Source organism: Oncorhynchus masou, chromosome 16, assembly GCF_036934945.1.
Source record: "Oncorhynchus masou masou isolate Uvic2021 chromosome 16, UVic_Omas_1.1, whole genome shotgun sequence".
Classification (NCBI taxonomy): domain Eukaryota; kingdom Metazoa; phylum Chordata; class Actinopteri; order Salmoniformes; family Salmonidae; genus Oncorhynchus; species Oncorhynchus masou.
The window spans coordinates 11,151,922-11,224,010 of NC_088227.1; the positions used below are offsets into that span (position 1 = coordinate 11,151,922).

General features: G+C 42.7%; 1 protein-coding gene and 1 pseudogene across 1 annotated transcript; both read left to right on the forward strand.

Annotated features, from left to right (window-relative positions):
- The first annotated feature begins 20,159 nt into the window (after window positions 1-20,159).
- LOC135557465 (dual specificity protein phosphatase 10-like) lies at window positions 20,160-57,597 on the forward strand. Its single transcript, XM_064990731.1, has 4 exons — window positions 20,160-20,273; window positions 26,355-27,231; window positions 51,258-51,644; window positions 53,375-57,597. Exons 2-4 carry the CDS (start codon window positions 26,403-26,405, stop codon window positions 53,638-53,640), a joined length of 1,482 nt encoding a protein of 493 aa, XP_064846803.1. The 5' UTR covers window positions 20,160-20,273; window positions 26,355-26,402; the 3' UTR covers window positions 53,641-57,597.
- Window positions 22,599-23,649, forward strand: LOC135557259 (uncharacterized protein K02A2.6-like; annotated as a pseudogene).
- Window positions 57,598-72,089: the final 14,492 nt, after the last annotated feature.

The window sequence follows — 72,089 nt, forward strand, 5'->3', positions numbered from 1 at the left end:
ATATCAAGAGTGCATTTTCAGGCCGTTACATCATGGGCTTCATGCAAGCATGTGAAAGTGTTTGTGTGTGCGAGAGAGTGAAAGTGTTTTTTAAATGTTATTATTATTAACCAAACAATATTTGCAGTTGCTAAGTGACTGTGCGGATGATTCACCCCCACTTCGGGCTAAAGGACATGCCAGCTAGAATGAATAATACTGAGCAGACCACGCCAACTCATTGAAAATAGGGTTGTTATGAATACAGTGATGGAGCTGCATTGCTAAATGTAAATCATGCCTTTTCTCTTTAAGACTGTCACAGATGTTGGCCTCTGCTCAGAGATAGCGTGACAGCTGGGGAGACATTTTATCCCTCAACAATACCAAATTATTCATTACAGTTGTTTAAACGGCTCAGCCACAATTCTGGGAGCTACCAATACCACCTTTTCTGTTATCATTGGTGGTGATCTGATACAGCTTGGCAGTTATGGCTCATGATTGATTGAGCCTTGATGTAAGGCCTTACAAAATACTGTACATTCTAGTTTCATACAATGAAGGCCACAGCCAAAGTGCTAATGAAAAAGCCATGTCAAAACAGTTAGGTAGGATCAGATCTTTCTACAGTCAAAATGAGACAGAGAGAGATAGTCAGTCTGAATTAAGGATGTTTTTTTATCAAATAATTAAACCTATTAATTAAGGCTATAAAATATCTGACGTTGAAATATGATGAGGACCTGTAAGTGAATTGTTTGATTGTCTGTAATCATTCGATTTCTCATATACGTAGATTTTGAATGGATTTGAACCTACGGTAAAATGGATAATTACCTTCATCAAGTTTCAGCAGGTTAGTTCCTTTTTTGTCTGACACTCCTCCTCCCAAACACTCTCTTTCCAAATCCATTATCTCCCTCTTTACAATAGTGCTGTGCTATGTAAATTGAGTTTAATCGGACAAATTGTGCAGAGAGTTATGGGGCCATAGGTCAACAGACTGTTGAATCCTTGGCACTGTCTCTCTCTCCCATCACTAGACATGTTGCTTTTCAAGCTGTCGAGCCTGCAGTATGCCCATCTGTGACATTTTCTCCCAAAAACCCAAAAGCTGCAGAATCTTTCAAATATTTTAAATCCTCAGCCTCGCAGAGGAAATGTTATAAGTTTGTGTTTGATGGGCAGATGGGGGGGGGGGGAAACATGTATAAAACATTGTAAATTTCTTAATTGATTTCGGCTTTAAATACATCTCACGTAACACCAGCCACTTTACCCCTGATTGTATGCATACAACTACCTCATCTATCACTATTGTTATTGATATTGTTCGTGTACATACTCTATATTATTTTATTTAAATTGACACTATCTATTTCTGATTTTGCTACTATGCAAGTAACCATTTGGCTGTACCGCTTACACATTCTGTAGAGACCCATCCACTTAGCAAGACTTAGCAACATTTTTATATATAAAATTAATATTGCTATGTGTGGTCGTAACATGATTTTGTGACATACCACAACAATATCATGTGACCGTATCAATTGTCCAACACATAAATATATGCCGCATATGCATCTGTTTATGTACTGTACATGTGCATGTACATGTGCAGCATATGAAGTATGCTAATGTACTGGTGTGAAGACATTTGGGCAGTGGTGTAAAGTACTTCAGTAAAAATACCTTGAAGTTCTACTTAAGTATTTTTTGGAGTTATCTGTACATTACTTTACTATTTATATTTTTGGCAACTTTTACATTTACTTCACTATATTCCGAAATAAAATAATGTACTTTTTACTCCATACATTTTCCCTGACACCCAAAAGTACTTGTTACAATTCAAACACTTATCAAGAGAACATCCCTGGTCATCCCTACTGCATTTCATCTGGCAGACTCACTAAACACAAATGCTTAGTTTGTAAATTATGTCTGAGTGTTGTAGTGTGTCCCTGGCTATCCGTCAATAAAAAAAATATATTAAAAAAATTGGTCCGTCTGGTTTAATATAAGGAATTTTAAATGATTTATACTTTTGATACTTAAGTATATTTTAGCAATTCCATTTACTTTTGATACTTAAGTATTTTTAAAACCAAATACATTTAAACTTTTACTCAAGTAGTATTTTACTGGGTGACTTTATCTTCAGTCATTTTCTATTAAGCTATCTTTACATTTACTCAAGTATGACAATTTAGTACTTTTTCCACCACCAGATGTTGCTGGGGGATATAGCATTTCTGTCACATGACCCATCAATTTAGACAAGTGTGTCTGGGGAAAGGGGAAAACCTAGTCAGTCGTACAATTGAATGTGTCTTCTGCATTTAACCCAACCCCTCTGAATCAGAGAGGTGTGGGGGGCTGCCGCAACAGAGCCCGGGGAACAGTTTGTAAACTTCCTTGCTCAGGGACAGAATGAGAGATTTTTACCTTGTCAGCTTGGGGATTCAATCCAGCAACCTTTCAGTTACTGACCAAGCACTCTAACCACTAGGCTACCTGCCACCCCTGCCCTCAACCTATATTAATGTACTGTATATCCTATTTATGTTCGCCTAGACAAGTATATGTGACTCACCATCTGGATTCGGTCTTATGTAGCAAAATTTGAAAAAAAACTCTCCTTTGTCTACACCCATTCAGCATTGTTCACACCCTCTTAAACCAGCCCCACCCACCTACCACTTTTAGTCTTAATCTTTACTACACTACTCACTCTTAAGCATATGACCTCACATGTGAATCCTTAAAGAGATGGGTGGTGCTGGCTTAATTGTTAAGAGGGTGTGAACAATGCTGAATTGGTGTAAACAAAGGAGAGCTCTCCAGTAGGTACCACAACATTCAAAGGCCCTTTTCTAAAAAGTGAGTTTACAAGTTTATCAACTTTCAAAACAGAACTACTTTCCCATTGTTCCTCAAAAATGCAGTATATGATATAACATTTTGTAGCTCTGAGTCTCCACCTTTTACCAATGTACATTTTTTATTTTATTTTTTAAAACATTTTGCCACATAAGACCGAATCCAGGTGGTGAGTCACATATACATTTCTAGGCGAACATAAAGCGGATATACAGTACACGAATATAGGTTGAAGGCAGGTTACTTTAAAAAAAGCAATGTAAGAAAACCTGTTTCTCGGGTTAACTAAAAAATGTATATGAAGGACAACCTATTTCCTAGGCTTACAAGAGGTTAAGTTGTGACAGCGCTTGGGCTGCTCTTTAAGTGAACACCGGAAGTGGTTTAGCTTCTTCCTGTGCTTCAGAACCAGCAAATACTACACAGTGAATTAGCTGTCAGATTTTCCAAATAGAGCGAGAAACACGTACAACTCCACGCTGCCCTGTTTAGAGCATCAAAGTTTTGACATGATCCGGTAATATGCATGTCATCGGTCAATGAAGGAAACCTGTGAGTTAATTTTATCATGCGTTCCAAGCCTTGATATTAAGAAAGCTCCCATTGAAATGAAACACAGACTGAACCATATCTGCAGCCAAAGATGATTTGGGCCTGAGAAATTGAAGATACAAGAACATTCTTCTCCCAATGGGGACCTTAGGACCTCATATGGCACATGAGCATTTCTCTAGTGCTGCTGTGTCAAATCATGGATCATTTATGTTGTGGACACATGAAGATTGGTAAATAGATGTTCACTTAAATATATTAAAATAATGTGAGTAGTCCTAAAACCTAATGAACATGAATTTGTAAGTTCCCTTCCCAAAGATACTGTATACTGTATGCCATTGCACTACTGTAAAAAAAACAAGCCTCCATTTAGATATCTCCATTGTAAATTAAAAATGCCTGTAATGTAAGTATTATTATTTATGGTAACCAAGGTACATTTTGTTCTACAACATAGTTTACAGTGCAAGTCAAACTTTGGAATAAAAAGTGGGGTGAAATTCTCAAGATAAACTAGTTGAACAACTAAATGAAAAAAAATGCATGTTAACATATCAAGGACTTTCCCACATTTAATTTACATGTGTGTACATAAAGGTATGGTTATAAAAATAGATGGGAATGCTACTCTCTTTTGATTAAAACAACACATTATCTGAAGAGTAGGCTTCCAAACTGAAAATGAAATAACATGAATGCGTCTGATTTATGCAACCCTGGTTTAAATGTCATTTTTCAACATTACATTAGGTAATGTGACTAGTGTGACATGTTTTTTTTTTACAAACAGAACATAGGCTGCATACTGAATAAAATTATACAATAAAATTCACTGGCAATAAATAATTTTGCGATCTTTCAATGTCTGGTTAATAAATCATAGGACTGTGGTTCATCATGAAAAGTGACACGATGCAAAATGCTACACACAAAAAATAAGGGTTCCTCAAGGATTCTTTGGGAAGGGTGGTGGTTCTATCTGGAACCATACTGACCCAAAGTAACCTTTGAGCCTTTAAATGGTTCTTTGAAGTTCAAAAAATGTTGTTTTTTTCCAGGATATTTTGGGGTGTGTTTTGTGCACAGCTCTTTTTGTGCAACCATAAGTGAGTGCCATTTCAGTTGATCTGTTGTGTTATGCTATTTCATGTCATATACTGTGTTTTGTGAAGACTCATATGGCCTTCTGTCTTGTCAGTAGTTCTAAATTGTTGCATATTTTATTTATTTTTTATTTTACTAGGCAAGTCAGTTAAGAACAAATTTTTATTTTCAATGACGGCTGAGGAACAGTGGGTTAACTGACAGGGGCAGAACGACAGATTTGTACCTTGTCAGCTCGGGGATTTGAACTTGCAACCTTTTGGTTACTAGTCCAACGCTCTAACCACTAGGCTACCCTGCCGCCCCAGCTCTTTAGGTCACCAGGCTACTCATTATTACACACACCTGTCACCATTGTTACGCGCACCAGTGCCTCATCAGACTCAGACAGACTTCATCGCCTTCCTGATTACCTTCCCAATATCTGTCACTCCCTTTGGTTCCTTCCCCAGGCGTTATTGTTTCTGTTCATGTCTGTACGCTACCCGTGTTTCTTGTTTTGGTCCATGTTCATTTATTTACTAAATACACTCACTGAACTTGCTTTTTTTGTTTGATTGATGTACAATTCTATCCTCAGGGGCCCCGAGCTGTTCCAGAGCTAGCACACCTGATTCAACTTGTTAATAAACACAATAATAAAACCTATTGAAATTGTAAACTATAGTATGGCTATTAAACCAGAATAAAAAACCCTGTAAGGTTATAAAAAAAACGTTGAGATTGAGCAAGGTTATTTATGTAACCATTCTCCATAAAGGTTCCACAAAGAACCATAAGAGAAGGCTATATATACACAGATGCAATATCTTAATTTGATCACTCTTTTGTGCAGGAAATGCAAACTTGTCTATTCAAGGCAATTTTAGGCTTCTAATGGTTGCAATTTCCATTTGAAAATGTCAGACTTCATTTGCCCTAATGAAAAATGTATTAACCCCTACAAAACATGCATATTAATTATAATTCACATACTTATTTACATTTTCTGTTGCTGCAGGATTATTTTCCTGCTGTAGCAAACTGGCTCAAAATAAGATCCTATATTTGTAGTCCTAAAAAGGGTTGTATCCATAGCAGAACCCTTTTTTGATGGTGTATATAACTTTTTTTTAATGGTTATTCATAGAACCTTAGGATAGGGTTCTTTATAACACCATACAGGTTCCATTTAGAACCTTAAGGGCATGGTTCTTTATAATAGACCTTATTTGGCACTATATAGAACTATTTGTTTTTAGAGTATAGGTTCCACAGCATTCATGCAGTTTATCTAAGCTATTTCTAGGTTTGACAAACATAGAATCTATGCGCATAAAGCTAAACCATTCTATAGGACAAACTAGCCTTTCAAAATACCTCACTAACATCAGTGTGACAATCCCCCAACCAACGTTGACCTGTACTTTTATTCCATGTTTTGTAACCAGACAAACTGGCTCAGTTTGCAAAAAGCACATTCACCACGCTGTCAGTGTTAGCATGGGTTTCACTGGGGAAAGCTGATGAATCTGCTATGCTGAGTCATTTGTTGTGTATTTTTCAGAAATCCCAGAGTACAACCGTGTTGTGTATTTTGGAAGAGGCTTTAGAATATAACAGAATCACTTATTTTTTTTACCAGTGGAAATAGTTGTGGCTTTCACTAGCACCTGACAAGTAGGCTGCATAGCCTTTGCTGTCCTGAATGGTGCACACCTACCACAGAAAACAATAGGAGATCATCATCAAGAATGGTCTGGTGATATTATTTTGGTTACTATTGTAAAATGTGACTAAGATGAATATTGATTCAGCGTTGGTGATTAATTGTTATGTTTATTCAACCTGGGACAATTACTGTAAGTGCTTTTCATGAACATGAAAGGGGAATTTCACACTGGCTCTATCACAGCATATAGTCAACATTACATTTTTGTCATAAACATCAACATTATCCAAACCACAAGCTAGAAAGAGCGCATATTCATTTTACCAGTAGAATCTGGAAGTTTTGAATTCCTGTGTATTCGTCTGCTCATAGTGAACCACAGTCCACCCTTACAAAAAAAGATTGCAGTCAGAGTGCAGTATAACTGCAATTATAGTGCAGTGTAACAGCAGTATGCTGCAAATACTGCGTCCAAAATTACTTTTTTTACTGCAGTAATTTTGCAGTGCAAATGCAGTTAGAGTGCAGTATAACTGCAGTTACTGCACTTTTCAGTTTGCAAATGGCAATGTTTTTTTTGTAAGGGCAGCATTCATAGTGAACGCAGATAGCACTGTTAGGTAGATGGGGTGTGCCCATAAACTTGGTTCATGGCGTTGTTTACAACACACAGAAATCTCAGAACTTCTCCAGGCACATTTTTTATATATGTTTGTTTTTTAACTAACGTTTGTCATCATGCCCGCGTGGTCTTCTGTCTGGCTGTCCTAATTACAACCAAGTGCAAAAATGTGTTATCTTTCACCTTTCTACCTACCAGAGATTTATCCAGATGCTGCCAGTGGTTTGCGGATATGAAGAATGATGTTTACGGTCACCAAAATTATCAGAGGGATTTTCAGGCTGAACAGATGGGGAATCCATTTAGACGATAGCTGAGAAGTGATGCGATACCATCGTTTTCTCCTTTCACAACAAAATGAAAGATTCTCAATTCGAGGTAGCGTAACGTTAGCTGGACTAGTTAAATTATCTACGTTCGCAAGCATTACAGTCTTGTATTGAACTCTGAAAGCCATCAGCAAAATCATATTGCTAGCTATCTTTTGGATACACACTGTCAATCAATTTCGCCTATGTCATGGTAGTCACTACTAGACTGGTAGCTACCTTCAGCAGAGTAAGCATGTTTGTTTGTCTGTTTTTTCTATCTTGGACTAATGTTAGCTAGCGTAAGCTAGCTAATGTTAACAAATAAGAGTAACTCAATCTGGTAGCCATCTATTCCACCCTTGTCTGGAAAACACTATAATTGTCTATATAGCTAAGTATTTGGTACAATAAATGAGCATTTTCTAAACTCAAACTGAACCCCTGCATATTTGGTTAAATCACATTGTCTGGTGTATCAATTTGTAGCTAAGAGAACTGATGATCAGCAGATGATGGGTGAGGTGGTGATGATAAAATTGCCATTCCAAAGAAACATACAGTAAGTTCAGAGAACAAATGTATAGCTGTGGGAGGTGTGTTGTCATGATCAATCTGCCATTCAGCTCCTCTTGAGTCATCTTCTGCTTGAAATCCAGCATAATGTCCAATCCATTGAGAGGGATACAGTTCACAGGAGTCAGTTCTACAATGACATGCGCAGGCAAAGGAATAACTTCTCTCTCTACGAATCCATTCTAGAAAGAAGCCCAGGCAACACACAGTATTGCCTGTAAGACAAAAAAAGATAATAAATGATACTCCATTGCACAGTTTAAACAACAGTTGAACTGTGCCAGCATAACACTATTATGGTAGACTAGTTGAACATGCAAACATGTGCATAGGCACATAGATTACATTTAGAACAATATCTAGCCTAATAGAAAGAAATATGGCATAGCCTTCAACCTTTGCACAGTGACCAGACTGTAGAAATTTACCTAGGGAAGCAGGTAGGCAGAGTATCTAGCTTCAGCCATGTCTAACGGGCATGCTTAGGCAAATCTTTTTTTATAGTAAAACCAGCTTAGCATTTTTAGAGATTTACAACATTTAAATTGTTGTATTATTTTTTTCTCCTCGCTGTTAGCTAGTAAACTTAAGTAGCTAGGTTGCTGCATAGCCTATAATTGTTATTTACATCTGTTTGTAATCCTAATTTGCGTCATGCCTATAATTTTGTGATTTTGAAATGCATCCATGGTCATTGTCAATTATGTTACATAGCTAGCTAGTTACATGTTTTCTAAAAAGTTACATAAGGGAGGCCTGGTGCATAGTAATAAGTTAGCAGGTGCCAGGCTAACTAGCTAGCCAACTCCAGTCATGTGCTAACGTTTGCTGATAAACCTAGCTTTAGGGAGCTGGTTGTAACGTTATCACTTGCTGTTAAGTAGCCATAACTACGACTAAAAAAAGAAGAGGTTTTACAATCGAGATACAATAGATCTCTCATGGTAAAACCTCTTCAATCTTTTGTCATCGATATGACTACCTGTATTGTTTAGCTAATTTAGCTAGCTAGCTACCTAAAGTTAGCAACCTGGGAAAAAACATGATGTCCCCCCACTGTACCACAAAAGTATGTTTGTCAGTAATACGCAATATGGGTTTCAGTAGATAAACTAAAGATATCTAGGTGGCTTGCAGGAAAAATGACTTACTCGTCACCGTATTTGTAATCTGCCCTCTTGGTGCTGTAAATGGCTGTAGCTGAGCCTCTAGCAAAATCCAACTCCTTGTTTCGAATCCTCTTCGCTATATTCCGGTTGAAACATGTATGGTTGAATGTCACCATGTAGCTAAAAAAAAGAAGCTCCATCTTCGAATTCGTGTTGATGAGAGGAGTCACTTGAAGCCATTGTGCTCTGGTCAGTTATTTCCGTTTTGCCAAATGGATTGTGTCCGCCTCCCTTTAAAAAAAGTCTGCCTTTTGGGCAGGACGGGGCCAGAGCACGAAGCACCGCCCATACGAGTTGTAGTCTTTCAAATACGGAAAAATTGTGTCAGCTTGTATAATTAGCAATGAATCTGCTGATAAAAACATCGCTGAAAGATGTCCAAAGGCTCTATTGAATAAGGACAACCATATCTACATGCACAAAACTTATAGTGTGATCAGCATCACATAGAGCCTTTGCGAAATGCCAAAAAGCAGGACTACATTTATTGTCAGCCTCCCCCCATAAATACACCAGAGGCCGTGATACGGTCTATCAATTCAGCATGCTAAGCCCAGTCCTGCCTTACTCCTGGGCAATTATGTGTGAAACACATCTCACTGTCCTAGAAATGCCTCAGACATGATGAAAACAATCCCAGATTTCCCCTGGGTGAAATTCAACTTTAACAGTGACACATATTCATAACAACACAACCCGGCTGTGATTTCACCAACTGCCGATGCTATTTCAACATTGACTATGAGTATTAATTCGAATGTTATGTAAATCTGAACGTGTTGTATTTCCTGTATCTACACCTGCATCCATTTTTAGCACATTCAGCAAAAACAATAACACCAGGAGTAGGATACTGCCTTTAAAGTTTTAGCATAATGTCAGGTGAAATAGTTTATGGGATAAACATAACGTAACATAACATAACAAAACATCAACGACACCAATCACACTCTCTATCAAACCATGATACCATACACTTAAGTGTGGACATTGATACGATTATACTAGGGTCTTGCAGGGTGAATAATTATTCATGGCGAGGTCTCAGATAATTCAAATTGGATGGGGCTTTGATCAGCTCCAGCCACACATTTATAAATACCCCCTCTGTGCAGCTGCTAAGAATAGAAGCAATAATAAATGTCCTGCATTGTTCAAGGCTGCCAACGGGTACAAATAGAGAGTCTCGGTGAGACCCTCTCCCTAAGACATGTGTCCTGTCATATGGGAGCATGTGCTCTTAGCCAAGTTGGCACTTTTCTCAACGGGCCCGCTACCACTTAATTACCCAACAACAATATTACCTCACATTTTTTACAGGCTTCAGGGGTAACTTTTGTTTTGTGTGTGTAAACAAGCAGCACTATAACCCTATTTTCTTGGACAGGTTTTCAAAGTCTTTGCGTCATTGACCTGCTATCCCTTGTCAGAATTGACTGGATGGGATGGGCAGCCAACTTTGTGTAGTTAATCAAAACTAACTTTAAAAAGTTTTATTTTGACTTTTTTTCCTTTTATCTTTTGACCATCATACTCTCTGACACACAGCAACTCCACTCCCACTTGTCTCCAATTCCACATATCAACCCTCAGCCCATCCCATCTATCTCTGCTGGCCACCCACTTCGTGTTTCTACGCAACACATATCTTTCAACATCTAATCGAATAGAATCTACAGATTGTGTGTTGAAGATAAATACTTTTACTAAGAGTATTAGTATATTAGTAATTGACTGATCCAGTCTCTCCACATCTCCTAACATTACTATTTCTAGGGTCAATTTTAGGTCAATGCTATGCATTTTCAGCCATTCCTGAACCTGAGACCAGAAACAGGCTATCTGAAGGCAATACCAAAATAAATGGTCAATTGTTTCTGTATCCTCACAACAAAATCTGCAGAGCTTCGATGATTTTATGCCCCAAATATTCAACATTTTGATGGTGGCAAGAATTCTATATAATAATTTTAGCTGAAAAGCACAAAGTTTTGAATCTTGCGTTGTTTAATATATCAACTCATACACCCTGTACCATGAAATCGGTACATCAAAAATCTTTTGCAATCTGTATGGCAGTTGTCAACATCCTGGTCCTCAAATGAAACTGGTATACTTTCCTATCTATGCTATTTTTATTCCTCCTCCAGTTTTGATCCTTTATATTGGGCAGACAGACCAGTTCCCTACCTCCTCCCGCTGCCACCTGCCTCCTCCAGTTTTGGGGCAATGCTGTAATCAATTGGTTGTACTATTGGATTGAGCAGACCTTCCCATACAATTCTGATAACTCCATGAAGGACATAACAATATAATTTAAGAACAAAATACCCTTTTCAAACATCTTTCACATAAATACAGGTATTTTATCAACCAGCACATTTGAGTTCAGTAATAATATTTTTTTGTAATATTTGTTCTATCTTTTCTGGGGGATGAAATTGAAATTGTAGCCAGCTCTGCAATGCTTTGCAAAAAAAGGCAAAAAGGCATTTTTGAAACAATGGATGAGCTTTTCTTATTAATCCAGTTGAGAACCATTTAGGATTCAAATAAAACTTTTGAATTAGTGAAGCTTTTACATATGATTTGAAAAACAAATCAGGAGTAGGCAGCGCCATAAGTAAATGAGTAAACTGAGATATGCCTAAGGAATTAATCAGGGCAATTTTTCCACAAATAGACAGGAATTTATCTCTCCATGGTTGCAGGATCTTGTCTACTTTTACAAGTTTTCTATTGAAATTCATTGTGGAGAGCTTATTTATATATTTTATGATATGAATACCGAGTATGTCTACTTCACCATCAGCCCATTTTATAGGTATGCTGCACGGTAATGTAAACATTGTATTTTTTAAGGATCCAATACGTAATATTGTACACTTATCATAATTAGGTTTTAGTCCAGAGAGTACAGTAAAGTTATCGAGATCTTTAATGAGACATTGCAGGGATCTAGCTTGCGGACTTAACATAAAACTTGAGTAATCGGCATACATGGACACCTTTGTTTTTAAGCCTTGGATTTATAATCCTCTAATGTTGTTCTTGGATCTGATTTTAATAGCTAGCATTTCGATGGCCATAACGAATAGATATGGTGACAGCGGACACCCTTGTTTATCTCCTCTTGACAATTCAAAACTCTGAGAAGTAGCCATTATTTACTATTTTACACGTGGTTGCTATACATTATTTTTTACCCATTTTATAAGAGAATTACCGAAATTGAAAAAAATCCAGGCATTTATAAGTAAAATCCAGTCTTACTTTATCAAATGTCTTTTCAAAATCCGCTATAAATACCATTCCTGGCTTCTTATACAGTGGGGAATAAAATGGAAATTAATTACTTAAAAACCATTCAATGTGATTTTCTGGATTTTTGTTTTAGATTCCGTCTCTCACAGTTAATAAGTGTACCCATGATAAAAATTACAGAACTCTACATGCTTTGTAAGTGGGAAAACCTGCAAAATCGGCAGTGTATCAAATACTTGTTCTCCCCACTGTATGTTTCATGATGTTCTATTATTTCTAGTAGTTGTTGTATATTATCTTCAATGTATAATCCATGTAAAAAACCTGTCTGATCAGGATGAACAATACCCGGTAAAACCCTTTTAATTCTGAGTGCTATGCATTTTGCTAGTATTGTTGCATCACACATTGAAGTGTAAGGGGCCTCCAGTGTTTTAGATGGACTGGGTCTTTATATTTGCCATCTGGGTCTTGTTTTAGTAATAGAAAAATCAGACCTTCCTGCTGAGTACCTGGCAGACTACCATTTCTATAGGAGTAGATAAAACAATCTAACAATGGTGTCACGATCGTCGTACGAACTGGAAATATACTCAGCAGTGTGATTTGGGATCCACATGTTTAATAAAGTAAACTCACAAAAACAATAAACAGCAAACAAAATGTGAAGCTCAAGCAGTGCTCACAGGCAACTACACAGAAATATGATCCCACAAAAACCCAGTGGGAAAAAAGGCTGCCTAAATATGATCCCCAATCATAGACAACGATAGACAGCTGCCTCTGATTGGGAACCATTACCAGGCCAACATAGAAATACAAAAATTAGAGTACCCACCCTAGTCACACCCCGACCTAACCAAATTAGAGAATAAAAGGCTCTCTAAGGTCAGGGCGTGACAAATGGAGCTTTTAGTATATAAAAAAATACTTGATATACCTCTACCGGTATGCCATCAAGCCCTGGGGTTATCCAGACTGAAAGGATTTAATAGCCTCAAAACGTTATTCCTCTAATTTGGCCTTCGCACTGATCTTTCTGTATATTTGTTAATTTTCCATTTTTTATATTATTTGGAAAGAATTCCTTACCGTAATCTTCATTCAGTGGGAGAGGATGAGACGGAAAAGAGAACATCTGCCTAAAATAATTAGCTTCCTTTTTAAAATATAATTTGGAGAACCATAGAAGACTCTGTCTTCAGTAACGGGTTTCTGCAAATTATTTTTGTTAGCGTTCCTGTATTGGAGATTCAGGAAGAGTTTTGTGTATTTTTGTCCATATTCCATCCCGTTTGCTTTATTTTTTTGTAATAGATTGCATTAGACCATTCTTGAATAAGTTCCTCAAGTCAAAATAAAACATAATAAAAGTACATTTGAATGACACTAAGTGGCAGTTAAAAAAATAAAAAAATAATTAAAAAGTTATTCTACAGTAATAGACTTGTATCAAATCATGGTGTCACACCCTGACCATAGTTTGCTTTGTATGTTTCTATGTTTTGTTTGGTCAGGGTGTGATCTGAGTGGGCATTCTATGTTACATGTCTAGTTTGTCTATTTCTATGTTTGGCCTGATATGGTTCTCAATCAGAGGCAGGTGTTAGTCATTGTCTCTGATTGGGAACCATATTTAGGTAGCCTGTTTGGTGTTGAGTTTTGTGGGTGATTGTACCTGTCTCTGTGTTAGTTTGCACCAGAATAGGCTGTTTCGGTTTTCCACGTTTGTTGTTTTTGTATTATGTTCATGTTTAGTTGTCTTATTAGAAAACATGAATAGTAACCACGCTGCGTTTTGGTCCGCCTCTCCTTCACCACAAGAAAACCGTTACACATGGTGGACGTTTTGTCCTGGTGGACCATACTTTTATCATAGGGGTTAATTGATTCTTGAAAGGACATACACTGAGTGTACAAAATATTAAGAACTTCCTAGTATTGAGTTGCACCGCCTCCCAACCCCCCCTTTTTATTTTTTTTTTATTTTTTTCACCTTCATTTAACCAGGTAGGCTAGTTGAGAACACGTTCTCATTTACAACTGTGACCTGGCCAAGATAAAGCAAAGCAGTGTGACACAAACAACAACACAGAGTTACACATGGAATAAACAAACATACAGTCAATAATACAATAGAAAAAGTCTATATACAGTGTGTGCGAATGAGGTAGGTTAAGGGAGGTAAGGCAATAAATAGGCCATAGTGGCGAAATAATTACAATATAGCACCCTCAGAACAGCCTCAATTCAACGGGCATGGTCTCTACAAGGTGTTGAAAGTTTTCCACATGGATGCTGGCCTATGTTGACTCCAATGCTTCCCAAAGTTGTGTCAAGTTGGCTGGATGTCCTTTGGGTGGTGGACCATTCTTGATACACACAGGAAACGGTTGAGTGTATATATTTTGTCTTGCCCATTCACCCTATAAATGGCACACATACATAATCCATAGCTGTGTTCGAATACCCATACTAACATACTGTATACTTCATACTTAATAAGTATATACTACATACTATGTACTATTAGTTAATTTTAATATACTGGAAATTAACGGTATCGTTTAAGTTGAGCATACCAGAGCTTCGACTGTCGACCTGAAGATGATGCTGTTGCTAGATTATTAGTTTTACAAATGACTAGCTAAACATTCGTAAATTCAATCTGGAGTGTGCCCTCTAAATTCAGAGCGTCAGATTGTCCGTTTGTAAATTCAGAGCACTCACTGGACACTCTGGCCAAAGAGTAGGGTTGATCCGAGCGTTCTGCCTTCACAACGGCTAACTGGCTAGCTATTTCCAGACACAAATGAGAGAACACCTCACTCTGACCATTTTACTCACCCTAGCATAGCTGGATAGGCTGTTTTCATGTTATCCAGAGCGTTGGTGACTGTACCTGTGCTGCTGGGAACAATTTAGTTACGCTTTTTTTTGCCAACATTTACTGACACTGGGTCATATTGAATGGGTGTTGAGCACTCGTCAATTCATCAGTTATTCTGTACGAGAGTGCTCTGAAATTAGAAATTAGTAGATAGCCATTGAATCGTGGCGCCGGAAGAAATGGCAGTAGTTTTACGGGCGCCCAATCAATTGGACTATTATGTGTTTTTTATAACTTTTTTGTACATAATGTTTCTGCAACCATATCTTACGGCAAAAAAAGAGCTTCTGGATATCAGGACAGTGATCACTCAACTCAGATTAGATTAAGATTTTTTCTTCAACAAGCAGAACGCAAAGAACATTCTCCGAACACCCGACAAAGCCAACATCCCAGGAATTTGCAAGAGGAAGTGACACAGGTACAGAGGACACAGAGCTGGGTGCCTCGTAAGGATCCGCAGAAGGCAAGTGGGAAAGCTGCCGTTACCATCAATATTACTCGCCAACGTGCAATCACTGGACAATAAATTAGACGAGGTACGATCACGAATATCCTACCAACAGGACATCAGAAACTGTAATATCTTATGTTTCACGGAATCGTGGCTGAATGATGCCATAGATATTCAGCTAGTGGGATATATGCTGGGGGGGAGGGGTCTGTGCATATTTGTAAACAACAGCTGGTGCACAAAATCTAAGGAACTAAGGAATTTTGCTCACCTGAATTAGAGTATCCTGTGATAAAATGCAGGACACCCTATTTGCCTAGAGAGTTTTCAGCTATACTTTCCATGGCTGTTTATTTACCACCACAGATGGATGCTGGCACTAAGACCGCACTCAGTCAGCTGTATAAGGAAATAAGCAAAAAGGAAACCGCTCACCCAGAGCTGACGCACCTAGTGGCCGGAGACTTTAATGCAGGGAAACTTAAATCAGTTCTACCTAATTTCTATCAACATGATGTGTTGTGCAACCAGAGTTGGAAAAAAAATCTAGATCACCTGTACTTCACACACAGAGACGTGTACAAAGCTCTCCCTCGCCCTCCATTTGGTATATCCGACCACAATTCTATCCTCCTGATTCCTGCTTACAAGCAAAAATTAAAGCAGGAAGCACCAGTGACTTGGTCGATTAAAAAAGTGGTCAGATGAAGCGGATGCTAAACTGCAGGACTGTTTTGCTATCACAGACTGGAACAAGAATTCTTCCGATGGTATTGAAGAGTACACCACATCAGTCACTGGCTTTATCAATAAGTGCATCGAGGACGTAGTCCACACAGCGGCTGTACGTACATGCCCCAACCAGAAGCCATGGATTACAGGCAACATTCACACTGAGCTAAAGGGTAGATCTGCTGCTTTCAAGGTGTGGGACTCTAACCCGGAGCTTATGAGAAATCCTGCTATGCCCTGCGATGAACCATGAAACAGGCAAAGCATCAATACAGGGCTAAGATTGATTCGTACTACACCGGCTCCGACGCTCTTCTTATGTGGCAGGGCTTGCAAACTATTGCAGACTACAAAGGGAAGTGACACTAGCCTACCAGATGAGCTAAATCACTTCTATGCTTGCTTCGAGGCAAGCAACACTTAGGCATGCATGAGAGCATCAGCTGTTCCGGACAACTGTGTGATCACGCTCTCCGTAGCCGATGTGAGTAAGACGTTTAAACAGGTCAACATTCACAAGGCCGCAGGGCTAGATGGATTACCAGGATGTGTACTCTGAGCATGCGCTGACCAACTGGCAAGAGTCTTCACTGACATTTTCAACCAGTCACTGACTGAGTCTGTAATACCAACATGTTTCAAGCAGACCACCATTGTCCCTGTGCCCAAGAACACTAAGGTCTAAATGATTTCTGACCCATAGCACTCACGTCCTTAGCCATGAAGTGCTTTGAAAGTGTCACGCCCTGGCCATTTATTCTCTATTTTGGTTAGGCCAGGGTGTGACTAGGGTGGGCATTCTAGTTGATTTAATTCTAGGTTTTCTATTTCTTTGATTTCTGCCGAGTGTGGTTCCCAATCAGAGGCAGCATAAGTTGTCATTCTCCTTTTGTTGTTTGTGGGATCTTGTTTTTTGTTAGCTCTGTGAAGCCTGTAGAACGTGACGTTCGTTATTCTTTTGTTGTTTTTGTTTAGTGTTCTGAGTAATTAAAGTATCATGAACACTTACTACAACGCTGCACCTTGGTCTCCTTCCGACGACAAACGTTACAGAAAGGCTGGTAATGGTTCACAACAACACCATTATCCCAGAAACCCTAGACACACTACAATTTGCATACCGCCCCAACAGATCCACAAATTATGCAATCTCTATTGCACTTCACACTGCCCTTTCCCACCAGGACAAAAGGAACACCTACATGAGAATGCTATTCATTGACAACGGCTCAGCGTTCAAAACCATAGTACCCTCAAAGCTCATCACTAAGCTTAAGATCCCGGGACTAAACACCTTCCTCTGCAACTGGATCCTGGCCTGATCACTGACAACGACGAGACAGCCTATAGGGAGGAGGTCAGAGACCTGGCCGGGTGGTGTCAGAATAACAACCTATCACTCAACGTAACCAAGACTAAGGAGATGATTGTGGACTACAGGAAAAGGAGGACCGAGCATGCCCCCATTCTCATCGACAGGGCTGTAGTAGAGGAGGTTGAGAGCTTCAAGTTCCTTGGTGTCCACATCACCAACAAACTAGAATGGTCCGAACACATCAAGACAGTCGTGAATAGGGCACAACAAAGCCTATTCCCCCTCAGGAAACTAAAAAGATTTGGCATGGGTCCTCAGATCCTCAAAAGGTTCTACAGCCGCAACATCGAGTGTATCCTGACTGGTTGCATCACTGCCTGGTACGGCAACTGCTCGGCCTCCGACCGCAAGGCACTACAGAGGGTAGTGCATATGGCCCAGTACATCTGGGGCTAAACTGCCTGCCATCCAGGACCTCTACACCAGGCGGTGTCAGAGGAAGGCCCTAACAATTGTCAAAGACTCCAGCCACCCCAGTCATAGACTGTTCTCTCTACTACCGCATGGAAAGCGTTACCGGAGTGCCAAGTCTAGGACAGAAAGGCTTCTGAACAGTTTTTACCCCCATGCCATAAGACTCCTGAACAGGTAATCAAATGGCTACCCGGACTATTTGCATTGTGTGCCCCTACCCAACCCCTCTTTTACGCTGTTGCTACTCTCTGTTCATCATATATGCATAGTCATTTTAACTATACATTCATGTACATACTACCTCAATTAGCCCGACCAACCAGTGCCTGTATATAGCCTCGCTACTGTTATTTTTCACTGTCTTTTTACTGTTGTTTTTATTTCTTTACTTACCTATTGTTCACCAAATACATTTTTTTTGTTTTTGTTTTAATTGCACTGTTGGTTAGAGCCTGTAAGTAAGCATTTCACTGTAAGTTCTACACCTGTTATATTCGGCGCATGTGACAAATACACTTTGATTTGATGTAAATAATCAAGTCAATAAAAACTGGGTATTTTGATAGATAGCAGATAGTTAATATACTGCCTGGCAAGTTGGATGTATTGGTAGCCAAATAACGTTAGGTAACTAGCTAACATACCGGTACATACTGCTATAATGCTATGCGGTTCGTAAGGAAAGCATAGCTAACAAATTGTCAGCCAACATTAACATGTAACGTAACTTATTTGAAAAGACATTACTTTATTACATGTTTCAACATTTTCTTAACATTTGTCATAATTAGTTAAAGCAATGAATCTGTATCCGCTTTCGTCGGACTTCGGCTGAATATATTCTGCCATTTTCTTCAAAACCCGAAAAGTTATGAAGCCACGCCTCAATCTTCTCAAGGCATAAAAAGAAATGCACTTGTCTCCTCTTAATCTACACTGATTGAAGTGGATTTATCAAGTGAAATCAATAAGGGATCTTAGCTTTCACCTGGTCAATCTAGGACATGGAAAGAGCCTAATGTTCATAATGTTTTGTACACTCAGTGCATATCCAAGAAGAATGAATACAGGCTATAATGAACAAGTATATGTCCATATAACCTAGATGTGCAAGCCACACATCACAGCATCTTGAGTAGGGTATTGGTTCAGGGTCTTATAAGCAGAGACATGAGCCCTTTCATATGAACCTTTAAATGTCCATATAATATACGTGCCTAAGCCATAGCCCTACATCAAAATATCTTGAGAAGGGTATTGGTTCAGGTTCTTATATGCAGAGACATGAGCCTTGTTATACAGTATCTACTAGGGAGAACCTAGGCATGGCTATTCTGAAGCAAAACATCACATGACTATAATTATCCATGATACACCCCTAAATGAGCAAATTGTCAAGATCATTTCCAATGAACATGAATCACAGACAGGCTAATTGAAGGCTAACAGGCTAACTGTGGCCATAACCTTATATAATAGGCTATTGTAGATTATGCATTACCATTGTAATATCATAGCCTAGCTGCATAATATGAATCACTATAAAACAGTTAGCCCCTGAAAAAACAATCATTATTAAACTATTAAATTGCATGCAACTACTACAGTGGTTATGACTGTATTTTCTGCATAAATAGGCGGAGAAGAACGCATTAAAGACGAAACAGGATTAACGAATTTCTAATCTGAGAATGTTATCATCTGTCTACACTTGCTTCACTCTTCTTCGTAACGCACTTTTGATTGGTTGCCAGTGACATCACCCTACTCTCATACATGGGACTCTGAGAATTGTTCATTTGACTATTTAAGGAGAAACTCAATTACTCACTCCTCGCGTCCTGTCTCTGCTCTCCTCGCCTTCTCAAAATCCATTGGATGAGAAAGCCAAATGTCCCGCCCCTCTGAATTTCTCATCCAATGTGTTTTGAGAAGGAGACGAGGAGACAACAGAGAGTACACGAGGAGAACAATTGAGATTTACCCCTACCTAGCCGATTTTTAAGGCCCGCTGCGGAACACACACTACTGGGTTGGTTCTCGCTGCGCTCTCACTGTAACGACTAATTGAATATTAATGAAGTCGTTTATTGGCTCATACACGTGCCAATCCTAAAGTGCCAATTCTCTAGGTTGGCTGAACCCCTTGTATATTATTACTGGGGACCAGGCTAAAAGTAGAAATGTTGCGGATCCGCGGCACTGGGAAAGGCTGAATGGAATCAACATTGAGCACAAATAAAATTCGTCAACACTCAACCGGAGCACCCAAAACATTGTCTTACAAAAATGTAAGTAAACTTCTAAAATTCCTTTATTAGGCGACCTTTCGCAGTGTATATAGCTTACAAGTTGTGTATAAATTACGCTGGCGTTATCAACATGAACAGACCATACTCAGCAATATCAAGTCATAACAGTGCTAACGTTAAATATGAACGATTTCAGATATCGGGAATTTCACATGAAACTATAGGCTATTCGATATCCTATATCCTTTAGATCGTTGCAAGAACTAATTTTCTTCATGCTAACTGACAGATGATAAACTGCTGGCTTTTCAATATCACTTTTAACAAATATCTGTTACTGGCTACAATGTTGCCAAAATTATCCAGACTAGACTAGCACTACAAATGATACAATGTTTTACTATACGACATAAATATGTGCTGTCCAACCGCGGCATCTTTGAATTGGAATTGACATGTTTAATCTAATCAAACCGTGTCTGTACCGCTGAAGCCCTCGATACTTTTATTCTCAGCACGTCCTCATGCCGGTCTCTTCAATAAATGTACACCCTGTGATTATTTTTTTTTTACATTACCAGCCAGTTGAAACAGCTGGACACTAAATGCACGGGCCAGACAACGCGACCATGGGCGTACTTTGATGTGAGGACATGGCTTATTACATCGTTATTATTACAACGTTTGATGAAATTTAAGCAGCCTCGCGCATCCCATGACTGTCCCAGATGTGATTTGGAGGGAGAGACCAAACTGCGGCGTAGCTCTACTACAGGTTGAAGCAGTATTCCAGTCTTTTTTGTCACCTGAAATGCATAGCCTTATTGCATTGCAATGTGAAATTGACAGTAGCCTAGCTGCGTAGTCCAGATATTTGCTCTGCGAATTTCAATCCCCGTGTGACCGGCACATATTTGTGAGGATTATATTATTTGCTCATAGGCTACATATTCATTGGACACTCCACATATATCATATAGTCTATGGTTTATATCCACCCTCACTAAATGGTCAGTAGGCTCTCTGTTTAACCTACACATTCCCATGACTGTTGTAGTTGTCTTGCAGACGTTTACTTAGCAGCTATTTGGTGACTGTGTAGCTGTGTAGTTTCTCATTCACTGTCCCCAGTCAGTGGCATTGGTCATCAACAAACCTCCATGCTATTCGATAGACTCTGTGGTTATTATTGATTCTACCCACGTCATAGTAGCCTATAGCAGAAGACTTCTCTGGTTTAACTGGGCCCGAACGGACTCAGTAGAACCTACGTTGAAATGCTTGGAATGTTCTTCCTGTGAAACGCATTAAACAATGTCCACGTTAATTTCTACTCCCGTCTCATGTCCTGTCCTTATATTAGTTGTATAAGTAATACAGTGTGCTATACAAAACAACTGTCGACGAAAAAGAAACGTTCTCACGTTTGTGCTCATTATCTTCGGCAGAAAGTCTGAGTTAAATTCATTAAAAATAATTCGCTGTAGAAAGACGCAAACAAAACGTGCTTTTGATGTCACAGCAACGAGACCCTCGAGGGATAGGAAGAGTTAGCTGCGCTACAGAAAAAAAGGAAGAGTTTGCTGCGGGAGAAAGTGAAGTCAGCGTGAGTTAAAAGAAAAAAGGGCCTGGGAGTAAGGGAACGTCTGAAAAGTGTGAGAAAGAAAAATAAACCGAAAATGTCTGCATTGGTTGGAAATATAGGAACATTTGATGAATCTGTGGAACAATAGAGTTCTTACACAGAACGTTTTGAGTACTTTGTGTTGGCAAATGGAATTATTTTACTATTATGGGAGGAAAAACATTCAATCTATTGCACAGCCTGCTAACGCCTGAAAAACCTGGTGATGAATCATATCTGTCAATATGCATATTCTAGCATCTGGTCCTGAGAAATAGGCTGTTTACTTTGGGAATGTTATTTTTCCATACATAAAAATAGTGCCCCCTAGCTTCAAGAGGTTAACATTGCAGAGAGCAATAGAAGTGAGTACGTCATTGGAAATGGCAAATAAAGATGCACAACAGTTAAGTGCATCGACCCAAGTGCCAAAGGTGTCTATGGAGTTAAAAAACAAGGCACGAGTGTTGGTGGAGTGTTGGTGCAAAGACTTAGACTGCAGAAGTTGTGGAAAAAAGGGTCACATCGAACGTGCATGTAAAAACAAAAAGAGACAATCAAACAAACAAAGGAAAAGCGACTTCAAGGAGTACAAAAATAAAGTGCATAAAATGGAGCACATAGAGGATGAACAAAGTGATACCCTGTCTGAAGGGGAAGAATCTTTGCATGTTTTGTCCATTTCAGACAATGGATACGAATATTGGATGACACCGCTACTGGATGGAAACGCAGTACGGATGCAAGTGGACACTGGAGCAGCCATATCTTTGCTGTCTGAGGCTGTATACAAGGAGAAACTATATTACCTCACACTACAGCCCACAAAGATGACGCTGAAAACATACACCGGTGAGATTGCTTCAGTGAGAGGAAGCTTGATTGTTACAGTGGAGCTCAACAAACAGAAGGTAAAGATACCACTCTACATTGTGAGAGGCAACCATCCAGCATTGCTAGGATGCACATGGCTGGAAAAGATCAAACTAAACTGGCAGGAAATTCACATGGTTGCAAAAGAGGACACAAACCTACAAGGGATATTGATGAAACACACGGATGTGTTCAAAGGAGAACTTGGCAGTATGAAGGACATAACAGTTAAACTGACCGTGAAACCAGACAGCAAACTAAATGCTTCAAAGCTAGACCTGTCCCATACGCCATAAAACCAAAAGTTGAAATTGAGCTAAACAGACTAGTGGAGAGTGGAGTATTGGATCCAGTGAATGGGCTACACCCGTTGTTCCAGTCATAAAAAAAGATGGATCCCTCCGACTCTGTGGTGATTTCAAAGTCACAATTAACCCAGTCTTGACTGCTGAAAAATATCCACTACCCCTCATTGATAACCTCTTTTCTGGTTTAGCTGGAGGACAAAAATTCAGTAAGATAGACATATGTCAGGCCTATCTACATGTGCATGTGGACCAAGAGTCTCAAGAACTGTTGACCATAGTGACTCACAAAGGACTGTACAGGTACCGGAGGCTTCCTTTTGGAATCACCTCAGTTCCGGCCCTGTTTCAGAGAGCTATGGACCAGATACTGAGTGGGCTCACTGGGGTCCAATGTTACCTCGATGATCTACTCATCACCAGCAAAGACGAGCAGGAGCACCTGAGAAACAAGAATGCTACACTACAGAGATTGGAGGAGAACGGTCTGAGGGTCCGGAAGGACAAATGCAAGTTTTTCCGTCCCTCTGTTGAGTACCTGGGCCACGTCATCGACAGTTCATTTCTCCACAAGGTGCCATCGAAGGTGAAGGCCGTTGCGGAAGCAACCTAGCTAACATGTTAAAGCAACTGCATTAACTTTTGAACAAAACCAAACAGTGGAAGTGGACAGACAGATGTGAGGAGGCCTTCAAGAAAGTGAAAACAGCCTTAGCTCAGTCAGAGGCCCTAACCCACTTCAACCCCAACCTGCCATTACAGTTGGCATGTGATGCATCGCCTTATGGCGTTGGTACGGTTCTCTCACACATTATGCCATCACGTGAAGAAAGGCCAATTGCTTTCGCATCACGGACCTTAAGTAAAGCCGAGAGCAATTATTCACAGATAGAGCGTGAAACACTCTCCATTGTGTTTGGAGTTAAGAAATTTCATCAGTTTCTGTATGGCCGACGATTCACACTGCTGACAAACCATAGACCCCTCAACTTCATCTTTGGTCCCCACACCGGTATTCCGCCGCTTGCAGCCAGCCGCATGCAGCCAACCGCATGCAGCGATGGACATTGTTATCTGCTCACCAGTACGATATCAAGTACAGAAGGTCTGAGAAGCACTGCAATGCAGACGGTCTCTCAAGGCTTCCCTTATCTGTCGCACACACTGAGCACTCCCAGGCTGAAATCTTCTACTTCAATGAAGTGACGAATGCCCCAGTTACATCTGTCCAAGTGAAAAAGTTCAGCCACACTGACCCAGTGATGTCTGAGGTCATGGACATTGTCACTCGTGGAAAAGAAGGAGAGATGTCGGGCAGCCTATAACCTTACCTAGTGAGGAGAAACCAGCTCACAGTTTAGTTTGGATGCTTGCTATGGGGTTTTCCGGGCATCATACCGCCGCCACTGAGAAGGCAGGTGCTTGAAGAACTCCATTCAGGGCACTGTGGCATGGTGTGAATGAAGGAGATTACACGCAGCTACTTTTGGTGGCAAGGTCTGGACACAGCTATCAAAGACCAGTTCAAGTCATGATCTACACGTCAAAAGATGAGGAACATGTCTCAGCTAGCGCCACTACACCCATGGGACTTCCCAGGGGAGCCTTGGCAGCGAGTCCACATAGACTATGCAGGCCCACTGGAGGATTGTATGTTCTTAGTCGTAGTTGACGCACACAGCAAATGGCCTAAGATCATAGTGATGAAGAGCGCCTTAGCGGAGAGAACCATCAAAGAGCTACTGTCAATCTTCAGTCGATTCGGCTTGCCAAAGCAACTCATTAGTGATAATGGCCCCCAACAGGTGTCTGAAGAGTTCCGGTCATTCATGGAAGCAAATGGAATTCAGCACATCAAGTCAGCGTCGTACCATCCTGCAACGAACGGCCTCGCCGAAAGGTTTGTCCAAACGATAAAGCAAGCTTTAAAATCATCACAAGGGAACGGCTCCCTCAATAGACACCTAAAAACACCTTCCTGTTAACCTACAGAAACACTCCCCACGCTACAACCAAAGTGGCACCCGCGTCAGCCATGATGAAAAGACAGTTTTGCACGCGACTCAACCTCCTGAGACCTCCAAAGACTAAACAGGTTGTACAGACACAACAGAGAGCACAGGGGGGAGAGACAGAGCAAAGCAAACGACAGAAGCTTCATAGCTGGAGAGAAAGTTCTTGCTCGGAACTACTGTAAAGTTCCAATGTGGATACCAGCCACAGTGGTTGAACAAACAGGACCTGTGTCCTACACAGTTCACACACCAGAAAACATCATCTGGAGGAGACACGTGGATCAACTGTTGCCAGGAACCAACCTCAGAGATGACTCCTGTCAAGTGACAATCCAAGATCAGCTACTGGAGGCCTACCATGACTACGAGCCATCACTTGAACATCCACTGCAGCAACCTACAAATGTGGAAAGTGCTCCAGACTCACCTGAACCAGCCAGAGAGCCTATTCAGGGTACTGTTGCACCCCAGTCTGGGCATACACCATCACCACTCCGACTCAGAGACAATGTGACTGTAGACTCACCTGTACGTCGTCATTACCCTGCAAGAGAAAGACGAACCCGTGACAGGTTGACTATTTAGTTCAGACTAACCTCTGACATTGGGGCAGAATACACCCCAGGGTTAAGTTGGGGAACTGTGTCAGTCTACCCTCTTCCCTAGTTAAAAAGGTTATTCTGAGAAGTTAATTTATTTACATTAAGATAACTTATGTTAAAAAGAAAACAATAGGCAAAACATTGAATCATCAAAGGTAAAGGGGGAGGAATATGTTGTGTATTGATATTCTAGTTTTGTCCCTTTAGGGCACCTGTAACTCCCTTGCTTACCTACGATGAAATGCTTGGAATGTTATTCCTGTGAAACGCATTAAACAATGCCCATGTTAATTTCTACTCCCGTCTCATGTCCTGTCCTTATATTAGTTGTATAAGTAATACAGTGATACAATAATACAGTGATACAATAAAGTAATACAACACAATCATTTTAAGAAAAGGGGACCCGGACTTGAACAATCACATCCGAACCCAAATGGGCCAGACTACAACAATATCAGACCCAATTAGACCTTAATAAAAAATAAAAAAGATTATCAGCCCCGTTGCTCTTCTCGTTAACAAATAGGTCTTCATATGTTGGCTAGGCCTTCTGTAAGTGAACAGATTCACCTTATTACTGTAAAATAAATAAAAATCTAAAAGGCAAAACATATCCTAAATCAGCAGTCCTACTCTGAAATGCTTTATGCATGCAAGCCCTGACATTTTGTTTCTTCTGTCAATCTTTCCCCATGTAGACTGGCTTCTTGTAGTTCTCCCTAGACGTCCTGACCCTCAGCCTCCCCATGCCTCCATCTCCCCTCGACGACAGAATTGTGGTGGCGCTGCCAAGGCCGATCCGACCTCAGGAACTCCGACTGTGCCTGGATACCAGCTACCTGGACACCACCGTCACCAGCCACAGCAGCAAGGCAACGGTCATCAGCACCACGGTGGTGAAGATCCGGGCGACCAACCTCACGTATATGCCCTCATCCAACGGCTCCACGCGCTCCCTGTCTTGTGGATGCAGCAGTGCCAGCTGCTGCTCAGTCACCACCTACGAGAAGGACAGCCAGCACAACCAGCGTCACCAGCAGAGCCACCAGAGCCATGTGAGCCAGGTGAGCGCCAGCAGCCCCAACCTCAGCTATGCTGGACCCACCTCTTCCTCCAACCCCATGGGCATGGTCCACCATGAGGCCTTTAGTGACCCCAGTCTCACCTCAGGCTCACCCAAGGCTCTAGGGTCCACCATCCGGGTCATCCACCCCAATGAGCTGGCCAAGCGAATGGCCAGATGCCCCATGGGACACCTGGTCGGGCCGGTCCCGGTCGTCATCGATTGCCGACCCTTCATGGAGTACAACAAGAGCCACATCCAGGGAGCGGTACACATCAACTGTTCGGACAAGATCAGCCGGCGGCGGCTGCAGCAGGGCAAGATCACAGTGTTGGACCTCCTGTCATGCCGCGAGTCTTCCGGCAAGGACTCCTTCAAAAGCATCTTCTCCAAAGAGATCGTGGTGTATGACGAAAATACCATGGATCCCCAGAGGGTGACTTCCTCACAGCCCCTCCATGTGGTCCTGGATTCGCTGAGGAGGGAGGGAAAGGACCCCATCGTTCTCAAAGGTAGGACGAAGTTCTGGGCTCATATTCACAAAATGTCTCAGATAAGGTAGTGTAGGAGTGCGTATCTAGCATCAGTTTTGCCTTCCAGATCATAATCTTGAAGTTCTCCGGAGGTTGTGTCGAAGCTTCAGTGAGTCAATGTAGAAACATCAAGGATGTTAACTGGAATTGTTGAAAGATGAGGATGAGGTCTTTCATAGAAAAAGCCTACAGGACTGTTTTAATCAGAGGCAATTTTTTAAGAGCTCTGGTTTGTTTCTGAGAGGATGAGAGAGATTGGTTTACGTAGCTCTAAGCTGGTCCATCCAAGTCCTTTTCCAGAGTCTTTATGCTTCTGTTGTGATGGAGATAGACGTTTAGATGACAATAGGCAATGAAGTTGGTACAATGGTGATATTTGCTATTGATTGTAAGTCCTTGATGAATAGGCTCATGTTAGGTGTAAAGTAGATCTAAGGAATTTGTCTTGCCTCCATTGTGTGTAAGACTCTTTTACTGTAGCTCACACTGCAATTTACTTTGTACTTTTACTTTGTACTACCCATATAAATTACAGAATGAAGGCCTAAACTGACACTTCTGCTTCATCTCCACACACACACACACACACACACACACACACACACACACACACACACACACACACACACACACACACACACACACACACACACACACACACACACACACACACACACACACACACACACACACACACACACACACACACACACACACACACACAGAGATCTTAATTTGGCAGGCAGCTCTTGTCCTGCCAGGGTATGTAATATGCTTTGGCTGTTGTGCAGAGACTAGGAGGCAGCTGTTCGTAAATACTGAGCCCTGTTGAGGCAGCAGCCTCTGGGTTAGTGCCATGTTTTATATCTTCGGTTCGTGTGTGTCTGTGTGTGAGTGTTTGTGTGTGTGCAGAGCTGGAGCAGCAGCAGGCTGTGTTCTGGGTTGGGGGCGAGGCCATGTTTCTGCCGTCTGCTTCGCAGACGCTGTCTTGCAGGGAGATCATACTGTAGCACCTTGATGCCATCCCATCCTCCTACGGCTCTACTGTCCTCTCTACCCTCCTCTCCTCTCGACCTGATGGCTTCCTCCATTCCTTCCCCCTTCCTTCCTCCTTCACTCTCCCTCTGCGCCCGTCTCTGTCTGCGGCGGTGGGGAACAGGGAGCGGGCTACAGTAGGGCAGAATGTCTTGGTCTTTTTTTCTGATTTAATTCCCCTGAAATGCAGACATCTGCTTCTGCAGGAATCCAACGACTCAGCTTCAGCCCTGAGCTCCAACAACCCTGTATCTCCTGTGGCGGCAGGGTAGCCTCGTGGTTAGAGCGTTCGACTAGTAACCGGAAGGTTGCAAGTTCAAATTCCCGAGCTGACAAGGTACAAATCTGTCGTTCTGCCCCTGAACAGACAGTTAACCCACTGTTCCTAGGCCGTAATTGAAAATAAGAATTTGTTCTTAACTGACTTGCCTTTAAAATAACAAATATTTATGACTCTGTCTCGGCTGGTCTCAACCGCCGTGTGTGTGTGTGTGTGTGTGTGTGTGCGTGTGTGTGTGTGTGTGTGTTTCTCAGCAATAGTGTAATTTATAACAAGACATGATTAATTCTAATATTGATCATGGAGGGTCTTAGTGATTAATTGGATCCTGTAGAAGAGATAGACATAGGATGCATCCCAAATGGCATTCTATTTCCTATGTACTGGAATAGGGTGTACTAGTCTTTTTAAAGAAGTTTTGAAAAATAAAAGGAGCATGTTATTTTCTTCATCTTCTTCTTCCATTCTTCTTCAAAATTGTAAATACATTAAAAAAAACTTTAGTCAAGTTTGATTGGATCAAGAAGTTGTGGGTATTTTTTAAATCAGTTATGACCCTGCAATCAAAAGCCAGAAATACACTACATGGCCAAACGTATGTGGATACCAGTTCAAATTAGTTGATTTGGCTATTTCCTCTACACCCATTGCTGACAGATATATAAAATTGAGCACACCGCCATGCAATCTCCATAGACAAACATTGGCAGTAGAATGGCCCATTCTGTAGAGCTCAGTGACTTTCAACGTGGCACCGTTATATAATGCTACATTTCCAACAAGTCAGTTCTTAAAATGTCTGACCTGCTAGAGCTGTCCGGGTCAACTGTAAGCGTTGTTATTGTGAAGTGGAAACGTCTAGGAGCAACAACGGCTCAGCCGCAGGCCACACAAGTTCACAGATTGGGTCTGCCGAGTGCTTAAGTGAGTAGCGCGTATAAATCATCTGTCCTCGGTCCTCTGGAAGCAACGTCAGCACAAGAACTGTTCATCTGGAGCTTCATGAAATGGGTTTCCATGACTGAGCAACTGCATATAAGCCTAAGATCATCATTCGCAATGCCCAGCTGGAGTGGTGTGATGCTCACTGCCATTGGACTCTGGAGCAGTGGAAACGTGTTCTCTGGAGTGATGAATCACGCTTGAATATCTGGCAGTCTGACAGAAGAATCTGGGTTTGTCGGATGCCAGGAGAACGCTACCTGCCCCAATGCATAATGCCAACTGTAAAGTTTGCTGAAGGAGGAATAATGGTTTGGGGCTGTTTTTCATGGTTCAGGTTAGACGCCTTCGGTCCAGTAAAAGGAAATCTTAACACTACACATGCTTCCAACTTTGTGGGGAAGTCCCTTTCCTGTTTCAGCATGGCAATGCCCCTGTGCACGAAGCGAGGTCTATACAGAAATGGTTTGTCGAAATCGGTGTGGAAGAACTTGACTGGCCTGCACAGAGCCCTGACCTCAACCACATCGAATGAGATGTTCGACGGGCGGGTTTCCACATACTTTCGGCCGTGTAATGTACATAGACCACGAAACATATGTGATTGATATTTTTTAATATGAATGCATCCCAAATAACATCCTATTCCCTAGCTACTTACGTGCACTACTTTTGACAGGGCCCATAGAGCTCTATTCAAGAATCAAAAGTACATAGGGATTTCATATCCAATTTTATTGTTCACATACACATAGTTAGCAGTAGAGGTCAACCAATTAATCAAAATGGCCGATTAATTAGGGCCGATTTCAAGTTTTCATAACAATCGGCATTTTTGGACACGGCCGATTACATTGCACTCCACGAGGAGACTGCGTGGCAGGCTGACTACCTGTTATGCAAGTGCAGCAAGGAGCCAAGGGAAGGTGCTAGTTAGCATTAAATGTATCTTATAAAAAACAATCAATCTTAACATAATCACTAGTTAACTACACATGGATGATGATATTACTAGTTTATCTAGCTTGTCCTACGTTGCATATAATCGATGCGGTGCCTGTTAATTTATCATTGAATCATAGCCTACTTCGCCAAACGGGTGATTTAACAAGCGCATTCGCGAAAAAAGCACTGTCTTTGCACCAATGTGTACCTAACCATAAACATCAACGCCTTTCTTAAGATCAATACACAAGTATATGTTTTTAAACCTGCATATTTAGTTAATATTGCCTGCTAACATGAATTTCTTTTAACTAGGGACATTGTGTCACTTCTCTTTTATTCTATGCAACAGAGTCAGGGTATATGCAGCAGTTTGGGCCGCCTGGCTCGTTGCGAAATGTGTGACGACTATTTCTTCCTAACAAAGACAGCCAACATCGCCAAACTGGGGATGATTCAACAAAGCGCATTTGCGAAAAAAGCACAAGCGTTGCACGAATGTACCTAACCATAAACATGAATGCCTTTCTTAAAATCAATACACAGAAGTATATTTTTTGAAACTTGCATATTTAGTTAAAAGAAATCCAGGTTAGCAGGAAATATTAAACTAAGGAAATAGTCTTCTTGCGTTCATTGCACGCAGAGTCAGGGAATATGCAACAGTTTGGGCCGCCTGGCTCGTTGCGAACTAATTTGCCAGAATTTTACGTAATTATGACATAACATTGGAAGGTTGTGCAATGTAACATAAATATTTAGACTTATTGATGCTACCCGTTAGATAAATTACGGAATGGTTCCGTATTTCACTGAAAGAATAAAGATTTTGTTTTCAAAATGACTCCCGAGATTAGGCTGTGGTAACCGATGTGAAATGGCTAGCCAGTTTGCGGGGTGCCCGCTAATAGCGTTTCAATCGGTGACGTCACTCGCTCTGAGACCGTGAAGTAGTTGTTCCCCTCGCTCTGCAAGGGCTGCGGCTTCTGTGGAGCGATGGGTAACGATGCTTCGAGGGTGGCTATTGTCGATGTGTTCCTGGTTCGAGCCCAGGTAGGGGCGAGGAGAGGGATGGAAGCTATGCTCAGTGTACTGTTACACTGGCAATACTAAAGTGCCTATAAGAACATCCAATACTCAAAGGTATATGAAATACAAATGGTATAGAGAGAAATAGTCCTATAACTACAACCTAAAACTAAATTGAGGCTAAATTGATTTTATTGATGTATTATATTAAGTTAAAATAAAAGTGTTTATTCAGTTTTGTTGTAATTGTCATTATTACAAATATAAAAAAATATCTATTTTTTAAATCGTCTGATTAATTGGTATCGGCTTTTTTTGGTCCTCCAATAATCGGCATCGGTATCGGCGTTGAAAAATCATAATCGGTTGACCTCTCGTTAGCAGATGTATTGCAAGTGTAGCGAGATGTTTGTGCTTCTAGTTCCGACAGTGCAGAAATATCTAACAAGTAATCTAACAATTCCACACCAACTACCTAATACACACACACATCTAAGTGTCTAACACACCAGGCAGGTCCAAGATACTGTTGTGAAGAAGTTTAAAGCCGGATTTGGATACAAAAAGATTTCCCAAGCTTTAAACATCCCAAGGAGCACTGTGCAAGCGATAATATTGAAATGGAAGGAGTATCAGACCACTGCAAATCTACCAAGACCTGGCCATCCCTCTAAACGTTCAGCTCATACAAGGAGAAGACTGATCAGAGATGCAGTCAAGAGGCCCATGATCACTCTGAATGAACTGCAGAGATATACAGCTGAAGTGGGAGACTCTGTCCATAGGACAACAATCAGTCGTATATTGCACAAATCTGGCCTTTATGGAAGAGTGGCAAGAAGAAAGCCATTTCTTAAAGATATCCATAAAAAGTGTTGTTTAAAGTTTGCCACAAGCCACCTGGGAGACACACCAAACATGTGGAAGAAGGTGCTCTGGTCAGATGAAACCAAAATTGAACTTTTTGGCAACAATGCAAAGCGTTATGTTTGGCGTAAAAGCAACACAGCTCATCACCCTGAACACACCATACCCACTGTCAAACATGGTGGTGGGCCTGCTTTTCTTCAGCAGGGACAGGGAAGATGGTTAAAATTGATGGGAAGATGGATGGAGCAAAATACAGGACCATTCTGGAAAAAAACCTGATGGAGTCTGCAAAAGACCTGAGACTGGGACGGAGATTTGTCTTCCAACAAGACAATGATCCAAAACATAAAGCAAAATCTACAATGGAATGGTTCAAAAATAAACATATCCAGGTGTTAGAAAGTCCAGACCTGAATCCAATCGAGAATCTGTGGAAAGAACTGAAAACTGCTGTTCACAAATGCTCTCCATCCAACCTCACTGAGCTGGAGCTGTTTTGCAATGAGGAATGGGAAAATATTTCAGTCTCTCGATGTGCAAAACTGATAGAGACATACCCCAAGCGACTTACAGCTGTAATCGCAGCAAAAGGTGGCGCTACAAAGTATTAACTTAAGGGGGCTGAATAATTTTGCACGCCCAATTTTTCAGTTTTTGATTTGTTAAAAAAGTTTGAAATATCCAATAAATGTCGTTCCACTTCATGATTGTGTCCCACTTGTTGTTGATTCTTCACAAAAAAATACAGTTTTATATCTTTATGTTTGAAGCCTGAATGTGGCAAAAGGTCGCAAAGTTCAAGGGGGCCGAATACTTTCGCAAGGCACTGTATTTTTCAGTTTCTTGGTCCCAGCTTTGATATACCTGTACAGACTTCGCCTTCTGGAAGGTAGCGGGGTGAACTGGCAGTGGTTTGGGTGGTTGTTGTCCTTGATGATCTTTTTGGCCTTCCTGTGACATCGGATGCTGTAGGTATCCTGGAGGGAAGATAGTTTGCCTCCGGTGATGCAGACCGCACCACTCTCTGGAGAGCCCTGCGGTTATGGGCAGTGCAGTTGCCGTACCAGGCGGTGATGCAGCCCGACAGGATGCTCTCAATTGTGCATCTGTAAAAGTTTGTGAGGGTTTTAGCTGACAAGCCAAATTTCTTCAGCCTCCTGAGGCACTGTTGCGCCTTCTTCACCAGACTCTCTGTGTGGGTGGGCTATTTCAGTTTGTCCGTAATGTGTACGCCGAGGAACTTTCCACCTTCTCCACTGCTGTCTCATCGTTGTGGATAGAGGGGCAATACACATCATAAACTTTGACTAAATATACATGTTCTACATATAGTTAGAAAGATACATTGCTTCTTAATGCAATCACTTTGTCACATTTCTTTTTAACGTTACAGAAATCGTTTACTATTCAATAATCTGAGACGGCGCTCAGACATAAGCAATATTTCTCCGCTATGTTGGAGTCAACAGAAACACAAAATTACAACATAAATATTCCCTTACCTTTGATGGTCTTCGATCAGAATGTAGTGGAAGGAGTCATACTTACCCAAAACATTGTTTGGTTTCAAGTCGTGTGTCTTTGTATTAGCATATGCTTCAAGTTCCAGCTGAAATGCATCCAAAATGACTTCTGGTCCCGAACAGTTGCGCATCAAAACTTCAAAATTACATATTATATGTTGACTAAACTGGTCAAACTAAGTGCAGAATCAAGCTTTAGGATGTTATTAACGTACAGAACAATTGGCGATTCAACCGGACAAAAGCAATTCCTCTCAGACAATCTGGAACGGAGGAATGACTGTGTACAATTCGCGCCCGAACACGCATCTATTTTCTCGCGACACTCACAATTTTGCCTGCCAAAGGGTCAAAGCTTGCGGGATTTGCACAATTAAACGCTCTACTCAAAGAGGACATCTCGCGGAAGACATAGAAACTGTTCCCAGATCCATAGCTGGTTGGGAAGGGTGTGGGCGATGACATCAAAGTTGGCCCAACTTTCCTGATGAGAAAACTAGTTTGGGAGATTAGCTGCCCTGTGAGTTCTGCTATACATACAGACATAATTCAAACGGGTTTAGAAGCTTTAGAGTGTTTTCTATTCAATAATAATTATTATATGCATATATTAGCAATTTTGGACAGATTTTTTTTCAGTTTACTATGGGCACGCAATTCATCCAAAGGGGGCAGTATTGTCCCGAGCCTTAACAGGTTTTTAACTGACACCACAGTCCGAGTGCCCTCACCTCATCCTTATAGGCTGTCTCGTCGTTGTTAGTAATCAAGCCTACTACTGTTGTGACGTCTGCAAACTTGATGATTGAGTTGGAGGTGAACAGCAGTCATTGGTGAACAGGGCTTACAGGACGGGGCTGAGCATGTACCCTTGTGGGAACCCAGTGTTGAGGATCAGCGAAGTGGAGATGTTGTTTCCTACCTTCACCACCTGGGGGTGGCCCGTCAGGAAGTCCAAAAACCAATTGCACGGGCGGGGTTGAGACCCAGGACCTCTAGCTTAATGATGAGCTTGGAGGGTACTATGGTGTTGAATGCTGAGCTGTAGTCAATGAACAGCATTCTTATATAGGTATTCCTCGTGTCCAGGTGAGATAGGGCAGTGTGCAGTGTGATGGCGATTGCATCACCTGTTGACCTATTGGGGCGGTACGTAAATTAAAGTGGGTCTAGGTTGGCAGGTAAGGTGGAGGTGATATGATCCTTGACTAGTTTCTCAAAGCACTTCATGATCCCAGATGTGAGTGCTACGGGGCGCTAGTCATTTATTTCAGTTACCTTTGCCTTCTTGGGTACAGGAAGAAAGGTGGCCATCTTGAAGCATGTGGGGGACTGCAGACTGGGATAGGGAGAGATTGAATATTTCTGTAAACACACCAGCCAGCATGCTCTGAGGACGCTGCTGGGGATGCTCTCTGGGCTGGCAGCCTTGCGAGGGTTAACACGTTTAAATATCTTACTTACGTTGACCACGGAGAAGGAGAGCACACATTGTCCTTGGTTGGTGGCACTGTATTATCCTCAAACTGGGCGAAGAAGGTGTTTCGTTTGTCTGGAAGCAAGACGTCGATGTCTGTGATGTGGCTGGTTTTCTTTTTGTAGTCCATGATTGTCAGTTGACCCTGCCACATAAGTCTTGTGTCTGAGCCGTTGAATAGTGTTTCCACTTTGTCTCTATACTGACAATTCGCTTTGTTTGATTGCCTTGCTGAGGGAATTACTACACTGTTTGTATTCGGTCATATTCCCAGTAAACCTTCCATGGTTGAATGCAGTGGTTCGTGCTTTCAGTTTTGTGTGAATGCCGCCATCTATCCACGGTTTTTGGTTAGGGTAAGTTTTAATAGTCATAGTGGATACAACATCTCCTATGCACTTCCTTATAAACTCACTCACCGAATCAGCGTATAAATCAATATTATTCTCTGAGGCTCTGAACATATCCCAGTTCCGATTGGTCAGACCAGCGTTGAATAGTCCGTGTCACGGGTACATCCTGTTTGAGTTTCTGCCTATAGGAAGGGAGGAGCAAAATGGAGTTGTGGTCAGATTTGCCGAAGGGAGGGCGGGGAGGGCCCTATTGTTTCCAGTTTGTGTTCAGTCCAGTGAAGTTCCTTGAGGGCAGTCGTGGTATGGGCTTGAGGGCGGATATACATAGCTGTGACAATAACCGACGGGAATTCTCTTGGGAGACAATATGGTTGGCATTTGACTGTGAGGAATTCAAGGTCACGTGAACAAAAGGACTTGAGTTCCTTTATGTTTTGTTACGATTACACTATGAGTCGTTAATTATGAAACATACACCCCCACCCTTCTTCTTCCCGGAGAGATGTTTATTTCTGTCGGCGCAACGCACAAAGATTCCCGGGGGCCGTACCGACTCCGACAGCAAATCCCGAGAGAGCCATGTTTCTGTGAAACAGAGTATGTTACCATCCCTGATGTCTCTCTGGAAAGCAACTCTTACCCTAATTTCATCTACCTTGTTATCCGTAGACTGGACATTAGTGAGTAATATATTCGGAAGAGGTGGGTAGTGTGTGCGCCTCCGAAAGTCTGACCAGAAGGCCACACCGTCTACCTCATCTATGGTGATGTTATTTTGGGTTCACCTCTGGAATCAGTTCAGATGCCCTGTGTGGTTCGGACAAAGGATCCGCTTCAGGAAAGTTGTATTCCTGGTCGTAGTGCTGGTTCACTTGGCTCTGATATTCTATAGTTCTTCCCAGCTGTATGCAATAACACTTAAGATTTTCTGGACCACCAGTGTAAGAAATAATACATTAAAAAAATATATTTCAACGTTTCCTAAGGACTAGAAGCTAGGCGGCCCTCTCTGTCGGTGCCATCTTTGGGACGCAACCTCAGTCTTTTGGGATACAACCTCAGTCTCCGGTTTAATTATTGGGCTTTTTCCAGAAGAGTAAATCATCAAATGGCGTATATCAATATGATTGTTGGAACTTGGGATGGCTTGGGATGGATCCTTCCAAGATGGCATAGCAGTTCAGACATCTTTTGTCCTCGTCTTGTCGTGTCCCGTATATATATATATATATATATATATATATATATATATATATATATATATATATATATATATATATATTTACAACTTTTTTCACATACATTTTTTAAATTTTCCATAAACTCATCTTCAAAGCACTTTCCTGCAACCCGCCTCACCAATTTATATTTATAAAAAAGTATTATTTACCTCAAGTCTGTAATCCTCCAAGAAGCTAGCCAGAAACTCCAAGAAGTTAGCCAGAAACTAGCCAGGAGCTAGCCAGAAGCTAGTTCAGAAGCTAGTTCAGAAGCTAGTTAGCTTCTTTACTGGCAAATCGTTAGTAGTCAGCTAACCACGGTTTGTGGTCATCAGCTATCCTTTAACTCGAAAATCTATCGCCAGTTTTGTACGGCGCAGCGCAGCGCGGCTCAGAACGGAACATACCGGACCAATTTTTCTTTCCATGTCCCTGGATTTCAACCGCTAACTCTGGACATTCATACCTGGATCTCACAGCTAGCTAGCTGCTATCCGTGTGACTATCGGCTTTCGTCGATTCCGGAGCAAACATCAATTATTCCGGAGCTAGCCAGCTGAAGAGTTCCATCAATCACTCCCAGGCTGCAGTCACCTATCCGGACCCGTTTTACTGCCTACGCAGAGCCCCACCGGGCCTTCACAACTGGACTGCCGACGTTATCTACCCGAAGGAGTTATCCGGCTGGCTCCTCCGTCGCGACGTTACCTGAACGCCCATCTGCGGCCTGCTAACCGTTAGCTGTCTTATCGGCTGCTATCTGAATAGACAATCGGACAATTTGTTTATATATTTTTATTATTATTTTTATTTTTTTCTTCTTGGGCCTTTATAACTATATCTATTGTTTTTATTTTTGTTGTTGTTGTGTGATTTGGATTAATCCCCTCTACCACACAAAACCCCACTAATCTACTGATGGAACTCAAAAGGTGGCTAAGGAACGCAAGAGGTGGCTAATAACAGACCTCCATCCTATGCTAGCTTGCTACCGATGGCCTGGCTAGCTGTCTGAATTGCCGTGACCCCCAACCAACCTCTCCACTCACCGGACCCTTTTGATCACTCGACTAAGCATGCCTCTCCTTAATGTCAATATGTCTTGTCCATTGCTGTTCTGGTTATTGTTTATTGGCTTATTTCACTGTAGAGCCTCTAGTCCTGCTCACGATACCTTATCCAACCTATTAGTTCCACCACCCACACATGCAATGACATCTCCTGGTTTCAATGATGTTTCTAGAGACAATATCTCTCTCTTCATCACTCAATACCTAGGTTTACCTCCACTGTATTCACATCCTACCATACCTTTGTCTGTACATTATACCTTGATGCTATTTTATCGCCCCCAGAAACCTCCTTTTACTCTCTGTTCCAGACGTTCTAGACGACCAATTCTTATTGCTTTTATTCCTCCTCTGTTCCTCTGGCGATGTAGAGGTGAATCCAGGCCCTGCAGTGCCTAGCTCCACTCCTATTCCCCAGGCGCTCTCTTTTGACGACTTCTGTAACCGTAATAGCCTTGGTTTCATGCATGTTAACATTAGAAGCCTTCTCCCTAAGTTTGTTCTATTCACTGCTTTAGCACACTCTGCCAACCCGAATGTTCTAGCTGTGTCTGAATCCTGGCTTAGGAAGACCACCAAAAATTCTGACATTTTAATTCCAAACTACAACATTTTCAGACAAGATAGAACTGCCAAAGGGGGCGGTGTTGCAATCTACTGCAAAGATAGCCTGCAGAGTTCTGTCCTACTATCCAGGTCTGTACCCAAACAATTTGAACTTCTACTTTTAAAAATCCACCTCTCTAAAAACAAGTCTCTCACCGTTGCTGCCTGCTATAGACCACCCTCTGCCCCCAGCTGTGCTCTGGGCACCATATGTGAACTGATTGCCCCCCATCTATCTTCAGAGTTCGTGCTGCTAGGCGACCTAAACTGGAACATGCTTAACACCCCAGCCATCATACAATCTAAACTTGATGCCCTCAATCTCACACAAATTATCAATGAACCTACCAGGTACCTCCTCAAAGCCTTAAACACGGGCACCCTCATAGATATCATCCAAAACAACTTGCCCTCTAAATACACCTCTGCTGTCTTCAACCAAGATCTCAGCGATCACTGCCTCATTGGGGCGGCAGGGTAGCCTAGTGGCTAGAGCGTTTGACTAGTAGCCGGAAGGTTGCAAGTTCAAACCCCCGAGCTGACAAGGTACAAATCTGGCATTCTGCCCCTGAACAGGCAGTTAACCCACTGTTCCTAGGCCGTCATTGAAAATAAGAATTTGTTCTTAACTGACTTGCCTAGTAAAATAAAAAATTGCCTGCATCCGTAATGGGTCAGCGGTCAAACGACCTCCACTCATCACTGTAAAACGCTCCCTGAAACACTTCAGCGAGGAGGCCTTTCTAATCGACCTGGCCGGGGTATCCTGGAAGGATATTGATCTCATCCCGTCAGTAGAGGATGCCTGGATATCTTTTTTAAATGCCTTCCAAACCATCTTAAATAAACATGCCCCATTCAAGAAATTTAGAACCAGGAACAGATATTGCCCTTGGTTCTCCCCAGACCTGACTGCCCTTAACCAACACAAAAACATCCTATGGCGTTCTGCATTAGCATCGAACAGCCCCGTGATATGCAGCTGTTCAGGGAAGCTGTAAACCATTATACACAGGCAGTTAGAAATGCCAAGAAATTTGCTTCCTGCAACACTAACTCAAAAAAGTTCTGGGACACTGTAAAGTCCATGTAGAATAAGAACACCTCCTACCAGCTGCCCACTGCACTGAAGATAGGAAACACTGTCACCACTGATAAATCCACCATAATTGATAATTTCAATAAGCATTTTTCTACGGCTGTCCATGCTTTCCACCTGGCTACTCCTACCCCGGTCAACAGCACTGCACCCCCCACAGCAACTCACCCAAGCCTTCCCCATTTCTCCTTCTCCCAAATCCGTTCAGCTGATGTTCTGAAAGAGCTGCAAAATCTGGACCCCTACAAATCAGCCGGGCTAGACAATCTGGACCCTTTCTTTCTAAAATGATCTGCCGAAATTTCTGCCACCCCTATTACTAGCCTGTTCAACCTTTCTTTCGTGTCGTCTGAGATTCCCAAAGATTGGAAAGCAGCTGCGGTCATCCCCCTCTTCAAAGGGGGGGGGGGGACACTCTTGACCCAAACTGCTACAGACCTATATCTATCCAACATGCCTTTCTAAGGTCTTCGAAAGCCAAGTCAACAAACAGATTACCGACCATTACGAATCTCACCATACCTTCTCTGCTATGCAATCTGGTTTCAGAGCTGGTGCACCTCAGCCACGCTCAAGGTCCTAAACGATATCTTAACCGCCATCGATAAGAAACATTACTGTGCAGCCGTATTCATTGATCTGGCCAAGGCTTTCGACTCTGTCAATCACCACATCCTCATCGGCAGACTCGACAGCCTTGGTTTCTCAAATGATTGTCTTGCCTGGTTCACCAACTGCTTCTCTGATCGAGTTCAGTGTGTCAAATCGGAAGGTCTGCTGTCCGGACCTCTGGCAGTCTCTATGGGGGTGCCACAGGGTTCAATTCTTGGACCGACTCTCTTCTCTGTATACATCAATGAGGTCGCTCTTGCTGCTGGTGAGTCTCTGATCCACCTCTACGCAGACAACACCATTCTGTATACTTCTGGCCCTTCTTTGGACACTGTGTTAACAACCCTCCAAGCAAGCTTCAATGCCATACAACTCTCCTTCCGTGGCCTCCAATTGCTCTTAAATAAATTCGTACATCAGCTGATATCTCAAAGTGCTGTACAGAAGCCCAGCCTTAAACCCCAAACAGCAAGCAATGCAGGTGTAGAAGCACGGTGGCTAGGAAAGACTCCCTAGAAAGGCCAAAACCTAGGAAGTAACCTAGAGAGGAACCAGGCTATGTGGGGTGGCCAGTCCTCTTCTGGCTGTGCCGGGTGGAGATTATAACAGAACATGGCCAAGATGTTCAAATGTTCATAAATGACCAGCATGGTCCAATAATAATAAGGCAGAACAGTTGAAACTGGAGCAGCAGCACGGCCAGGTGGACTGGGGACAGCAAGGAGTCATCATGTCAGGTAGTCCTGAGGCATGGTCCTAGGGCTCAGGTCCTCTGAGAGAGAGAAAGAAAGAGAGAATTAGAGAGAGCACACTTAAATTCACACAGGACACCGAATAGGACAGGAGAAGTACTCCAGATATAACAAACTGACCCTATCCCCCCGACACATAAACTACTGCAGCATAAATACTGGAGCCTGAGACAGGAGGGGTCAGGAGACACTGTGGCCCCATCCGTGGACACCCCCGGACAGGGATAACAGGAAGGATATAACCTCACCAACTTTGCCAAAGTACAGCCCCCACACCACTAGAAGGATATCTTCAACCACCAACTTACCATCCTGAGACAAGGTTGAGTATAGCCCACAAAGATCTCCGCCACGGCACAACCCAAGGGGGGGGGGGACTCAACCCACTCAGGTGACGCACCCCTCCCAGGGACGGTATGAGAGAGCCCCAGTAAGCCAGTGACTCAGCCCCTGTAATAGGGTTAGAGGCAGAGAATCCCAGTGGAAAGAGGGGAACCGGCCAGGCAGAGACAGCAAGGGCGGTTCGTTGCTCCAGAGCCTTTCCGTTCACCTTCTCACTCCTGGGCCAGACTACACTCAATCATATGACCCAATGAAGAGATGAGTCTTGAGTAAAGACTTACAGGTTGCGACCGAGTTTGCGTCTCTGACATGGGTAGGCAGACCGTTCCATAAAAATGGAGCTCTATAGGAGAAGCCCTGCCTCCAGCTGTTTGCTTAGAAATTCTAGGGACAATTAGGAGGCCTGCGTCTTGTGACCGTAGCGTACGTGTAGGTATGTACGGCAGGACCAAATCAGATAGATAGGTAGGAGCAAGCCCATGTAATGCTTTGTAGGTTAGCAGTAAAACCTTGAAATCAGCCCTTGCTTTGACAGGAAGCCAGTGTAGGGAGGCTAGCACTGGAGTAATATGATACATTTTTTTGGTTCTAGTCAGGATTCTAGCAGCCGTATTTAGCACTAACTGAAGTTTATTTAGTGCTTTATCCGGGTAGCCGGAAAGTAGAGCATTGCAGTAGTCTAACCTAGAAGTGACATAGCATGGATTAATTTTTCTGCATCATTTTTGGACAGAAAGTTTCTGATTTTTGCAATGTTACGTAGATGGAAAAAAAGCTGTCCTTGGAATGGTCTTGATATGTTCTTCAAAAGAGAGATCAGGGTCCAGAGTAACGCCGAGGTCCTTCACAGTTTTATTTGAGACGACTGTACAACCATTAAGATTAGTTGTCAGATTCAACAGAAGATCTCTTTGTTTCTTGGGACCTGGAACAAGCATCTCTGTTTTGCCCGAGTTTAAAAGTAAAACGTTTGCAGCCATCCACTTCCTTATGTCTGAAACACATGCTTCTAGCGAGGGCAATTTTGGGGTTTCACCATGTTTCATTGAAATGTACAGCTGTGTGTCATCCGCATAGCAGTGAAAGTTAACATTATGTTTTCGAATGACATCCCCAAGAGGTAAAATATATAGTGAAAACAATAGTGGTCCTAAAACGGAACCTTGAGGAACACCAAACTTTACAGTTGATTTGTCAGAGGACAAACCATTCACAGAGACAAACTGATATCTTTCCGACAGATAAGATCTAAACCAGGCCAGAACTTGTCCATGTAGACCAATTTGGGTTTCCAATCTCTCCAAAAGAATGTGGTGATCGGTGGTATCAAAAGCAGCACCTAAGGTCTGCTCAACAGCCTTTTCAAAATAAATTGAGAGGAATGGAAGATTCGATATAGGCCGATAGTTTTTTATATTTTCTGGTTCAAGGTTTGGCTTTTTCAAGAGAGGCTTTATTACTGCCACTTTTAGTGAGTTTGGTACACATCCGGTGGATAGAGAGCTGTTTATTATGTTCGACATAGGAGGGCCAAGCACAGGAAGCAGCTCTTTCAGTAGTTTAGTTGGAATAGGGTCCAGTATGCAGCTTGAAGGTTTAGAGGCCATGATTATTTTCATCATTGTGTCAAGAGATATGGTACAAAAACACTTGAGCATCTCTCTTGATCCTAGGTCCTGGCAGTGTTGTGCAGACTCAGGACAACTGAGCTTTTTAAAGATTTAAAGAGGAGTCCGTAATTTGCTTTCTAATAATCATGAACTTTTCCTCAAAGAAGTTCATGAATTTATCACTGCTAAAGTGAAAGCCTTCCTCTCCTGGGGAATGCTGCTTTTTAGTTCGGATTGTTCTTATTTTCCTCAATTAAGTTAGAAAAATAGGATGATCGAGCAGCAGTAAGGGCTCTTCGGTACTGCATGGTACTGTCTTTCCAAGCTTGTTGGAAGTCTTCCAGTTTGGTGTGGCGCCATTTCCGTTCCAATTTTCTGGAAGCTTTTTTGATGGATAGCACTGAATAGTGGAACCTGTGAGAAGCCCTCAGAGCTTCAGAGAAGTTGTAATTTTTGAGTGAGGAACTGTGCTGGAGGGTTCTAAAAGTGAGAGAGACACATGAAGATGCTTCCCTCTATGAGATTGTCGAAAGATGCTTCACAGATCTCATCTCTCTCCACAATGTGGCAGAAAATGATTTAGCCTTATTCTCACTCTCGCCTCTCAAAGGAAGCTATTTACCAATTGAGGGCAGCTCCACAAGAAAGGCGCCGCTTGAATATGTGCATTACAAGTACAATTTTTTCAAAGATGATTTTGGTTGAACAGTTGAATCTGTTAGTTTGTTGAGAAATCCAGAAAGAGAAAGCTATTTAATGCATCTTTAGAGAATCTTGTCACACCCGCACACACACACACACACACACACACACACACACACACACACACACACACACACACACACACACACACACACACACACACACACACACACACACACACACACACACACACACACACACACACACACACACACACACACACACACACACACACACACACACACACCTAGTAATGGCATAACTAGGTTGTGGTGGTCACTATGATTTATTCAACTGTAGTAATGTTCAACACCTTTAAGACTCGTGTGAAGAGACTCTCATTCCATTATTTACAATCAGAGTGAGTGTTTTTCTATTTCATTTTTTTATTTCACCTTTATTTAACCAGGTAGGCTAGTTGAGGACACGTTCTCATTTACAACTACGACCTGGCCAAGATAAAGCAAAGCAGTGCGACACAAACAACAACACAGAGTTACACAAGGAATAAACAAACATACAGTCAATAATACAATAGAAAAAGTCTATATACAGTGTGTGCAAATGAGGTAGGATAAGGGAGGTAAGGCAATAAATAGGCCATAGTGGCGAAATAATTACAATATAGCAATTAAACACTGGAGTGATAGATGTGCATAAGACAAGTGTGCAAGTAGAGATACTGGGGTGCAAAGGAGCAAAATAAATAACAGAATGGGAATGAGGTAGATAGATGGGCTGTTTACAGATGGGCTATGTACATGTGCAGTGATCTGTGAGCTGCTCTGACAGCTGGTGCTTAAAGCTATTGAGGGAGATATGAGTCTCCAGCTTCAGTGATTTTTGCAGTTCGTTCCAGTCATTGGCAGCAGAGAACTGGAAGGAAAGGCGGCCAAAGGTGGAATTGGCTTTGGGGGTGACCAGTGAGATATACCTGCTGGAGCGCGTGCTACAAGTGGGTACTGCTACGGTGATCAGTGAGCTGAGATAAGGCGGGACTTTACCTAGCAGAGACTTGTAGATAACCTGTAGCCAGTGGGTTCAGCGACAAGTATGAAGCGAGGGCCAGCCAACGAGAGCCTACAGGTCGCAGTGGTGGGTAGTGTATGGGGCTTTGATGACAAACTGGATGGCTCTGTGATAGACTGCATCCAATTTGTTGAGTAGAGTGTTGGAGGCTATTTTATAGATGACAAGGATCGGTAGGATGGTAAGTTTTATGAGGGTATGTTTGGCAGCTTGAGTGAAGGATGCTTTGTTGCAATATAGGAGGCCGATTCTAGATTTAATTTTGGATTGGAGATGCTTAATGTGAGTCTGGAAGGAGAGTTTACAGTCTAGTTGCCCACGTGTTGACAGTCGAAAGCTTTGGCCAGGTCGATGAATACGGCTGCACAGTAATGTCTCTTATCGATAGCGGTTATGATATCGTTTAAGACCTTGAGCGTGGCTGAGGTGCACCCATGACCAGCTCTGAAACCAGATTGCATAGCGGAGAAGGTACTGTGGGATTCGAAATGGTCAGTAATCTGTTTGTTAACTTGGCTTTCTGTCACGACTTCCGCCGAAGTTGGTCCTTCTCCTTGCTCGGGCCGCGTTCGGCGGTCGAAGTTATACCGGTCTTCTAGCCATTGCCGCTCCACCTTTAATTTTCCATTTGTTTTTCTTGTTTTCCACACATCCTCTGTTCCCTCTATGTCTGTGTGGGGTATTGTTTATTGTCTAGGTGGGCACACTTCTGGCTGGGTTGCGGCAGGTTTTATTTGTACTCGTGATTTGTGGCAGCCGGTACTTTGTAGTTGGTTGTTGTACTTTGTGCTGCCTCACTTGTTCTTTGGGCATTTGTTTCTGTGATGCGGTTGTGTTCTGTTCTTACAATTGCCTCAGTAAAGTGCTTCTTTATTCACTCATCTCTGCTCTCCTGAGCAGAGATGAGTGAAGCGGCAGCTTTCCAATCTTTGAGAATCTCAGACGATACGAAAGAGAGGTTGAACAGGCTAGTAATAGGGGCTGCAATAATTTCTGCAGATAATTTTAGAAATAGAGGGTCCAGATTGTCTAGCCCGGCTGATTTGTAGGGGTCCAGATTTTGCAGCTCTTTCAGAACATCAGCTATCTGGATTTTGGTGAAGGAGAAATGGTGGGGGCTTGGGCGGGTTGCTGTGGAAGGTGCCAGGCAGTTGACCGAGGTAGGGGTAGCCAGGTGGAAAGCATGGCCAGCCATAGAGAAATGCTTATTGAAATTCTCAATTATAGTGGTTTTATCAGTGGTAACAGTCTTTCCTAGCCTCAGAGCAGTGGGCAGCTCGGAGGAGGTGCTTTTATTCTCCATGGACTTTACAGTGTCCCAGACATTTTTTGAGGTTGTACTACAGGATGCACATTTCTGTTTGAAAAAGCTAGCCTTAGCTTTCCTAACTGCCTGTGTATATTTGTTCCTAACTTCCCCGAAAAGTTGCATATCACGGGGGCTATTCGATGCTAATGCAGAACTCCACAGGATGTTTTTGTGCTGGTCAAGGGCAGACAGGTCTGGAGTCAACCAAGGACTATATCTATTCCTAGTTCTACATTTTTTGAATGGAACATGCTTATTTAAGATGGTGAGGAAGGCACTTTTAAAGAATAACCAGCATCCTCTACTGACGGGAGGAGGTCAATGTCATTCCAGGATACCCTGGCCAGGTCAGTTAGAAAGGCCTGCTCACAGAAGTGTTTCAAGGAGCGTTTGACAGTGATGAGGGGTGGTTGCTTTATTGCAGACCCATTCCGGATGCAGGCAATGAGGCAGTGATCGCTGAGATCTTGATTGAAAACAGCAGAGGTGTATTTGGAGGGCGAGTTAGTTAGGATGACATCTATGAGGGTGCCCATGTTTACAGATTTTGGGTTGTACGTGGTAGGTTCATTGATAATTTGTGTGAGATCATCAAGCTTAGGTTGTAGGATGGCCGGGGTGTTAAGCATGTCCCAGTTTAGGTCACCTAGAAGCATGAGCTCAGAATATAGATGGGGGGGCAATCAGTTCATATATGGTGTCGAGGGCACAGCTGTGAGCAGAGGGTGATCTCTAGCAAGCGCCAACGGTGAGAGACTTGTTTCTGGAAAGGTACATTTCTAGAAATAGACGCTCTAATTGTTTGGGTACAGACCTGGATAGTAAGACAGAACTCTGCAGGCTATCTTTGCAGTGGATTGCACCTCCGCCCCCTTTGGCAGTTCTATCTTGTCGGAAAATGTTATAGTTAGGAATGGAGATTTCAGGGTTTTTGGTGGTCTTCCTAAGCCAGAATTCAGACACGGGCCAGGACATTCGGGTTGGCAGACTGTGCTAAAGCAGTGAATAAAACAAAACTTAGAGAGGAGTCTTCTAATGTTGACATGCATGAAACCAAGGCTTTTACGGTTACAGAAGTCAACAAATGAGAGCGCCTTTTGGAATGGGAGTGGCGCTAGGCACTGCAGGGCCTGGATTAACCTCTACATCACCAGAGGAACAGAGGAGGAGTAGGATAAGGGTATGGCTAAAGGCTATAAGAACTGGTCGTCTAGTACGTTCGGAACAGAGAGTAAAAGGAGCAGGTTTCTGGGAATGGTAGAATAGATTCAAGGCATAATGTACAGACAGGTATGGTAGGATGTGAATACAGTGGAGGTAAACCTATGCATTTAGTGACGATGAGAGAGATATTGTCTCTAGAAACAATTTAAACCAGGTGAGGTCACTGCATGTGTGGGTGGTGGAACTAAAGTAGAGGTCAACCGATTAATCGGAATGGCCGATTAATTAAGGCCGATTTCAAGTTAATATTTTTTTTAACTAGGTAACTCAGTTAAGAACACATTCTTATTTTTAATGATGGCCTCGGAACTGTGGGTTAACTGCCTCGTTCAGGGGCATAAAGACAGATTTTCACCATGTCAGCTCGGGGATCTAATTTTACAGTTAACTCGTCCAACGCAATAACGACCTGCCTCTCTCTCGTTGCACTCCACAAGGAGACTGCCTGTTACGCGAATGCAGTAAGCCAAGGTAAGCTGCTAGCTAGCATTAAACTTATCTTATAAAAAACAATCAATCAATCATAATCACTAGTTAACTACACATGGTTGATGATATTACTAGATATTATCTAGGGTGTCCTGCGTTGCATATAATCTGACTGAGCATACAAGCATACACGTTTCTAAGTATCTGACTGAGCGGTGTCAGGCTTGCAAACATTAATTCAAACAGCATTTTCGTGCGTTTTGCCAGCAGCTCTTCGTTGTGCATCAAGCATTGCGCTGTTTATGACCTCAAACCTATCAACTCCCGAGATTAGGCTGGTGTAGCCGATGTGAAATGGCTAGCTAGTTAGCGGGGTGTGCGCTAATAGCGTTTCAAACGTCACTCGCTCTGAGCCTGGGGTTGTTTCCCTTGCTCTGCATGGGTAACGCTGCTTCGAGGGTGGCTGTTGTCGTTGTGTTCCTGGTTCGAGCCCAGGGAGGAGCGAGGAGAGGGACGGAAGCTATACTGTTACACTGGCAATACTAAAGTGCCTATAAGAACATCCAATAGTCAAAGGTTAATGAAATACATGGTATAGAGGGACTACAACCTAAAACTTCTTACCTGGGAATATTGAAGACTCATGTTAAAAGGAACCACCAGCTTTCATATGTTCTCATGTTCTGAGCAAGGAACTTAAACGTTAGCTTTCTTACATAGCACATATGGCACTTTTACTTTCTTCTCCAACACTTTGTTTTTGCATTATTTAAACCAAATTGAACATGTTTAATTATTTATTTGAGGCTAAATTGAATTTATTGATGTTTTATATTAAGTTAAAATAAGTGTTCCTTTAGTATTGTTGTAATTGTCATTATTACAAATGCATTTTTTTTAATCATCCGATTAATCGGTATTGGCTTTTTTGGTCCTCCAATAATCTATAACGGTATCGGTGTTGAAAAATCATAATCGGTCGACCTCTAAACTAAAGGGTTAGCTAAGGCATATTGAGCAGGGCTAGAGGCTCTACGGTGAAACAAGCCAATAATCACTAACCAAAACAGCGATGGACAAGGCATATTGACATTAGGGAGAGGCATGTGTAGCCAAGTGATCATAGGGGTCCAGTGAGTAGCTCAGCGGGCTGAAGACACGGCGGTTCAGACAGCTAGCGGGCCGGGGCTAGCAGCTAGCTAGCAGTAGGACCTTAGAGGGACGTCGCAATGGAAGAAGTCTGTTGTAGCCCCCTCGTGCTGTTACGTCGGCAGACCAGTCGTGATGGATCAGCAGAGCTCCGTGTGGTAAAAGGGTCCATGCCAATTGGCAACATAGGTATAGTGGCCAAAGAATTTGTCCTATGGGCCTCTTCAGCTAACAGTCCGATATGCTCTAGACAGCTAGCGGGCCGTGGCTAGCAGGCTAGCAGATGGGCATTCAGAGGACGTCGTGACGTAGGAGCCAGTGGAAAAAACACCTCGGGCAGATTACATCGGTAGTCCAGTCGTGATGGATGGGCGTGGCTCCATGTCGGCAGTAACAGGGATCCAGGCCAATTGGCAAAATAGGTATTGTAGTCCAAGGAGTGGCTGATGGACCTCTTTGGCTAGCCGGGAGATGGGCCTAGCAAAGGCTAGCTCCAGGCTAATTGGTTCTTGCTTCAGGACAGAGACGTTAGCCAGGAGTGGCCACTCGGATAGCAGCTAGCTAGGTGCGATGATCCAGGTTAAAAGGTTCAGAGCTTGCAGTAGGAATCCGTAGATATGGAGAAAAATAAGTCAGATTTGCTGTGGTCTGAGTCGCGCTGTGCATACTGGCAAGAGTTGTCCGGGCTATAGGTTAGCTGATGACCGCTAGCAGTGGCTAGCTGACTACTAGCTAGCTTCTGTTGGGGGTTCCGGTTCAAAAGTAAAGAAAATAGCAGATCCGTACCACATTGGGTGACGCGGAATGCAGGAGAGTATGTTGAAGTTGAGGTTAATAAAAAAAAATATGTGAAGAAAAAAAAATATATAAACATATATACACAGGACACGACAAGACGAGGACAAAGACGTCTGACTGCTACGCCATCTTGAAATACTTGCGTGAGAGAGTGATGAAAAAGCGTTACTTTAGAAACATAGCAGTTTAATATGTTTGTTTAGTGTGGCCCAATCAGTTAGACTCATTTTATGACCCTCTTATGATAGACAACATCCTCCCTAGTTGAAAGTTGATAGGAGATCCTTACCTGCCCCATGAACTCACTTAGCATGATGTTCGATTTTGTTAACTGACACTGATACTCTGTGTCAGGCCCCCATGCAACCCCCCCCCCCCATGCCGATGGCGTCATGCACTATGTGTGTTAACGTTGTGTCAACATTGTGTCAACGTTACACAGTGTTATTTGAAGGAGTGCAGATGTCCAGAAAGACAAATGTTCAACATTTATTATCCTTATTTGGCCATCATCTTTGGCTCTGAGGAGCGTGATGACAGCTATTTTTCAGAGGTAAAAAAAGGAATGCTGTGTGGATTGCCTTGGGGCCATGTTTTATGTTTCTCTCACTCTCTAAATGATCAAGGAAATAGGACATTACCTCCAGGACCGTAGGTGATTGAGAGACAGAAACAAATGAAGTGCAAAGCCTTCCCTTCAAACTGTTGTGATATCCAATTCAAACACATTATATGGTTTGAATGGTTGGGTTAGTTGGTTAGTTGGGGGATTTGAGTGTCCAAGTGTTCGATTTCAGGCTATAGAAGTGTACGTTATGATAATTTGGTCACCTATTTTGCCACCCTATCAGATTGATATGAAAAACTCCACTTTTCAAAGTAGAACGAGGAGAGATGGGCCAGAAAGAAGGAAGAACAACCGAATAATAGGTAGATACATCAATTGGACTCTAAGAATATTTTTAAGATAAATACACAACACATAGGATGAGAGGATGAGAGTACTAATAATGAAATATACTAATGGTCAATAGGGAATTGTCAATGTAAATAGGAGTTGGTTTTCAGTTCAACAGCTGTTTAGAATCTGTGGAATGTCACTCCTGAACTCAGAGCTACGTGTGGCACGTTCTGTGCATTGAGTCGGGAGCAGGATATTTGTTATTCGGCCATTGGTCCAGTTGTACTGCAAGGACTTCTGATTGGTCAACCCCAGGCTAGGGTGGGGGGTTATAAATGGCGTCCTGTTCCTTTGTTCTGTGGAGAAAAGTTGAGGAGACTGAACATCTACCTCCCAGCATAACATCTATGATTTGTCCTTCTCAAATAAACCTATTTTTCTCCTCCTGATTTGCTTTGGAGTCCGTGTTATTGAAGAATAACATCAACTGCTAACAATATGGAAACGGATGCCCTGTTTTTGATAGTTTAATACAGTAATATTTCCCTCCAATAGACACGTAGCAGACATGTTCCTGTCAGTCAGTAGTAACCTGCCATTAACATAAAGGATTATAACTGCAGGCGTTAAGTTTATTGTCACATTTAAGTGTATTTATGTTTCGCTAACTCATCCTGTTGTTGTCTGTTGTTTACCCAGGGGGCCTCAGCTCCTTTAGACAGAACCACCAGAGCCTGTGTGACCACTCCCTCCACCTCCACGAGAGCCTGGACGCCAGCATGGGCGTCAGTGGGGCCTCCGGCCACACGGGGATGCTACCTCACTCCATGTCCCTGCCCTCCACGCCGGACATCGAGAATGCCGACCTGACGCCAATTCTGCCCTTCCTCTACTTGGGCAATGAGCACGACGCACAGGACGCCCACACGCTGCAGCGCTACAACATCAGCTTCGTGCTTAACGTTACCACCCACCTGCCGCTCTACCATTACGATACGGGTCTCTTCAGCTACAAGCGGTTACCCGCAACTGACAGCAACAAGCAGAACCTGCGCCAGTACTTTGAGGAGGCATTTGAATTCATCGGTACGAAATTTTTCCAAGTTTAGTCAGTGCAAGGCGGCTTGGCCCACATGAAAAAGTACTATATTATGTACAATGGTAGGAATACTATAGTATTCACTGTACTGTTTTTGCTGACTTTACTGTAGTATTTATAGTTTGCTATAGTATAAATACTGTAGTATTTATTTAGTATGTACTATAGTCATTACTGTCGTGTTTTTGCGGACTGAAGTATACTGTAATGTCTTTATACTTTAGGATTTACTGTAGTGTTTTTGGGGACATTACTGTCATATTTACTAAAGACAGACAGACAGACAGACAGGCAGACAGGCAGGCAGGCAGGCAGGCACGCAGGCAGGCAGGCAAGAAGGCAGCCCTTTTCTATGACCTGTAGGGAACACAGTATATGGTCTATATTTGGCATGTAGGTTTTTCACTTACAGGTAGCACAAATTGGCATATGGGGGAGGGGAATGGGCAAGGTATATGCAAATTCAATACTTTAGCATTTACTATAGTAAAACATATATTATGTTTTTGCAGGCATTTCTGTTGTATTTACTACAGTGTTTTTTTGTGTGGATAATACTGTAGTATTCTATACTATGCTACAAAATTCTATACTAAGTACTACACATAATTGAGGGATACTAATGTATAGTATTCTAAAGTATGCTATAGTTTACTGTAGTATTCTATAGTAAATTGTAGTATTTCTTATTTGGGTGGGTGCACAGTAGAAGTGTACACTGAGTGTACAACTCATTTAGGAACACCTTCCTAATATTTAGTTGTACCCCCTTTTGCCCTCAGAACAGCCTCAATTCTTTGGGGCATGGACTCTTCAAGGCGTCGAAAGCGTTCCAGAGGAAGGCTGGCCCATGTTCACTCCAATGCTTCCCACAGTTGTGTCAAGTTGGATGGATGTCCTTTGGGTGGTGGACAATTGTTGATTCACACAGGAAACTGTTGAGCGTGAAAAACCCAGCAAGGTTGCAGTTCTTGACACACTCAAACCTGGCACCTAATACCATACCCCGTTCAAAGGCACTTCAATATTTTGTCTTGCCCATTCACCCTCACAATCCATGTCTCAGTTTTCTCAAGGCTTAAAAATCCTTCTTTAACCTGTCTCCTCCCCTTCATCTACACTGATTGAAGTGGATTTAACAAGTGACATCAATAAGGGATCATAGCTTTCACCTGGATTCACCAGGTCAGTCTATATCATGGAAAGAGCATAACGCATTGTAGACTCAGTGAATAGGGCAGAGCACGGCAGGGGTTGCAGTTGGTGGCAGTGGTGAGATCTCATTGAATCGATTCAGTTGTATTATTTATTTTCAGGCCACATTATGATTGGAGTTAGTCAGTGATTTTGCTTGGTTGATACATATTCAAATGGCTTGTTTTTATCGTTCAGAGGCTGTGTAGGTTGTTGGACTTTTGAAATTATGGATTTGTTAGCTCTACAGTTAGTATAACGTATGCACAGTGTAGGTTTTGAGTGAGCGGACTGCAGGGTAAAATATGACACATTAGTTACATAACTAAAACATTAATGTGATGTTGTCGAAGTCTATTTTGTACTACTGCATGTTTTACGTTGCTATGATGAGTTCTATTCTAAAGAGACTAAAATGATTATCTGTTTCTGTTGAAGTCTATTTTGTACAATGTTTCATATGCCTTAGCACTAAAACGCTTCTAAAACTCTCCTAAAATGCTCCTCTCTTTCCTTTCTTCAGAGGAAGCACAGCAAGCAGGGATGGGCCTCTTGATCCACTGCCAGGCGGGTGTGTCTCGCTCGGCCACCATTGTCATCGCCTACCTGATGAAGCACACCTGGATGACCATGACAGATGCCTACAAGTTCGTCAAGACTCGGCGGCCCATCATTTCACCCAACCTTAACTTCATGGGCCAGCTGCTTGAGTTCGAGGAGGACTTGAACAACGGTGTCACGCCGCGCATCCTCACGCCGAAGCTCATTGGGGTGGAGACCATGGTTTAAGGAGGACACCTGCCATTCCTGCTTTAGGAGGACATCCAACAGGCTACTCATAAAGGCTGATTCTGAGAGAGAAATCTTTATTTCAGAATCTCCTAATCTCCTAATCATGCTCTTTTGGGACTGTCACAGGAGTGCCAAAGTTCTTGAGATGAGATACGCCAAAAATCCCAGCTGTTCTGAACTGGCCGGCTTCCCGGAGGAACAGCAGTGTTATAGGGAGAGAAAACGGTCAGTGGGGAGCTGTCTGTGCATGACAACGGAGGAGCAAAAACATGGAAGGAAAAGAAAATAGATGAACTATTTTGAGAGAAAAAAACACCATGTTCTGTGGGGACTGAGCAATTTAGTAGTTATTGAAACTGAACTCTTCAGGCTCACACTGTGCTGTGGCTCATGGTTAATGTTGCAGGCAGGCTGGGAACGAGCTGGCCGAGGCGGTGCCTGTCAGAAAAGATGAAGACTTGTTTGGTGTGTTCTTGTTCTATTTTTATACAGGAGTTTATGGGCGTGACCATGACAAGCCCAAAGTGGCTTACTGTGCAATAATTTCTGAGTGGACTGCGCCTGAGAGCTTGATATTATGTGTATATATGGGTATTCAATGACGATTTCCAGCTCCGCCGCTGATTTGACATTAAGTACCTTTCTTTTATTTTTTATTGTTGTTCTCAATTCCGTATTTTTTGGCACATACAATTGAGCTGTTACGTTTGGCACAAATTAGATTGACAAAATAGTTGTATTTTTTTTAAGTGTCTCAGTTGTATGTGTATATTTGTTTCATTCTGTTTACTCTTCAAAAATACTATACATGAAAACATTCGCGTTGTCTGGGTTTTTTGTTTTCCAACTGTGTTTTTCCATTGCCCATCACCATCAACCATACCATTTGTTTTTAGTAATACATTTACTGCCATAAGAGCTTTGTACCACAAGTTTACTGAAAGCAGATATATTGCTCCTCAAACAAAATGGTGGTAATCCTGTTTTAAGTATTACTTCAGTTGTAAAGTAGATTTGAGGACTATTCTGTGTTTCTTTTTAAATAATTTATCCTCACTTCTAACCTGTCCCTCTTTTAATGTAGTGTCTAACCTCTCCAGATATATTTTGGTATAGTTGCCCTTATAGAGTATGATTTACTACATTACAAAGTAACACAGTTCTGAGATTACCTTGAATTGGGCCTCTGGCATCAAACAAGACATTGTATCAAGGGTCATTGTTAAAAGTCAGACCTGTCGTAGAAGGAAGGTACTGTAACCCCTTTCTAATATTTTGAAACCTCACAGTCCTGCCTCTAAGCTAAGCTAACGGGGAGCTCTTGTTCTGCCACTTCGTGTAACACCAAGCTCAGTACTTGTGCCTCTATCTATGCCTTAACTAACACCTATCTTTTCTCCACTGGATCTTTTTGCGTCACTGTACAGTACAGGCCATCATCGCATGCAGACAGAAGCAGCCGAGCAGGCTGGGGTCGACTACACGGCCAAACCTTCAGCAGCAGCAGTCAACTCTGTGATACATTCAAAAGGATATTAAGGCAGTTTGCACACAGTTTCACTCCAAAGAGCCTGTCACAGAATTTGTTTTAAAACCAAATTTCACTAATGGACTCTGTGCTGCTTTGATTTTTAAGACACTTTGGGCTATTTAGATAATGTGTATTTTAAAATGACTATGATCTGGTGCTGAATCTGATATTTGAAAGGAGAATTGAGATCCTGACCAACTTATAGTCTAAGCCTCTTCCACATAGGCTGTGCTGAAGCAAAAAAGTCTGTGATGGCTGTGTGTGTGACTCCGCGCTGAGCTTTTGAATCTCATCAAAGACGAGTCACTGAAATGTTACCTTGCATAATGCATGCTGTTTCAAACAAGGTGATGTGCAGCCACTTAGCTGCTAATTATGGTGATGCTCAGTTTTGGCCCTAACTAGCGTTAGCATTAGGGTTAGCGCAACAACTCAAACAATGGTATACTATACAACGAAAGACAAAATAGGGTCGTAATTCAATAGGGCATGCAATGCTTAAAAAATTTCACAAAAGAAAATGGATATTTGAGTTTTCATTGGATAAGTGGGTCCGGCCCGCAAGGGGGTCCAAAATTGGGCGGGATAACTCAATATACTTTAAAATGACTAAAACCATATCAAAACTGTGGAAATTAGAATGGAACTACATTTATATAGTTTCTTGACTGTATCCAGCTCGCTAATATTCACCTAAATTAAAGCTAGACAGTCAGGGAGTATCGAAAATTCGAAAAACGATGGATAGATTCAAATTTTGGATAGATGCAAATTTAGATGCAAATATTTACGCCGTGGAAGTAAAACACATTCGCAATCATAATATTTGTGTGCCAGTGTCCTTGGGGTTTGAACTGAAGTTACTTTGCATATAGGTTATATACATACTGTTGCTACTGTTGCACCCAAAACCTCATGATTATTCATCGTATAGTCCACTCAAGAAAACATTTGAGAGTTTAGGGAGACTACAAGACAAATTAAGCAAATTGAGGTGTTCTTTAGGAGATTGCACAGCTAAAGAGAGTACAAAGCATTTATCTATCCACAAAATATCTATGTATTGGGGTAATAAATTATATTTTTTGAATTCTCACCTATTCTTCCTGTCTTCAGTTGCTATTATCATTTACAGTACATTGGTGTATATTGGTGCTATACAAATACTGTACGTGGATATGACTGGTCTTCAAACGTTTACCATACGTTTGTAGCTTGTACATTTACAGTATATGAAATGATAACCATCTGAACCAATTAAGTAAAAAATATAAACCCCCATTTCTCTTCCACTGGTTCCTAAACCTGTTCCCTATCGACACATATTTGCTTTTCATTTGTAATTACAATGTGTTATTTGATTGATAAATGTTACTGTTGTACATTCTTCTTCTATGGTTGGAAAACAAAGCATGTGTATTGAGTGTCCCCGGTCGGTTCATGAGAGACGCTCATAACTCTCTACTGTCTTTCCAATGATGCTCTCTCACTGTGGATGTCGAGCTTTTATGCCTCGTTCCAAATGGCACCCAATATCAGCGATTTGGGGGATTTTAGTTTCTTGTTAAAAAAGACTATAAAATGACCAGGGTGGGTTTACTTTAGGACATGTATTCCCACAAATAGAAAAATCATATCGCAATGTAATCAATATATTAAATTATTGTTATTTTCAAATGCAATCTCTTTTTGGGTTTAGCTGTGGTCAATTTGCAGTTTACAAATTATTCAAATTATGTTCCGGCCCCCCTCTGACGAAAATCAGCCCGCTGCTGAATATATTTGCCTACCCATGCCCTCCATAGTGCACTTCTTTTGATTAGACTTGTCAAAAGTAGTGCATTAAATAGGGAGTGGGGTGCCATTTGGGAGGCAACTTTTGTGTCTCTCGCCAAGGCGGTTTTGAGTGACAGCTCCCTGAAAGGGATTCCGGTGTATGGCTTTTATTTGGAAAGACACCTCTGTATTAGAACCATTTAAAACTGTCATATTTGATTTGGGACTGTTTATGGCTAGACCTGTTTGAGTTTCTGCTTTGGGCTCGGAGACTCTGGGGAGAACAGGGGGGTCACTATACAAGTGTATGTACTTTAACAGTGAGTGTGTGTCTATAGTTCCGCAGTTAAAGAATATACTCTATATTCACAACTTTTCTATGCATAAATTTATATCCATTACTATGTTTGCACTGACCTATGGATGGACAGCTGGATTTTATTTTTTCACAAAGGGTGCTATTATAATGGAGGCCTTCTCCCGGACAACACCATTTTGCATGACCTGCTTAATATTACCCCCTATGACGGATCTATGACTATGAACCTCTCCTCCTCTCTATTCTTAAACAGTTGTGGTTTAAGCACTGTAATTTTGTAATCCCTTCCCTACTTGTAAGGTTTAAAATAAACCAAGGCTAAAAGTTTTATCTGGGGTTGCGTGTGTTTTTGCGTTTGTAAAAATGTTTACGTGTTCTCTTCCTTTTGAATCCATTTCCTGGTTGCATTGACTGTAAGCACACACATTTTGGGTAAATATTTTATTGTTATGTACATTATAACCCAGCAACAACAATAACAACAACAGTTTCACCACAGTGTAACACTACCACACAGTCCATAAAGAGTGGCACTATTCCCAGTTATCCCAGCCTACTGAAATGCGAATAGTCACGTCGCCGCTGCACCGAAACAGAGTTGTGAATTATTTGCACTCGTCCATTGAACCCTGTGTCACATAGCTGCAGGACTTATGGGCCTATTTTTACTCCAACCCTGCAGGAATCCACTGCTGCATGGCTAGGGGGAATAGGGGGTTTGATTAACACAGCGCGGGTCAAGTTCCCTCCATAGGAATAGGCCCAGAAATAGTTTTTAGTGTTGTTTCTAATTACGAGTGATGAGCGGCCCTGCCTCATTAATCCTTTCCTTTCAGCGCTGGGCAGGCCGGCGGCACCAGAATAGCCCTGATCTTAGCGCTGCTGCATGCGCGCCACTCCCTCCCTGCTCCCCACTCCCCGGGCCTGGCTACGCTTCATGGACGTATTAGGAAAGGCAGGCTCTCCCAGCTCTGGGCCCAAGAGGGTGGCCTATCTCACACACACAATATAAACACACACACATACATTATGTACACTTGCGTACTGTACATAGGCATATACACACACACACTCACACACAAACAAACGTATACACGTGCGCCCACACACACACTCAAATTCACATAGCTACATACACGTACACGATAGGCGGATGGTGGCACCTTAATTGCGGAGGAGGGGTTGATAGTAATGGTTGAAACGGGATCAAAGGAATAGTATTAAACCCATCAAACACATGGTTTCCATGTGGTTGATACCATTCCATTCACTCCATTCCAGCCATTATTAAGAGTCGTCCCCTCAGCAGCCTCCTGTGACGTACACACACAGTTGAATACACTCTGCTGCCTCCCAGCCAGAGGACTCAGAAATAAACCAGGGAGGATGTTTCAGTTTGAGCCCTGCCGCACTGGTAACCGTCAAAACAGTTTCCTGTGTCATAGGAGGGATGAAATCAACCTACTCGCACGATATCCCTTCAAGCCTGGATAAAATGCTGTAACACAAATACTGCAACTGCTCTCTAAGGTGCAGCTTGCCAAAGCTAAACTATGCTACCTAAAAACTAGAACGCTTCAATATTTTTATACTATGGCCTGATGAGATAACTCAGAACTGGTTGATTTATGCACATGTCAAATACAGGTTTTAAAGTCCCAGGCCTCCACACAGGTTTTTGTTGAAACTTCAGGGAAACATGTACAGTGCCTTCAGAAAGTATTCATACCCCTTGATGTTTTCCACATTTGTTTGTGTTGCAGCCTGAATTTTGTGTCACTGGCCTACACAAAATACTCCATAATGTTAAAGTGGAAGTACACTACCGGTCAAAAGTTTTAGAACACCTAACTCATTCAAGGGTTCTTCTTTATTTTTTATACTGTTCAACTTTCTTTTTATTTTAGCTTTATTTAACCAGGCAAGTCAGTTAAGAACAAATTCTTATTTTCGATGGGAACAGTGGGTTAACTGCCTGTTCAGGGGCAGAATGACAGATTTGTACCTTGTCAGCTCGGGGGTTTGAACTCGCAACCTTCCGGTTACTAGCCCAACACTCTAACCACTAGGCTACCCTGCCGCCCTAATTATTGTAGAATAATAGTGAAGACAACAAATCTATGAAATAACACATATGAAATCATGTAGTAACAAAAAAAGTGTTAAACAATCTAAACATATTTTATATTTGAGATTCTTCAAATAGTCACCCTTTGCCCTGATGACAACTTTGCAGACACTTGGCATTCTCTCCGCCAGCTTCACTTGGATTGCTTTTCCAACAGTCTTGAAAGAGTTCCCATATATGCTGAGCACTTGTTGGCTGCTTTACTTTCACTCTGCGGTCTTACTCATCCCAACCATCTCAATTTGGTTGAGGTCGGGGGATTGTGGAGGCCAGGTCATCTGATGCAGCATCACTCTCCTTGGTAAAATAGCCCTTACATAGCCTGGAGGTGTGTTTGGTCATTGTCCTGTTGAAAAACATATGATAAGCCCAAACCAGATGGGATGGTGTATGTAACAGGGTTATATTGGTGATTCCCCTTGCCACTTTATTGTTAAGCCAATGGGTTTTTGGTTTGAGTTTGTCTTGCCTTCACCTACTCAACATGGCATCTTATTGGCTGGTTTGCGTAGCTTGCTTACGAGGGGGGATGTTCCAGTTAGAATCATCCCAGTGAACAAGCACCAAACCAGCGGTAAGTTGTTGGTTGCCAAGCACTGTACATCAAAAGTGATTCTTATACTCTCAAGTGATGATTTAAATGTACAATTTATATCAAATTGTTTGTAAATGTTATTCGAACATCACATATAAGATGCAGCGGTTTTTGGAGAATATTTGTTGTGCATTTTGTTGTAAAGAATTCCCGCCAGTACTAGCTAGCAACTTACTGTGTCTGGTGGGGGGTTCATATATTTTATACAGTGCGTGAGTGCAGAGTTGGATGGTGAGACGTGCATTGCATGACGTGCAATTTTGTGCCGTTCCTAACAGGTACATTGTTAAAGATATTATATTGTATATTGTAATTGTATTATTTTGGTAACTAGCCCGGTGAACAAGCACCAAACCAGCGTGCGTGAGTGCAGAGTTGGATGGTGAGACGTGCATTGCATGACGTGCAATTTTGTGGCGTTCCTAACAGAATAAAGCTACATGACTGGTGCTACATATTGGAGTTCCGTGTCGATGACTGATTGTACACAACGCAAGAAGAGTACTGTTACACGTATCGCTGCAGAGTGCTGTGGTAGCCATATGGGGGCGCTATTTCATTTTTGGATGAAAAACGTTCCCGTTTTAAACAAGATATTTTGTCACAAAAAGATGCTCGACTATGCATATAATGGATAGCTTTCGAAAGAAAACACTCTGACGTGTCCAGAACTACCAAGATATTTTCTGTGCGTGCCCTAGAACGTGAGCTTCAGGCAAAACCAAGATGAGACGGCATCCAGGAAATGAGCAGGATTTTTGAGGCTCTGTTTTCCATTGTCTCCTTATATGGCTGTGAATGCGAGAGGAGTAAGTCTGCCCTTTCTGTCGTTTCCCCAAGGTGTCTGCAGCATTGTGACGTATTTGTAGGCATATCATTGGAAGATTGACCATAAGAGACCACATTTACCAGGTGTCCGCCCGGTGTCCTGCGCCGAAATTGGTGCGCAAAAGTCAGCTGCAAGTATTTTTCCATGGAATTTAGAGAAGAATGCAAGCTTCCACGAACGATATATCAATGAAGAGATATGTGAAAAAACACCTTGAGGATTGATTCCAAACAACGTTTGCCATGTTTCGGTCGATATTATGGAGTTAATTCGGAAAAAGTTTGACGTTGTAGGTGACTGAATTTTCGGTTCGTTTCGGTAGCCAAATGCGATGTACAAAACGGAACGATTTCTCCTACACACAGACGCTTTCAGGAAAAACTGCGCATTTGGTATGTAACTGAGAGTCTCCTCATTGAAAACATCCGAAGCTCTTCAAAGGTAAATGATTTTATTTATTTGGTTATCTGGTTTTTGTGAAAATGTTGCGTGCTAAATGCTACTCAAAATGCTAAGCTAGCTTTGCATACTCTTACACAAATTAGTCAATTTCTATGGTTCAAAAGCATATTTTGAAAATCTGAGATGACAGTGTTGTTAAGAAAAGGCTAAGCTTGAGAGCAGATGCATTATTTTCATTTTATTTGCGATTTTCAGAAATCGTTAACGTTGCGTTATGCTAATGAGCCTCTGAGGCTTTAGTCACGATCCCGGATCCGGGATGGGGAGTTTCAAGAGTTAAAATCTAAATAAATCAAAGTCTTAACATCTGACACATAATGAAGGCAAAATTGCCAGAAAATAGCCAAACATTATTTTGAAGTTTGTTCAAGTGTTTCTTGCACAGAGATTTTGAGATCAATGTGTCCAACTTTCATCCCTCAAACTCTCCTGTTGGATTTATCTATAGTTATGCACATGCGCATAAGGGATTTATTCACAATCCTAGCAGTCATACAAGTTAAATCGGCATCCATTGATGGAAAATACGGAGATCATCTGTTCACCCACACCGCGTCTCACAAAGACACGGGTTGGAACCAAACATCTCCAAATTGGACTACAGACCAAAGGACAAATTTCCACCGGTCTAATGCCTAACATTTATTTTGGCTTCAATTTCTGGGGCTGGTAACTTTAATGAACGTATCCTCTGCAGCAGAGGCAACTCTGGGTCTTCCATTCCTGTGGCGGTCCTCATGAGAGCCAATTTTGTCATAGCGCTTGAAGGTTTTTGCGACTGCACTTGAAGAAACTTTAAAAGTTCTTGATATTTTCTGCATTGACTGACCATCATGTATTAAAGTAATGATGGACTGTCATTTCTCTTTGCTTATTTGAGCTGTTATTGCCATAATATTGTCTTGGTCTTTTACCAAATAGGGTTATTTTCTCTATTCCACCCCTACCTTGTCACAACACAACTGATTGGCTCAAACGCATTAAGAAGGAAAGATATTCCACAAATTCATTTTTAAGAAGGCACACCTGTTAATTGAAATGCATTGCAGTTGACATTGCAATCCAGGTATTTAAAGCTCTTAGAGATTTACCCAGATAGACTCATAGCTGTAATCGCTACTGTCGTGACACTGTATTAGTTAATGTGACGACTGTTGCTCATCGAATGATTAAAAGTTTATAAGTGATTAACTGAATCAAGCAATTATTAACTCATTAACCTGGGGCACCATGGGAAAATACGTTTTTATTGAGTTTCTATTTCCCAAATTAACTCAAAGGATATCATAATATCGATTTTACAACAGCCGCTAATTAATCAGTTACCTCTACAATCTGGTTCTGAACGTCGTATAATCCGGGAATCTGCACGGACCCGGGTCTCACCAATGAGTTCGTACCACACCAATCTTAGTTGAGTATTTATTTACTAGAAAGCTAAAATGATGATAAAAGATACACATGCGCAAAAACACATTCTAGGCTATTGATTAGAACTTAGTATAACGGGCCAACACACTATGGCGCGTGTTACCCAAAATGGGGATTTAAAAGAGAGAGAAAAAGAGAAAGTACACGAGAGAAATATACATTTGGGTGAATTTGTCAGCTCTGCTTATTCTAACCCTAGCCTTGCCCCAAACTGCCACTCTTATGGGTCAGAATATAATGATGTAATTACGTGGGGAAGGTCTCTGTGGATTCTACGCGTGGACCGTTCAGACTGCTCAATGACGCACTTCTCCGGCGCACCTCTCTGGTCGTCCTCACGATGTCAGTGTCCATTTGGTTTAGGAGTCTGTTCCCCCGCCCTTGTTCTGGAAGGGCTCTTCTGAGTACAGACAGCTCTGTAGCTCAGAGCTCACAGCATAGGAATGAAACAGTGTAGTTACCAAGATTCGATGGGAGGTGGAGGCTAGGTGTTTCGACTTGAATTCACCCGCTTAGACACAGCTACACATCCGTAGCTTGGGTAGAAAAAGATTTCTTTGTCTTCAAACTTGTGTTGCGTTTTGAGTTCATTTTAAGACCTCGGCTGCAGCTTGGGTCACGTAGTCTTATCTGTAAATTCTTCACTCACAGGTTTTATACCATCGTGTCAGAAGTGGGCGTAACCGCCTTTAGGGCAATTCTCTGGGCGTACCTAGTTAAGAGGTCTAGATTTGACTTATATCCAATTTTAGACAACTAACTTCACATTTCATCTTTACCAAAACATTGTCTTTGATTTGGACATTTTCCATACAACGTACAATGTATAAACATCAAACATATACTAGGTAAACTGTTGACCTACAATGTTTTCGTAATAACATCATCTATTAACCTTTAATAACAAAATAAAAATTACATACATTTTCATATTCCATCTATCGTCATGACCACCATTGTGGCTGACGGAAACCATTGTTCCAAAGTCCCTTTATTTCATGTTTAATGTTCTGAGGCTGGTTCTCCATAGTAACAGGACAAAAGGAATTTGTCTATGGCCTAAGATTTACCACAAGATTTACCACACCCTGACCATAGTTTGCTTTGTATGTTTCTATGTTTTGTTTAGTCAGGGTGTGATATGGGTGGGCATTCTATGTTACATGTCTAGTTTGTCTAGTTCTATGTTTGGCCTGATATGGTTCTCAATCAGAGGCAGGTGTTTGTTATTGTCTCTGATTGGGAACCATATTTAGGTAGCCTGTTTGGTGTTGGGGTTTGGTGGGTGATTGTCCTTATGTCCTTTTTCTGTCATGTGTTACTTAGCACCAGTGTTAGGCTGTTTTGGTTTTCATATTACGTTTATTGTTTTTGTATTTGATTCGTGTTCACTTTGTTTTCGTTAAACATGGATCGCAATAGCCACGCCGCATTTTGGTCTGACTCTCCTTCGCATATAGAAAACCGTGACATCAATACATGTTCATCACACCTTGTCAGACCAAAAAATGTGGAAAGAGTAAAGGTTGTGTGAATTTTTCTGAAGGCACTGTACAGCACAAAATAACCAAAAACATAAACATACCAAAAACAAACAAAAGCATTTTTTTTAAATGTGTTAAAATAACATGAAATTGATCATAAATAGAGTGTAGACATTGTAAATATTATAAATGACTATTGTAGCTGGAAATGGCACATTTAGTTATGGAATATTTACATAGGCATAAAGAGGCCCATTATCAGCAATGTGTTCCAATAGAGTGTTGTGTTAGCTAATCCAAGTCTATAATTTTAAAAGGCGAATTGATCATTAGAAAACCCTTTTGCAATTATGTTAGCACAGCTGAAAACGGTTGTGATGATTAAAGAAGCAGTAAAACTGGCCTTCTTTAAACTAGTTGAGTATCTGGAGAATTAGCATTTGTGGGTTTGTAAGGTCAGAAACTAAGAACTTTCTTCTGAATCTTGTCAGTCTATTCTTGTTCTGAGAAATAAAGGTTATTCCATGTGAGAAATTGCCAAGCAACTGAAGTTCTCGTACAACTCTGTGTACTACTCCCTTCACAGAACAGCGCAAATTGGCTCTAACCAGAATAGAAAGAGGAGTGGGAGGCCCCGGTGCACAACTGAGCAAGAGGGCGAGTACATTACAGTGTCTAGTTTGAGAAACAGATGCCTCACAAGTCCTCATCTGGCAGCTTCATTAAATAGTACCCACAAAACACCAGTCTCAATGTCAACAGTAAAGAGGCGACCCCCGGGATGCTAGCCTTCAAGGCAGAGTTCCTCTGTCCAGTGTCTGTGTTATTTGGCCCATCTTAATCTTTTCTTTTCATTGGCCAGTCTGAGATATGGCTTTTTCTTTGCAACTTGGAGCGTCCTGGAGTCGACTTCATTGTTGAACAAAGCCATCACCTACAGAGAAATAAACCTGGAGAAGTGCCCCCGAAGCAAGCTGGTCCTAGGGCTCTGTTCACAAACACAAACAGACCCCACAGAGCCCCAGGATAGCAACACAATTAAAGCAAATCATGAGAAAACTAAAAGATAATTACCTGACACAGAAAGAATTTAAAAAACTGAGCAAACTAGAATGCTACTTGGCCCTAAACAGAGAGTACACAGTGGCAGAATACCTGACCACAGTGACTGACCGAAAATGAAGGAAATATTTGACAAAATTAAGGAGAAAATAGCCTTGTTATTGAAAATGGCCACCGAAGGCAGACCTGGCTTTCAAGAGAAGACAGTGTATGTGCACATTGCCCACACAATGAGGTGGAAACTGAGCTGCACTTCCTAACCTCCTTCCAAATGTATGACCATATTAGAGACACATATTTCCCTCAGATTACACATCAACAGTCAACATACGAGAATACCCCTAGAGTCTGCGAGAGCGGGGGAGGAAGATGACTCATTGGCTGACAACATGGTAACGACTGGACTGGAAACGACTACGAGTAATGAGAGCACAGCACAAGAGAACACCACAGCAACTGTCACAAGTTCTGCTGCAACAGTGGGCCACAAACAGATGCAGGTATGTGTCTGTGGTTGGAGGAAAGTTACATCACACCATGGGCTGAGGATCCACCAGGGGAAGAAGGGGTGTTTGGGTAAAGAGAGACAGAGAACTCGCATTGATTACTTTCTGCGAAAGCGATCAAATCAGTTGTATGAAGCACAGCAACTGGACGCAAACCATAGTTTGCAGTGCATTAGTACCACTGTCATGGAGGACGTAAACTCAAGCACCGAAGTAGCAACTGAGGTGGAAACAACAACAGGAGTGGAACTCACCCAGCCTCCCAGACCTGCAGTCGAGAGGAGACTACCAGGGCACAGACCGTATGTGAAGTGGCCTGGCGCCAGTGACAAGAAGTTGTGGGAAACAGTGAATACTGACCTTACCTTAACCCTCGAGAAACTTCGAGGCACAGTGGAGAAGAAGTTGGAGAGGATGGGGGACATCATCTATGAGTATGGGACAGAAAGATTTGGAGTGGAAGAGGCAAAAGGTGGGAGAAAGGTTCCAACCCCACCAGTTTCCAGGAGGCAACAAGAAATCAATCGCCTCGTTCAAGAAAGGCGGCAGCTTAAGAAACAGTGGAAGAAGGCCTCGGAAGTGGAAAAGGAGGGCATAGAGGCACTTCAGGCTGACATCAAAACCCGGTTGGCATCCCTCCGTAGAGCAGAGAACCTACGGAAACGTAGAAGGAAGAAAGAACAAACTAGAACTCGATTCTATAAAGATCCCTTCAAGTTCCTTAAAAGTCTCTTCACAAAAGGAAAAAGTGGAGCTCTAAAAACAACAAAGAAAGACCTAGAGGAGCACCTGAGAACAACAAACCTTGACTCAAAGCGACATGAACATCTGGCCATCCCATCAGATATCCCACCCATTGAACCCCCGGAACATCATATTGAGATCAGCCCTCCGACATGGAAAGAGGTGGAAAACACAGTTTGATGGGCAAGAACAGCATCAGCCCCGGGGCCAAATGGAGTCCCGTACAAAGTGTATAAGAACGCACCAGACGTCCTGAGGTTCCTCTGGAAGCTTATGAGAACAGCTTGGCAGAAGAAGATAATACCCAAAGTGTGGCGTAGGGCAGGCGGGGTCCTGATCCCTAAGGAGAAGGATGCAGTGAACATCAGCCAATTCCGCCCAATCTCCTTACTGAATGTCGAGGGTAAAATCTTCTTTAAGGTCATTGCCCAGAGGATGGCCGAGTACCTGCAAAGGAATGCGTACGTCGATACATCTGTACAGAAGGCAGGAATATCAGGGTTCTCTGGCTGCTTGGAACATTCCAGCATTTTTTTTTTTTTTTTTTTTCTTTTTCCGGTTCCGGGTTGGAGCGAGCGGTCGCATCTACACTTCGGTCCGCAGGTAGTATAACTTTTATAACTTTTCATTACATTTCATTATAGTACAACGGTTTGATTTGTCTAATCTTAGCAATTTCTTCTTAGCTAGCTACATAGCCGTCTTTGTATCAAAGATAATTGCATAATTATCGTATTTCGTCGTCCTAACGTATCTGCCCAGCAGCTAGCTGAGCAGCTAGCTAACATCCACTGTCCACCAGCACTGTAGAAACTATTACACTCAACTGAACGACTCGATTAGCGTAGTGTCAGCTAGCTACATAGTTGTCTTCGCTGTCTTCGTATCCAAGATAATTGTGTAGTTTAGAGTGTGTAGACTTAGAGTGATTATCTTAATTTACCGAGGTTAGCTAGCCAGCTATTTGTCGTCCTTAACGTAGGAGATGCTGCTAGCTAGCTAGCCAACAGCTAGCCAACCTCTACCGAATTGAACTTCAACTACCCGGTCAACATTCCGCGTCGCTCCACAGGTAGTATCACATTTTCATTTCACTTCATTACAGTACACGGTTTGATTTGTTTGATCGTAGCTAGCCAGCTACATAGCCGTCTTTGTATCTAAGACAATTGTGTAGTCTAGAGCGATTTTCTAGGTTAGCTGGCCAGCTATTGTCGTTCTTTTAACGTAGCTAGCCAGCTAGCCCCCGAATAGCAGCACTGTAGAAACTATTACAGTACAACGGTTTGATTTGTTTGATCGTAGCTAGCTAGCTACATAGCCGTCTTTGTATCTAAGACAATTGTGTAGCCTAGAGCGATTTTCTAGGTTAGCTAGCCAGCTATTGTCGTTCTTTTAAGGTAACGTAACGCAATCAACCTGCTAGCTAGCCAGCTAGCCCCCGAATAGCAGCACTGTAGAAACTATTACACTCGACGGAACGACTTGATTAGTGTAGTGTCAACATCGCAGCCACTACCAGCTAGCCTACTCCAGCAGTACTGTATCATTTCAATCATTTTAGTCAATAAGATTCTTGCTACGTAAGCTTAACTTTCTGAACATTCGAGACGTGTAGTCCACTTGTCATTCCAATCTCCTTTGCATTAGCGTAGCCTCTTCTGTAGCCTGTCAACTATGTGTCTATCTATCCCTGTTCTCTCCTCTCTGCACAGACCATACAAACGCTCCACACCGCGTGGCCGCGGCCACCTAATCTGGTGGTCCCAGCGCGCACGACCCACATGGAGTTCCAGGTCTCCGGTAGCCTCTGGAACTGCCGATCTGCGGCCAACAAGGCAGAGTTCATCTCAGCCTATGCCTCCCTCCAGTCCCTCGACTTCTTGGCACTGACGGAAACATGGATCACCACAGATAACACTGCTACTCCTACTGCTCTCTCTTCGTCCGCCCACGTGTTCTCGCACACCCGAGAGCTTCTGGTCAGCGGGGTGGTGGCACCGGGATCCTCATCTCTCCCAAGTGGTCATTCTCTCTCTCTCCCCTTACCCATCTGTCTATCGCCTCCTTTGAATTCCATGCTGTCACAGTTACCAGCCCTTTCAAGCTTAACATCCTTATCATTTATCGCCCTCCAGGTTCCCTCGGAGAGTTCATCAATGAGCTTGATGCCTTGATAAGCTCCTTTCCTGAGGACGGCTCACCTCTCACAGTCCTGGGCGACTTTAACCTCCCCACGTCTACCTTTGACTCATTCCTCTCTGCCTCCTTCTTTCCACTCCTCTCCTCTTTTGACCTCACCCTCTCACCTTCCCCCCCTACTCACAAGGCAGGCAATACGCTCGACCTCATCTTTACTAGATGCTGTTCTTCCACTAACCTCATTGCAACTCCCCTCCAAGTCTCCGACCACCACCTTGTATCCTTCTCCCTCTCGCTCTCATCCAACACTTCCCACACTGCCCCTACTCGGATGGTATCGCGCCGTCCCAACCTTCGCTCTCTCTCCCCCGCTACTCTCTCCTCTTCCATCCTATCATCTCTTCCCTCTGCTCATACCTTCTCCAACCTATCTCCTGATTCTGCCTCCTCAACCCTCCTCTCTTCCCTTTCTGCATCCTTTGACTCTCTATGTCCCCTATCCTCCAGGCCGGCTCGGTCCTCCCCTCCCGCTCCGTGGCTCGATGACTCATTGCGAGCTCACAGAACAGAGCTCCGGGCAGCCGAGCGGAAATGGAGGAAAACTCGCCTCCCTGCGGACCTGGCATCCTTTCACTCCCTCCTCTCTACATTTTCCTCCTCTGTCTCTGCTGCTAAAGCCACTTTCTACCACTCTAAATTCCAAGCATCTGCCTCTAACCCTAGGAAGCTCTTTGCCACCTTCTCCTCCCTCCTGAATCCTCCTCCCCCTCCCCCCCTCCTCCCTCTCTGCAGATGACTTCGTCAACCATTTTGAAAAGAAGGTCGACGACATCCGATCCTCGTTTGCTAAGTCAAACGACACCGCTGGTTCTGCTTACACTGCCCTACCCTGTGCTCTGACCTCTTTCTCCCCTCTCTCCAGATGAAATCTCGCTTGTGACGGCCGGCCGCCCAACAACCTGCCCGCTTGACCCTATCCCCTCCTCTCTTCTCCAGACCATTTCCGGAGACCTTCTCCCTTACCTGACCTCGCTCATCAACTCATCCCTGACCGCTGGGCTACGTCCCTTCCGTCTTCAAGAGAGCGAGAGTTGCACCCCTTCTGAAAAAACCTACACTCGATCCCTCCGATGTCAACAACTACAGACCAGTATCCCTTCTTTCTTTTTTCTCCAAAACTCTTGAACGTGCCGTCCTTGGCCAGCTCTCCCGCTATCTCTCTCAGAATGACCTTCTTGATCCAAATCAGTCAGGTTTCAAGACTAGTCATTCAACTGAGACTGCTCTTCTCTGTATCACGGAGGCGCTCCGCACTGCTAAAGCTAACTCTCTCTCCTCTGCTCTCATCCTTCTAGACCTATCGGCTGCCTTCGATACTGTGAACCATCAGATCCTCCTCTCCACCCTCTCCGAGTTGGGCATCTCCGGCGCGGCCCACGCTTGGATTGCGTCCTACCTGACAGGTCGCTCCTACCAGGTGGCGTGGCGAGAATCTGTCTCCTCGCCACGCGCTCTCACCACTGGTGTCCCCCAGGGCTCTGTTCTAGGCCCTCTCCTATTCTCGCTATACACCAAGTCACTTGGCTCTGTCATAACCTCACATGGTCTCTCCTATCATTGCTATGCAGACGACACACAATTAATCTTCTCCTTTCCCCCTTCTGATGACCAGGTGGCGATCGCATCTCTGCATGTCTGGCAGACATATCAGTGTGGATGACGGATCACCACCTCAAGCTGAACCTCGGTAAGACGGAGCTGCTCTTCCTCCCGGGGAAGGACTGCCCGTTCCATGATCTCGCCATCACGGTTGACAACTCCATTGTGTCCTCCTCCCGGAGCGCTAAGAACCTTGGCGTGATCCTGGACAACACCCTGTCGTTCTCAACCAACATCATGGCGGTGGCCCGTTCCTGTAGGTTCATGCTCTACAACATCCGCAGAGTACGACCCTGCCTCACACAGGAAGCGGCGCAGGTCCTAATCCAGGCACTTGTCATCTCCCGTCTGGATTACTGATCGCTGTTGGCTGGGCTCCCTGCCTGTGCCATTAAACCCTACAACTCATCCAGAACGCCGCAGCCCGTCTGGTGTTCAACCATCCCAAGTTCTCTCACGTCACCCCGCTCCTCCGCTCTCTCCACTGGCTTCCAGTTGAAGCTCGCATCCGCTACAAGACCATGGTGCTTGCCTACGGAGCTGTGAGGGGAACGGCACCGCAGTACCTCCAGGCTCTGATCAGGCCCTACACCCAAGCAAGGGCACTGCGTTCATCCACCTCTGGCCTGCTCGCCTCCCTACCATTGAGGAAGTACAGTTCCCGCTCAGCCCAGTCAAAACTGTTCGCTGCTCTGGCCCCCCAATGGTGGAACAAACTCCCTTCCGGAGACACCTGAAACCCCACCTCTTCAAGGAATACCTAGGATAGGATAAGTAATCCTTCTCACCCCCCCCCCTTAATGATTTAGATGCACTATTGTAAAGTGGCTGTTCCACTGGATGTCAGAAGGTGAATTCACCAATTTGTAAGTCGCTCTGGATAAGAGCGTCTGCTAAATGACTTAAATGTTAAATGTAAATGATCTGGCACCAGATCCAAATGGCCAAGGTGGAGAAAAGGGACCTCCGTAGTCTTCCTCGACCTCGCCAATGCATTTGGCTCTGTGCCCCATGAACTCCTGTGGTCTGCCTTCAGATTTTTCCACATACCGGACACCATCACAAACCTGGTGAAGTCGTACTTCCAGGATCTGCAGTTCTGCTTCACCACCTCAGAGTTCACAACCTCATGGCAGTGCCTGAATGTAGGTATAATGGCGGGATGTACCATTTCTCCTTTGGCATTCACAATGGCAATGGAGGTTATCATCAGATCCTCAAAATGGGTTGCTGGTGGACAGCGAGTCGACTCTGGTTTCCGCCTCCCTCCACTCAGAGCCTACATGGACGACATTACAACATTGACCACCACTGTCCCATGCACCAGGAGACTGCTCAGAAAACTCGAGGAGAACATCAGCTGGGCCCGTATGAAGATTAAACCATCCAAGTCACGCAGCATCTCGATTGTGAAGGGAGTACTCTCTGACCTGAAATTCTTCATCGGAGATGACAAAATCCCAACAGTGTCTGAGCAGCCGGTAAAAAGCCTTGGAAGGTGGTATGATGCAAGCCTGAAGGACAAAGACCAGGTGCAACAGCTGCGCAAAGACATCAGTAGTAGCCTACAGTCCATCGACAACACCCAGCTACCTGGAAAGTTAAAGGCCTGGTGTCTGCAGTTTGGTCTCCTACCCCGATTGTTGTGGCCCTTAGCACTGTATGAGGTTCCAATCTCAACAGTGGAGAAGATGGAAAGAGGAGTCACAGGCTACTTAAAGAAGTGGCTCGGAGTTCCACGATGCCTTACCACCATAGGCCTCTATGGAGATGGTGTA

Excerpts from the sequence above, each read along its gene's own strand:
- LOC135557465 (XM_064990731.1), top strand. The coding sequence starts at position 26,403 with ATGCCTCCATCTCCCCTCGACGACAGAATTGTGGTGGCGCTGCCAAGG. Across the intron at positions 27,232-51,257 it reads GGACCCCATCGTTCTCAAAG|GGGGCCTCAGCTCCTTTAGA; the intron begins GTAGGACGAAGT and ends TTGTTTACCCAG. Across the intron at positions 51,645-53,374 it reads GGAGGCATTTGAATTCATCG|AGGAAGCACAGCAAGCAGGG; the intron begins GTACGAAATTTT and ends TCCTTTCTTCAG.